We start from the raw sequence: 72,089 nt of genomic DNA on the forward strand, positions 1-72,089 counted from the left end.
ATCAAAGACAATATGGACAGCTCTCAAAGTTCTCTCATCAACTCTCCAAGATGGCACTCAGCTTACAGTCAGATCCCCCAATGATTTTAGTGAAGCTATTTACGTGTAAAATACTACATTAAAAACAGCCATCAAAGATGACAGAGGAGGCTAATGTAATACCAGCAGATTTTGGATTGGGAAATGTATGGTGAGACAGAGTTGGGCAATTTAGGAGGTGTTGTGCTTTTTTCATTGGTGTTCTATGTGCTCGGTTTTCAGTGCCACCCTGAATGCTTCTTCTCCATCTGATGTGGGCATGCACCAGGAATTCCCAGGAGCAAGTGTGAGTGTTGTGCTTTCTTTCATAAAATTTTGAGAACATTCTTTAATCTTCCTCTGTCTTCTCATGACAGACGTCAGCACAAAGTGTCTGTTTTGAGATCCTGGTGTTAGAGGTGAAAATGCTCTGCCCAATGGAGTCAACTGAGTATAATTGAGACCTCCGTCCTGGAGATGTTGGCCTGGAAGAAGAGGCTGACATGGTTTCCTTAGACTGCCAGTGGATTTGGAAGATTTTGTAAGAGTGATGCTGGTGAGGTCATGCTGTAAGTAGTCCATGTCTCAGAAGCACACAGGATCAGGAGAACATGAACTAGTCCTCATCAAGGGCTCAGCAGTGGAGAGGGTCAATAACTTCAAATTCCTGGATGTCAACATCTCCAAGGACCTCTCCTGGAGCCTCCGAGTCAAAGTGATCACGAAGAAGGCTCACCAGTGGCTGTACTATGTGAGGAGTTTGAGGAGATTTTGTATGTCACCAAAGACTCTCGAAAACCTCTACAGGTGTACCGTGGAGAGCATTCTGGCTGGTTGCATCACTATTTGGTAGGGAGGTCCCAACGCTCAGGACAGGAAAAACTCCAGAGGGTTGTTAATTTGGCCTGCAACGTCACAGACACCAGTATTCATTCCATCTGTCTGAAAAAAAACAGCCTCTATCCTCAAGGACTCCACCACCCAACCCAAGCCCTCTTCACTCTACTACCATCGAGATAAAGGTACAGGAGCCTGAAGACGAGCACAGCGGTACAAGGACGGCTACCATTAGATTCCTGAATAATCGATGAACCAGAGACTCTGCCTTACTTTGACTTTCTCTTTTCCTTGCACTATTTTTTATTTATCTTTTTTGTCAGGTGGTTTATATAAACGTTTGCACTGTGACGCTGCCGCAAAACAACACATTTGGTGACATGTTCATGACAATAAATTCTGATTCTGATATCAAGGAGCACTGCTGCCCAATAAACTTTGAGTCATGTGCCAGGTTTGAGTTTTTGATATTCAAACACCCCATTCCACAGATGAAAGTGCTTGACAACTTCATGGTCATACAGGAAGAGAAGTTAAAAACCATGTTGGAGAAACTAAAAATCTATAGCAGGAATGAAGGGCCCAAGCCCAAAATGTCAGCTATGTATTTTCACCTTTGCTCTACAAAAGACACTGTGTTTCTCCAGCATTGTGTTTTTATTCAACCACAGTGTCCACAGATTTTCATGTTATTACTTCAAGAAGAGGAGTTGCTCTATGTGATCAGTTGACCAGGATTGCAAAAGTATAAATAGAATTGACTGGATAAAGCTGTTAAGAATGTTCATTTTCAGTACTGTATGCCTAAAGCACGCAGAACAGGGGCATTTCATATCTATATGAAGCAGAGATGTGGATAGCAGAGGTTAGAAAGAGTTTTGCTGAAGATCCCAAACAAGAGATAACACTTCTGTGATGCATATGGTAGCCTCCCAATTAAATGCAAGTAACATTCAAACAATGTCAGAACCCTAAACAATGCAGCAAAAGCATTCACATGTCAACTGTAAACATCATGGGGTTTCACTGCATTAAGTGGATGATTAATTACAAATATCAATTCCATTCCATGTATTTCTCTCTCTGCTCCTCCATCAATTCAACTGTGATTTTATTTCATCATTATATGTTATCTATATAATTATTATAACCAAAGTGTAAGTGCAGCAGGCTCAGAGCTTTCTGCTTTTATTTGGTCAGGGGATGTGTCATAGGTGTTACATTATTCACTCAAGCTGTTATTTTCAGATTGGTTTGACTGCCTTACACCTGCAGAAAGACTCCAGCACTGGGACATGAAAATGAGCGTCCTGCGGAGTTAGCTAAATTGGAGATGCATTGCTATGGTTGTTTCTTCTTGCAAGTGTTGGTATAATCTCAAAACTTTGATGTCACAAGAGATTGTAGATGCTAGAATCCAGTTGATGAGGAACTCCGCGGGTCAGGAGCATCTGTGAGGACAAAAGTGATGGTTGACATTGCAGGTCCTGATGCTGGGTCTCACCCTAAAATGTCGACCACCTCTTTGCCTCCATAAATGCTGCGTGACCCATTGAATCCTTGCAGCAGCTCAATGTTTCCTCAAGAACCCTTTGGTTATGTCAACAAGTGACATTTCCACGTGACATCAGTTCAAAATACTGCACGACAAAAGCACCCAATTCTTAAAGAGTAACCACACTGTTGTGATTGTATAGTCAATAATTAAACCCTGCAGGAATATCCAAAGAAACAGACAGCATAATTCAGATGTTTCATTCCTTTACAAGAATTAAAGACAAAAACAGGTTTTAAAATGCTTGCATTATCCCAACATTCACAACTGGAACTGTGGCCATACAGAACCAACTGCATTTTATGCTTCACACATTCTTATTAGTAATGTAGAGAGACTTCAGTAGTTAAGGGAGTGTTGCATCAAAATCCAATTCACTCACTTCTTTCTACGCTGCCATCCTAAACATTGTTCTATTTTTATTTCACATTATGATGTGATGGAATTTGAATTATTTGCCAATCACAATAGCATTGAATTGCAGTTGTATGAAATGTTCCCAGATCAACAATCATGAGCCATTTGCACACCATCAAAAACGTAAATATTACCACATAATAAAATGATAGTTGTACGAAGTAAGGCAAATATTCTGGTGTAATAATGAATTCATTCCAGGGTACTGAAAGGATACGGAGGCCAATTTTATTGGAGGAAGCATTGGAAAATATTTAAAAACATGCGACAGATAATATTATCCCAGTGGAAGACATCCCAACCTTGGTTGAAACACGAGAGGCTGAAGATGCTGAAATGCTGGAGGAACTCAACAGGTCTTCTCAGAATCTAAAGGAATCAAAGATATATTGTCGATGTTTCAGGCCTGAGCTCTTCAAGGAAAAATCAGAAAAGGTAGAAGCAGGACATTTCAGAAAGTCTCAGAATTCAAACAATGGGGGAGGAATCCAGACCAACAAAAGGCATTGATTGGATGTGATAAGGGACGAGGTAGAATTTATCATGTGTGTGCGAAAGGAGACAGGGAATGGAGAGACTACAGGGTAATCAGGGGGTGAGGTTTAATGAAAGCCAGAGAAGTTGATATTAATGCCATCTGGTTGGAGGGTGCTCCGTCAGAAGATGAGGTGTTGTTCCTCCAATTGACCGGTGGTCTCAGTCTGGCAGTAAATGAGACCATGGACGGACTTGTCAGCAAAGGAATGGGATGGAGCTTTGAAATGGGAGATCCATGCTATTGCAGTAGACATAGCCGAGGTGCTCATCAAAGCGATCTCCCAGTCTACGCTCCAGTCTCTCCAATGTAGAGGAGACCACAGTGGGAGCACTGGATGCAGTAGATGACCCCTGCAGATTCACTTGAAATGTTGCTTCACTTGGAAGGACTGTTTGTGACCCCAAATGGTGCTGAAGGAGAAGGTGTGGGCGCAAGTGGAGCAGCCCCTGCAGTCACAGGGGTTGGTCCCAATGGGGCGATTTGTGGGGAGGGACAAGGGAGTCATGGAGGGAGTGGTGAGGACAAGGGGAATCCTGTCCTTCTTGTGGGCAGATGTGTGAGTAATGGAGGATAGGCAGGTGAGTGCCAAATCGATGGTGGTGGAGGGAAAATCACATTGTTTGAAGAAGGAGGACATCTCTGATGATTTGGCATGGAAGTCCTCATCCTAGCTGCAGATGTGATGGAGACGGAGGAAGTGAGAGAATAGAATGGAATCCTTCCAGGGAACAGGGTGGGAAGATGTGTAGTCGAGGTAGCTGTGGGAGTTGATGGGTTTAAAGATGATGTCTGTCATGAATTTGTCTCCTGAGATGAAGACAGAGCGATCAAGGAAAGGGAGAGATGGACCAAGTGAATTTAGGTCGGGTGAAGAGGATGTTTAAAAGCCCACATGTCTTTGGATAAGGGTTCTGTGTGGCAGCATGTCGATGAGAAATAGCAGGACAAAAATGTGGCTGGTATGAGGCTTGTGGAGGAACAATGTGGTGCTACTGAACTGGATGATAGAATTAAATCTTTGGAGGAGATCAGTGTGGTTATCTACATAAAAGACTCAGAAAGATACAGCAGAGAGACAGGAATCACAGCTGTATCTTATGTTTAGGGACTGAATTTGATGGAAGAAATTCAAAATCTGGACATGATTTTACCAGGAAACATGGGTTTGCACCATATCCAATTAACACCTTGTGTCAGCTGGTCTGTATCCTTCCCCCTCTCATACTTCCCTTTCCCACTATTTTTTTTAAATACGGGCTTGTCTTGAGTTTTTTACTCATGCCTCGAGGAAGGGCTCAGGCCCGAAACGCCAGTTATATGTCTTCACTTCCTCTGGGCGCTGAGTTCCTCAGCATTTCTGTGCTTTACCAATCCTTTCCGAAGCTGTTTTGTGGAGTTGTTTTGTGCAATCAGATTTCAATAAACGTAACAACTCTCTCTCCCAAGAACTTAGATAGTCGTCAGTGTCAGAAATAAAACTTCTCACACATGAGTCTCTTTAAAACTGATGACACGACAAGCTTTATTTACAAGTCTGCAGAGTTGGACTCAACTGGCTTCTCACCAGTTAAGCCCCGATACATACAGTGCATTGATTTTTATACCCTTATTGTTTGCCCTTCCCCTTCTTATTAATACTGTTTTAATTGGTTAGTATTGCAAAAGCATTCTAAGTATAACTGCATTTTTAATTATCACGTTCGTTACGTACGCTGCAAACTCTACATACACTAAATTCTGTTTCTCACCCTTCTTATCAATCTTTTGTCTCCTGCATGTCTCTCACTATGACCATGAAAAGATAGGTTTAAAAAAAAACATATCTAGCAGTCCTTGGCTGCTAGTAAGCTCCCTGTCCGTTCTGGCTTCCCTTTTTATGATTAATCATCACATTTTAACTTAAGTCATTTTAACCTAAATTCTCTATATTACAGTCAGTTTGGTGGGAATGAGATGGGAGCGGTAGGAGACCCGCACTCTAGTTGACTTCAGCGGGAGAGTTAGTATTTTCACCGCGAAAATTAATTTCACTCTACCAACTCCCCCCTCAACTCGGTGAGGGCATGGGGTGAAATGGAAGGGAGGAAGGCACGGGGGGGGGGGGGGGGGGGGGGGTAGCGGGCAGTGTGGCGGTACACTACTGGCCTACTGCAGGGGGAAACCTCTGTACCTGCAGGAATGTAAGGGGACAGGACAATAGCTGGCTGGCTGTCAATCAGTCGGCCTGAATGGATCAAGCCCCACCCAGTCGGGTGTCAATCACCCTCTGGGTTAGAAGCCTGCACCTGCCGCCTGCAGAGTTGCTGCAGCCACAGCCAGCCTGTCTCTGTGGAAGTCTTTGTGGATTAAAGCCTGTTGTACAGTCTTTACCTTGTGTGTGTCTGATTCTGTCTAACAACGCAGCACAGGCAGGGAACAGAGCCGTTTAAAGATCAGGAGCTCTGTCAGGCTTTGAACACTCAGGTCTTCTGCAAGGAAAAGGCAGTCAGACGTGAAGGGCATGGGGTCCGAGGTGTCCTGTTGTGTGGTTAATGCAGGCCACGTGCCTGCGAGTGATTAAGTGGAGGAAATTAAATTCCGTTTTAATTCCCAGCAGCCTGGGGAAATTCAAGCCGGTACATTATAAGTGGGCAATTCTTTTTCAACAAAACGTGACCCACGCACCTCTCCAGGTGGAAGCGCGGACTCCTGGCGTCTCGCCAGCATGAAATGCCAGTCTATTCTTCTCCGCCGAATATTTGGGCTCGTCCTGAAACTCGGTAGCAGCCAAGCAGGAATGAGGGAGGACGAGGATCCGTCGTGTTCGTTAGCAGCGCCTCGGGCTCTTGGCTGAACACGTTGAACTTCATTCCCAGAAAGAAACTGTAACCATTTAATCGAGTGTATCTTTTCATAATCCCGCCCTTTTCCAATAGTATATAAATAGCGTCTCGGAATCAGTCGACTCGGACCAGCTGTGTTCGTTCCTGGAACCCATGGAAGGTTATCCCACTTTCTCCTTGGCTGATCTGTGTGTGGTCAGCGTGGTCAGCGCTGCTGCCTTCCTCAGACTGCTCACGGCTGAAGTCCAGTGGACTCATCGCCTGGTCATTGCTGGGATACTGTTTATCGTCCTCGAGAGGGTCTGCTGCACTTACCTGGCAGGCTTGGCAGGAGTTCTGGTCTTCACTGCCGCAGGTCTCCTGGCCTTTCCGTCGCTTTCCTCGCCTCAGTTACCTGCGCAGGGAAAAGCAGTGTTCATTACAGGTAAGACCATTCCTGAACTGTTACTGTCAACTGAGTGGGTCTGGGTTGTCGTTCTCTTTAATGGCACTTTTTGAAACGAATGCAATTCAAAATAGAATTTCTAAAAAAATGTCATAATTCGAAAAAAAACTAAAAGTGCAGCTGGCACATGAACTCAAATTGTGAATGGGTTCTTTGAAGCTTTGAGTTTCATTGTCAACTCTCTGGTGCTGTGAAGTAATAAAACAGTGTGAGTTATGTCTTGCTACCCTGGTATTGAGATTGCCATATGCTTAATTCCAGGGAGCAGGAATATTTTGCAGGCACTCACAGTTTGCTGCGAATCTGACAGACTCCCCTTATCCACTCAGTTTAAAACTGTCCCAAACTTTCTTTAAAAGGGGATCTATTTAAATGCTTGCTTCTGGGGTTGTTTTTTTTAAAAAAAGACCTTTGCAGACAGTCACTCACCAGTTTTGATCTCACTGCATTAAAGGCAGCGAGTGCACAGTGGAGATTATGGTTGAAATAATAACAAAATAGGTTTGTTATGCCATGTGCCTTTAAGATTTAAGTACTTTGCAATGAAATTAATTAATGAGTTTCCCCTGATTGGTGGGGAAACTAATCTCAAGACCCACTCATCTTTGCAGCACTAGAAATGATTTTTTCGCTTTCACCTCCACTGCGTCCCATTCCGTTAATTCCCTTAATTTTTGAGTTTATATTTTGTTTTTTTTTACATTTTCTACCTCTAGTAAAATCAGAATTTATTGTCGTGCAATTCAGTGTTTTGCAGCATCTTACAACTACTATATTTAAATAAAAAAGTAGTGCATGAAAAGTAAAGCAGTGTCTGGTTCATTGGTCATTCAGGAATCTGATGGCAGCAGGGAAGAAGCCTTGTGCCATTGAATGCTCATCTTGAGCCTACTGTACCTTTTTCTTGATGGCAACAAAGTGAAGGAGGCATGGCCTGGGGGGGGTGGGGGTCTTTGAGAATAGAGGCTGTTTTTTTTTTTAAAGACATCTCCTCATGTAGATGTCCTTAATGGAGTGAAGTCTGGTGCTTGTGATGTCACAGGCTGAGTTAACAACCCTCTGCTTGTCCTGAGAGTAGGTATCTCCATGACCAGACAGTGATGCAACCACCCAGAATGCTCTCCACGGTACACCTGTAGAAGTTTACAAGTCTTCAGTGTCATACTGAATCTCTTCAGATACCACACAAAGTTTAGCCAAAGTGCACTGGGTGTTCCACAAATAATCACCATCTACTTGAAATTAATGAGTGGTAGTTTCCATAGAGAAAATGTGTACTTCATCCACTTCTCACCAGCCAAAATGGATTTGCCACTGTAAGCTTAATGACCAAATGATCATGAGAGCTTGACAAACTTTCTGCATTCAAAACCAATATGAGTAATAAATTCTATTACACAAAACAGAGCCTTCATATGAGGCTTCAAATCTTTGAGACTCTTTCAATTTCAAAGCTGATCTTCACAAAAAAAATGATTGAATGAGAAGAGTTGATTTAACTCAGTCTTTGTGGTTGGGTATCTGGCGGGGAGCGTACCAGATTTCTAATACCCATTAAGTGGGAGTAAGAACTTTTTCCTGATCTTTGTTTGGCCTGCTCTAATTTCATTCTGGATTTCTGCACCCTATGAAATAGTTTCTCACTGTCAAAAATGTTACTTGTCATAAACATCTATACTGGATTACACCTTAATGTTACCCTGTTTAATCTGCCTATATTATTTATTTTTTTTGGCTGCAGCAGAATTATTCTTCCCTTGTGCTGCATCTCCAGGTAGAAGTACATATTTTAGAGTGTCTGGAAAACCTCCCTGGATATTTCACCAGAAATTAATACAAGCATTATGTTAAACCCAATGTATTTGCAAGGAAACCACTCATAGGATGAGTAAATGGGAATATACTTTCTTCTGATCACCTTCCTATTTTGTAATCTTTAACACTTTATAACTCCTCTCCAAATTTGATGGCTGCAGTTATTGTTCCCCCCTGGATCCACATTTAGCTGCACCCACACATTAGTCCATTCTGAAAAGCCATTCATTTTCTGTCCCCAGGCTGAGGATGGAGTGATAGACCATTCTTAATAATAAAAGTGCTTCCTCATTGGTAAGATTCAAAGATAGTAGAATTTGAAGAGGGATTGTAGGGATTAGTGGATAAATAGTTCCAGCAGAACTTTGATTGCCTGGATTAGACATTATTTCTAATGAACCTATTTTGTTGGTGTCCCCTGTACTTTATGTGCTTGGATCAATATTTTGTATTGAATGTCTTTCCTTTAATCAATTGCTAATACCTTCAGTGCAGCAACTTTTGGTTCTTGTGCTTCTGCCTTGTGAAAGCTGTAGATGGGATAGGGATACAGTGGGAGTCATTATAGACCTGATGATAGAGTTGTTGTAACGGTCACAAATCACCCAGTACTTTGCCTTTCCACCTAAAATATTCTGCAAGACTTGTGGATGCACAATAAAATATAGGGAGCATAAAATCTCCAAATGAGATATTTGGCAATTGTATGTGAAGAAGCAATATTAAATACCATACAAGTAGGGCCTTTTAATGAACTGAGATATTCCAAATTTCCTCACAAGGGAGGAGTCCAGTAAAAATTGAGACCAAGTTGAATGAGGAGATATTAAACTGGTAGTTATAAAACTTTGGTTAAAGAGGTGGTGAATGGATTTTATTAAAAAGAGATGAGAAGCTTATGGTTGGTGGAGATTATAGAAGGTAAACCAGAAACCTGCAGATGCCTCCTATTTACCAGGGATTCCAATCTCTATCCACTTCCATTCTCCATACTGAAGGCCTCAATGCCCTTCATTTCCTTCTGGACAATAGAACCAACCAGTCCCCCTCCACACCACCCTCCTCTGGCTGGCAGAACTTGTCTTCCCCCTAAATAATTTCTCCTTTGACTCATCACACTTTCTCCAAGTTAATGGAGGGAGAATTGGGTACCTGCATGGGCCCCAGCTATGGCTGCCTTTTTGTTGGCTATATGGAGCAATCGAGGCTACAGTCTTGTATAGGCAAGGCCCCTCAATTCTTCCTCCGCTACGTCGATGACTACTTTGGTACTGCCTCATGTACCCATGATGAGCTTGTTGACATCATTCATTTTGCTGCCAACTTCCACCCCTGACCTCAAATTCATTTGGTCCATCTCTACCAACACTCTCCCTTTCCTCACTTTCTCTGTCTCCAATTCCAGATACAAACTCTCGACAAACATCTTCTATAAACCTATCAACTCCCACAGCTACCTAGGTTGCACCTCTTCCCTGTAAAGATTCCATTCCATTCTCTCAATGCTTCTGTCTCCATCGCATCTGTACCCAGGATGAGGACTGCCATGCCAGATCATCAGAGAGGTCCTCCTTTTACAAACAACATGGCTTTCCCTCCACCACCATCAACTCAGCACTCACCTGCATATCCTCCATTACCCACCATTTCCCTGGCCCCCTCCACTCCCACGTGCATCAAAGACCGGATTCCTCTTGTCCTCACCTACTCACCCAGTCTTTGCATCCAATTCATGATCCTCCACCATTTTGACTACCTACTACATGATCCCAAAACTCGACACTTATTCTCCTCTCTCTGCAGGGACTGCTCCCTCTATGACTCCTTTGTCCCTCCCCACTAATCATACCTTGGGGCCTACTCCTGTGACCGCAAGAGATGCTCCACTTGTGCCCACACCTCCTCCCTCAGCACCATTTGGGGGGCCCAAAACAGTCCTTCCAAGTGAAGCAACATTTCACTTGTGAATCTGCAGAGGTCATCTACTGCATCCAGTCTCCTCTACATCGGAGAGACTGGACACAGACTGGAAGATCGCTTTGTCGAGCACCTCGGCTCTGTCCATCGCAATAGTGGGATCCTCCCGTGGCTACCCATTTCAATTCTCCATCCCATTCCCTTGTCGACATGTCTGTTCATAGTCTCATGTATTGTGAACCTGAGACCACCTGTAAATTAGACTGGGCACCCTCCAACTGGATGGCATTAATATCAACTTCTCTGGCTTTTGGTAAACCCCACCCCCTGCTTCTCCTGTCTTCTCTCCATTTCCTGTCTCCTTTTGCACAGACATGATAAATTCTGCCTAGTCCCTTATCATATCTAATGAACACCTTTTGTTGGTCTGGATTCCTCCCCCATTGTTTTAATTCTGAAATTTTCTGATCTATCCTTCTTCTGACTTTTCCTGATATTTCCTTGAAGAAGGGATCAAGCCTAAAAATGCTGAAAAGACCAGCTGAGTTCCTCAGCATTTTGGAGTTTTTACTACAATCATAGAGTCTGCAGCCTATCATGTTTCACTAGTACCGTACAGACTGTGGAAAGTCATTTTGCAGATTGATCTGAGCGGCACCAAATGAAATCAGTCTGGGTTCCAGTCTGTAATGGAAACATTGTGGTTGCTATTTCAAATAAAGTGTAATAGAATGAATTTTGTTCAGTTTGTGTTGCGCGGCTTTGAAATTTGAATTCTCTGGGTTGAAATGAATGAAAGGGCTGATGTGTTTCTCTTGCTCAGTGGGTAAATAAACCTCAGCGCCCACTCATCTTTTCAGCAGACACAACTGTCCTCTTTCATCATTCCCTTAAATCCAGGATGGGAAATTAGCACTGATCTTCCAATTCAGCAAGGCCAGTACTTCTGAATTGTGAACTTCCCTACTGTAACTTTTGTGTTTACATTGTTAGTGTTTTCTAATATTGAAGCTCTGGTTCATTGGACCTTCCATGAATCAAGAAGGTCTACTCAGTGAGGGCTGAACTTAATAGTTAATAGAGGAATTGCAACTCTAAAGGTGGATATTCTCTGCCCTCACACTGCTGAACCTACCTCCACAAATCCTCCACGTGCAGCTCCAAGACGCCAAATCGGATCCTCCTTCAGGCTTTTCACACAGGTGGAGCGAAGCGCTCCGTCTCCCTCTGTAAATGTACTGCCACTGCAAACGGCTGGCATGGGGGCGGGCTGATGACGTTGCAATGACGCTGTCAGCCCACCACTCTGGACCCAGCTATTGAAACAGTAACACTGCATAAGTATTGGAGGTCGGAGTCCCTCGATATGCTGGAGGGGCAGCGCCAGGCAGAAGAAGGATCAATAGCCATCTTCATTACCCATAATACACACGCAGTTGGAACTGCTCTGTGTTTTCCAGGGCAGTTCCAACTGCTTGAGGATTATGGGTAATGAAGACGACCATTGTTCATCGTGTATGTATGCTGTCATGTTGATGGGTGGTGCTACAGCACCAGTTGCTCCACCTCCATTGGCTCTGGAGGACTCAACGAGGTGCCGCTCCTCATAAAAGGTAAGTGCACATTTTTCTTGACTGATGGATCCGCCTCTCCTTAGAAACACCCAATGAGTGGCAGGTTCTGTAGAGAAAGGATGACTCCCCCCCCCCCCCCCCACCCCCTCATTCCTTCCTCAACTGTGCTTTTAAACAAACAAATAACGATCAAAGTTTAACAATTGTCTGTAGTCAGTCATAGCTGTAAACTGTCGTGTGTGAGTGTGAAGATTTTTCCAGCCTTTAAGTCTGTGCCAATCATTACTAATACTGTATCTTCAAAATAATCTTTATTCAACCCAGACTCTATTATATTGTTGGGTCTTGGGTGGAGAGATTTCAAATGCACATTGTGTGGAAATGAGAAGCGCTTTGACAGCTCCTCTCATTGAACAGTCTCGAAGTTCATTCTCGATATCTCCACCCAGAGGAAGAGTTTCCCTCAGTCAAAATTTTTAATCCTTGTGCACATCTCACAAGGAAGGCTTGAGGGTGTGAAGGCATGCAACAGCAGGCTGAAAGATCATCCTTCCCCCCGCCCCCCACCCCACAGCCATCAGGTTCCTGAATGCCCCATAACAGTACACTCTCGATTCCCTTGCTTGCTGCTAATTGATCTTCCTCTTTAGTGTAATCCAATACTTTGTAAAATGTGCTCTGTACATGCTTGTGTAAATGTTAGAGATAGCCTACTAGTCCATTCATAGAAGTTGCCTTCTCACTGCACTTGGTTATCTGTGACAAGTAAACTGAAAGGTGAAGAAAATTAAGGAGTGGTACTTAACACAAAACATCTTTCTAATTGACCCTTTTAGTCTCCGTATAATCCTGCTGAGGAACTGTAAGAAGTAAAACATGAAAGTCTACGGACACTGTGGTTGAAGTAAAAGCCCAATGCTGAGAAACTCAGCTGGTCAAACAGTATCCTTTGATGAAGAGCACAAGCCTGAAAAGTTGGTTTGAATCTTTATCTTTGCCACATAAAGGACACTGTTTGACCTGCTGAGTTTCTCCAGCTTTGTGTTTTTATGTCTGCTGAGGGATTACTGATTTTTTTTTTAAGGTATGTGCAGACAGCTTGGATGACTACAGATCTCTAGCCAAAATTTTATCTAGCTGTAATACAGCTTCTATCTCCATGCATTCACAAAGGAGACCACACCGAAAATGCAGGAAATACTCTGTGGTTCAGGCTGCGTCTGTGAATTAATAATTTTATTAGATATCAAGCCCTTTGCCTCGCCACAACTCCCTGTGACGCTCCACTAATAGAGCTTTGCCAACCTGCTTTCTGTCAGTTCTTCATCCATACCAATACATTACTCTTGATACTAATACCATTATCTCAATGCCACAGAACTCACACCAGCAGGATCAGGACACCTGCTACCCCTCCTCCATCAGACAATGACAAACTCAAACAGGGACTTATTTAAAGACTTTCTTTTGCACTTTATTGATTTTTTTTCCCCTCTCTGCATCACAGTCGATTTATTTACATTTCTTTAATTGTTCATGTGTATGTTGAGTACAGTTTTATTTTGCACTACCAATAAGTGGTAATTCTGCCTCACCTGCAGGAAAAATAATCTCAGGGTTGTATGTGATGTCATGCATGTTACTCTGTTAATAAATATACTAAATCTATTACATAGGGCAGCCAAGGTTGTCCATCAGTTGGTACTACTCACTCACAGTTCCAATGACCCCGGTTCGATCCTGAATCCATGATGTCTGCATAGGCGTGCACATTCTTCCTCTGACTGTGGATTGTGAAAGTACAGATTCTATCACCAATGTGTAGATGTACAGATTGTAGTGTAAGATGACTGTGATTGGCTGAGAGCGTAGCCACGCCTACTGGCAGGTCTTAAAGGGTGGCTCCTAGCCAGACCAGGACATTCTGGACTAGTCGACCTACATGAGATATGCTCCAGTCTTTTAGTTAATAAAAGCCTTGGTTTGGATCAGCAAGCCTTTGATTTTTTTTTTTGACGCGCTCTACAAGAGTTTTTCTGAGTTTTCTTCACGTCCATAGGTCATGGATGATTAATTAACCACTCTAAATTCCCCCCGATGTAGTTGTATGGTGGGAGGATCTGGATGGAGAGCTGATGGGCATGTGCAAGAGAACAGCATTCTGGCAAATATGTGGAAGAATGGATGCTCTGAGAACCAACATGGATTTGATAGGCTAAATTGCCTTCTGGGTGAAACCCAAAGTCTGCAGATGCTGTGATTGTAGTAAAAATGCCAAAATGCTGGAAAAACTCAGCCAGTCTTTTGAGCATCCATAAAAACAAATATATGTTGCCACATTTTGCGCCTGAGCCCTTCATCAAGGAATAAGGTTTTGCTTATTTCTTGAGGAAGAGTTCAGCCCCAAAACGTTGGCAATATATCTTTGTTTTTTTTTTATGGACTCTGAAAAGACCGGCTGAGTTCCTCCAGCATTTTGGTGTGTAAATTGCCTTCTCTGTCACCAGGATTATAAATAGGCACTACGATATTAACTTTCAATCCTGCATTGCATTGAAATATTCTTGGAAATTCATGTTCACTTGTTCTTTGGCAGCTTGTTGGTTACTCCTTCAAAGAGTCCTTTCAAATTCTATAGAGCATTTTTATATTTTTTTGGAATCAAAAAGGTCAAGGTTTGAGAACCATCTAATTCTGCCTGAAACTCTGATATGGGAAGAGTTGATGTAATCTATTTTTAGCAGGCATTTTAAAGGTCAATTCTGCCTAGTTCTCCACATTAGCAAATGACATCTGTTAAATGGGCAGGAGAAGAACTTTTATTGGAGATATTTGACGTGAAGTTGCAAAGGTAGAAATACTGTCGACATAAAGCTTTACTCCAGGTATATAATATGAAGGGAAGGAAAGTAAAAACACAAAAGTCTGTAGACATCATGGATGAAGTGAAAACACGACGCTGGAGAACTCAGCAGGACCATCAGTACATTATATAGCAAAGATAAAGATACATAATTGATGTTTTGGGCTTCAGCCCTTCATCAAGTATGGCTGAAGTTCGGGCACCTGCCAACATTTTGATCATTCCTTGATGAAAGGCTCAAGCCTGAAATTTTGGTTATGCATTTTTATCTTTGCTATATATTAAATACTGTTTGACCTGCTGAGTTTCTCCAGCATTGTTTTCACATATAATGTGAAGGGTTAAGTTTCCTCGATTCTGTCTGACCCTGTAATATTATTGGAACTGTTCGTTTCCATGTGAAGTCAAGATTTTGGACTACCATGAAAAATGATGGTGTATCGAACACTTAAGGCCATCTATCAAAGGAAGATGATTGCTTGGAGATTTGCTGCCTCACTGATTTGCTCTACTCTGCCAAAACTTGTAACACATTTACTCCTTTGTGTGTGGGTATATGTGTTTCCTTTGAGTTGTGATATAGAAAATAGGATGGTACAGCACAGGAACAGACCCTTCGGAAAATTTGCACCTGATAGATATCCCTCCATCCTGTTCATATGTCTATCCAGAACCCTCTTGAATGCTACTAAATGTAACTGCATGTTCCAGGCACCTACTACTCCCTGTGTGTTTTTTTTAAACTGCCCTGCACATCACCTTTAAGCTTCCTCTTATTTTAAATGCATGTCCTCCAGTGAGTGACATCTTTTCCTAGGGAGAAGATTCTCACTGCCCGATCAGGCATCCCCTTGGCCTCCAGAGAAAACAATCAAAGTTTTTCCAATCTCTTTCTTTTGGCTTGAACCCTCTAAACCAGGCCACATCCTGATGAACCTCCTTTGAATCCTTGCCAAAGCCTCCACATCTTCCCTCTAATGGGGGTGATCAGAATTGCACATGGTATTCCAAGTACAGCCTGACTCAGTACCCTATCCAATGAAGTCAAGCATACCATACATCTTCTTTACCACCTTGTCTAATTATGTGGTATGAGTTTGGAGCTGGGCCTCCATCTCCTCTACTTTAAGAGCCCTACCTATCTACATTCTCCTTGCATTTGACCTCCTGAAATGCAATACCTCACACTTGTCTTGGTTAAACTCCATCTGCCATTTCACTGCCCATATCTGAAACTCTTGTGTATATACTCCAATAATTCTTCAATAGCCCTTTACAACTCCACCAATTTATGTACCATCTGCTCACCCACCTACATTTTCATCCAAGTCCATTTTTATGTAATATTCTCCTCTCTCTCTCTCTTCCCCCCCCCCATTCCCTGCAAAACGCCACTGATCACAGACCTCCAACCCAAATAACACCCTTCCATCACTACCCTCTGTCTTCTATGGGCCAGCAATTTTGTATCCAAATAATCAATTCACTATTGATGCCATAGAATTTGAGGTTGGTCCTTAAACAACTCCCTCATGCCAGTTGTGGTTTGCCTGATAACAGCGGTTCTCAGTTTACTCCTTGAGATCCTGTCAAATTAGGTCACAAACTGCCTTCTCCCAATTTAGTGCAATGCTATTAGAGCACCACTGTTCAAATCTAGCTCTGTGTGTAAGGGATTTGTATATTCTCCCTGTGACCTACCTGAGTTTCCTGAGGGTGTTCTGGTTTCCTCCCACCCTCTAAAACCTAAGGGGTTGTAGTTAATTGGTGGATTTCAGGCTCATAGGCTGGAAGGGCCTGTAACCATAATACTGCAACTCTAATTTTTTTTTAATGTAACACTTTTCCACAAGTTACAAACTTACTCTTGCCATTAACTATCTTGAAACTTGATTGCTATTGCCAAAATGTCCCCCCCCCCATTGAAACACCAATCACTTGGCTGTGCCCATTTGCCAATACAAGGTCTAGTATTGGCCTCTTCCTGGTTAAGCTATCTATATGCTGCTTCAAGAAACTCTCCTGGATGTACTTAACAGATTCTGGTCCATTTAAGCATCTGGCACTAACAACATCCCAGTCAATATTGGGAAATTTTGCAACTTGCCATAATCTGTCAACACCTTTGTTCCTCCGCCTCCCACTGGCCTACAGTATAGCCCTACCAGAGTGATTGTACCTTTCTTCTTTCTGATCTCTACCTGCATTGCTTCAGCAGCTGAGTCCACCATTAAGACCTCTCTGAGTGCAGCTGTGACACTCCTCCTGATTAGCAATGCTACAACTTCACCTCTTTCCCTATCCACCCAAAACAACAAAACCCAGGTTTCAATCATGTCCCTTTTCCACCCATGTCTCCATAACAACCACAACATCATACTTGCAAGTTCTGATCCAGCCTCTATCTTTGTCTGCCTTACCCATAATGCACCTTCCTTTAAAATAGGCCTTTCTCACCTGTCCTTATTTCAGGCTTGCTTGTCCTAACATCTGCTCTACCCACAACTGCTCCACTCGGTGCCCTGCTGATCAAGTTCCCACCCTCTGTCACTCTAGTTTAATCCCTCCTGTGTCACACAAGCATACCTCCCACAAGGATATTGGTCCCCCTCCAGTTTGGGTATAACCATTCCTCATACAAATCTCACCTTCTCTGGAAGAGAGCTCAATGATCTAAACCCTCAAAACCCTCTCTGCTACCTTCCTTTGGAGAGCTCCCCATTGGATTTATTCTTTCTGAAATTGGTGAGATTAATGTTAAAACATAATGTACAAAGAATTTCTTTTTTTTAAACTTTATTTAAAATTTTATGACATGAATAAAATAAAAATTACATTTAAAGAAATAATAAAAAATAAGATAATAAAAATTAGAATACTACATCATTAAACTACACAAATTAACCCCCCAATAATATAACGCAACATTAATCATCTAATTTAAAATTAGTCCAACCCTCCCCAAAATAAAGAGTGAAGAATTAATTAACAATATTGTAAATAAAATAGAAAAAACCCCACTTACAAAAAAAGATAAAACTTAACAACAAAAAAAATTACTAACAAAAAAAATCAATACTAAAATAATACCCTTAAACATATATTTAAATCAAACATAATACATGTATTTAACAAATGAAATCCACTTTAAAACTAAGTTCAAATATTAAAATCATATATCAACCACATCTGTTATACAAAAAAATCATAATTAATAATACATAAATACAGAATTTCCATTAATACCGTTTCCTTTATAATTCATCGAGAGAACAAAAACATCCCTTAGAAAAACAATCAGATAAACTTTTTATTCCCTTCCCCTATGTACAAAGAATTTCTGACTCCAGGTGAAACCTAGTGGAAATACTTACTAGTTGAAAGTAAGCCAAGGGGAAGATCAGTTCCATGGATGGGACCTGTCAGTCAGATACAAGATTGGGATTTTGATCTGGGACCTTTTGGAGTGACTCTGTTTACACTGTTGCAATTGTGTTCTTGTAGCCTAAAGCAAACTTCTCCTGTGGATCTCAATTATGAACAAATTTAAGTTGTGGTTGGGTTTCTACTTCAAAAAGAATAATTGACTTCAATCGTTTTGGTTTTCTGTAAATGATGGGCTGCATTACACTTCTGTTATTCTGCAACACAATAAAAGCTAACAATTTCACTAAATGCTATCTCCTGATTGCATCATTAGGATTGGCAGTCACCAAATGATTAAAGAAAATTTTATTGGCAAGTATACTGAGATATTTCAAAAACTATCTCCACCACAATCTTTTTTTTCTGTGAAGTTCAAAGTTGTGCCATCAAAAAAAGCAATTTATCCCACCAATCCAAACAGATGTCTTCCATTTTTATTTCTCTTGCCCACCCAGAGATGCTGGTGTGGTGGTGGGCAAAAACGTCTCATCTACGTGCCATTCCTTGTGTTGATTGAGCTGGCTTGAGCCCACAATAGATCCTGGCACACATTAGCAAGAGTAAAAATGATTTCTGGTTGAGGCATTTGTCAATAGAAAGTACTTGTAGTCCCTTCAAACTCGATGTCTGGAATTTTCACTTTACCATTTTAAAAATTGGTTGCCTGTTCATTTATGAAGTGTTTGGGTTAAGTGCTGATGCATTATGCAAGAGTACTCCACATTTATCACGTTAAATAAACAAATGCATCACCACTTCAGGCATTTTGAAAGGGAATTTCATTGTCTTGGTTAGTAACTTTTTTAATATGATAAAGTAATATACTCATTTTGGAATTTTGGGAGGACTGTGGGGGGGGGGGCGGGGTAGGCAATACAGCAGCAAGGAAACAACATTCAAATATTTGGAAGGTTTCCAATCACTTCCATCTTTCTAATAATACAGGCGACTTTTTTCTCTCCCTGGAGTACAGGAGTAAGGGGAGACCTAGTTGTATGTAAAATCATGAGTGGCATTGGTAAGGTAACTGTACATTTCTTCCCAGGGGAGGGAGATGTAAAACTAGATGGCACTGATTTAAGGGGAGAGGAGAAAGATTTAAGAGACCTGGGGAGGGAGCTTCTTCGTACAGAAGGTGAAGAAATTGCCAGAGAAAGCAGTTGAAGTAGGGAAAACTGTGGCATTCAAAAGATGGACAGGTTCATAGAGAGTAAAGGTTTATAGGGATATGGGCTGAACACAGGCAAATGGGACTAGCTTGGTCGACATGGATACATTGGGCTGAAGTGACTCTTTCCATGCTCTAGCTCTTCATGGTGGGAATGTGTCCCCAGAGTCATGGAAAACTTTCCAAATTTTTACACAATTAAAATGCTCAGCAGGATGGAGAGCATCTGCGGAGAGATAAAAGAAAGTTAACTCTGCCTCCTGGACACCATACCAAAATTAGTGGCGCTTTTGTTTAAGTCAGTGGTTTTCAAACTGCCCCCGCTAAACTCGCATACCATTTTAAGTAATCCCTAGGCCATAAATGCTCTGTGATTTGTAAGGGGTTGCTTAAGGTGGTATGTGAGTGGGAAGGGAAGATTGAGAATCATTGCTCTAGACCTGATTGTTACTGAAATATTTTGCTTGAGAAAAATTGTCATTGGCCCATTTCCTTTGGAGTTATGAAACCGTGCACATAATCAGGTACGATTAAAACAGTGGTTTTCAAACTTTTTCTCTCCACTCACATACCAGCTTAAGAAACCACTTTTTCTAATCACAGAGCAGTTATGGCCTAGGGAATGCTTAAGGTGGAATGGGAGTTTAGGGGGACAGTTTGAAAACCAGTGGTTTAAATGTTATCAAAGATTCTGGCTTTGAAAGCTTTTTTTTCAGCACTTGTTCCTTCCAGTGTAGAAAATTATGTTTTTTTTTGTAATAAAAAAACTTGGGTTCTTTTAAAACAATTATACTTTATTAGCTATAAAGAACTCATTCAAGACCATATGGAGGCATCCATCTTGAATCCAACCAAGAGCTGCAGCAAAACAGTCTGACTTCTCTCTCTTCATCCCCTTTCCTTTAGATGTTTAATCTAACATGACACATAAATTCAGTATTTATTTCAATACTTGCAACAGCACCATTTAATTATGTATAAAAATTAATGCTAAATTTTATGAAGGTAACTGACACAAGGAAATAACCATATTTTTCTTTTTAATGCAATGTAAATTGAACTTGATTCCAGGAATTAACATTGCAATTGATTTCCTTTCAAATAGGAAGCACTTTAAAATGCTTTTTTTTTTAAAGAAATTAATTTTGTTTCAATTTTGGGATGCTGGCAATGAATCTTGAGAGAAGTAAACTTAGCAATCTCTAGAGCTTAACTGAGACACAAACTAATATTGGCTCAATTGTCTTTGTGAAACTGAACAACACGTTAGTTTTTAATAATAATAAAACACTTGCCTCAACTCTGCAGTTGCAAATGTGACAAGCATTTGGAAACGTAGTTTCCACTAAAACATAAGTTGGCAGATTTTCTACACAACAGCAATACCTGAGACTATGGGTAAAGCAAATCTTCCTTCATTCCTGAGGAATGGGAACCTTGTCCAGTCTTCTGCAGTAAGGTCTTGGTCTCTCAACAGCTGCCTGGGTCTCCAGTGAAATGAAGTTGAGTAATCTCAATCCAGTTCCAAATGGCAGGAGTCCACAAGTCAAAACTGTCTGTAATTGTGCACTAATTGAGAGCAAATTGGCAATTTCACTCGAAAGCCACGGCGATGGCCAGAGCAAAAAAATGTGAGTACTGTTCTTGTGTAGCATATTGTTCTTTGGATGTTGGAAGTGGAGATTACTTGTTGTTCCTTCCAGTGTAGAAAATTGTTTATTTTTTTGTAATAAACTTGGGTTCTTTTAAAACAATTATACTTTATTAGCTATAAAGAACCCATTCAAGACCATGTAGAGGCATCCATCTTGAATCCAACCAAGAGCTGCAGATAAATAGTCTGACTTTTCTCTCTCTCTCTCTCTCCATCCCCTTTCTTTCAGATGTTTAATCTAACAACATGACACACAAATTAAGTATTTATTTCAATAAAAACGTAAACATAAACATCAGCAGCACAAACTTTTTAAGTGTGCAGTTCCTTTTCTGGTTATTGATTGTGGATCACAGTTTGATCTATGTCAGCTGGTCCACGACTGTCTAGCACTGGTGGTGTTTCCTCTGTTGCTGTGCAGGCTGGATCTTCTGTATTTGTCTGTTCCTGCAGTATCTCATGTTTTCAGCAGGCTCTTTTGATTCCTCCTCTGTATTTGCCCATTCTCTGTTCTGACAGTGTAGGAACTTGGATTTACTTCCTCCAGAACAGTGGCCTTTCTGTCCCAAGTGGGGAATCTCTGAGTCTCACTGTGTCATGTTGTGCCAGTGGCCCTAAGCTTCTTGCTGACTTGTCATAGTTTGCTTTTTGTCTCCATTGCAAATGTTTTTATTTCCATTCACCATCTCTGTTCTTGTTTGGGTCTGCAGAGTAGGGATGTATGGTGCAGTGTCTGCGTCCCATCGGAAGCTCAGTGGGTGACATGCCATGTTGAATTGGTGAAACTCTGTAACTTAATAGAGTTTGATTATGGATCTGAGCCACTGAGTCTTGCTTTCTTGAGCAACTGTTTAAGTATGTGAACTCCTTTCTCTGCTTTACACCTTGATTGTAGATGCAGAGGACTTGAAATCACATGTCTAAAATCATACTTTTCTCAAATTGTCTTCATTTGTAGCCTGGTCCATTGTCACTATAGACAATTTGAGGAATTCCATGTCTTGCAAAGATCAATTTAATGTATTTTCATATACAATCAGCTGATGTATTAGGAAGCAGCACAATCTCCGTATCTTTGGCTTGGCTTCGCGGACGAAGATTTATGGAGGGGGTAAAAAGTCCACGTCAGCTGCAGGCTCGTTTGTGGCTGACAAGTCCGATGCGGGACAGGCAGACACGATTGCAGCGGTTGCAGGGGAAAATTGGTTGGTTGGGGATGGGTGTTGGGTTTTTCCTCCTTTGCCTTTTGTCAGTGAGGTAGGCTCTGCGGTCTTCTTCAAAGGAGGTTGCTGCCCGCCAAACTGTGAGGCGCCAAGATGCACGGTTTGAGGCGATATCAGCCCACTGGCGGTGGTCAATGTGGCAGGCACCAAGAGATTTCTTTAGGCAGTCCTTGTACCTTTTCTTTGGTGCACCTCTGTCACGGTGGCCAGTGGAGAGCTCGCCATATAACACGATCTTGGGAAGGCGATGGTCCTCCATTCTGGAGACGTGACCCATCCAGCGCAGCTGGATCTTCAGCAGCGTGGACTCGATGCTGTCGACCTCTGCCATCTCGAGTACTTCGACGTTAGGGATGTAAGCGCTCCAATGGATGTTGAGGATGGAGCGGAGACAACGCTGGTGGAAGCGTTCTAGGAGCCGTAGGTGGTGCCGGTAGAGGACCCATGATTCGGAGCCGAATAGGAGTGTGGGTATGACAACGGCTCTGTATACGCTTATCTTTGTGAGGTTTTTCAGTTGGTTGTTTTTCCAGACTCTTTTGTGTAGTCTTCCAAAGGCGCTATTTGCCTTGGCGAGTCTGTTGTCTATCTCATTGTCGATCCTTGCATCTGATGAAATGGTGCAGCCGAGATAGGTAAACTGGTTGACCGTTTTGAGTTTTGTGTGCCCGATGGAGATGTGGGGGGGCTGGTAATCATGGTGGGGAGCTGGCTGATGGAGGACCTCAGTTTTCTTCAGGCTGACTTCCAGGCCAAACATTTTGGCAGTTTCCGCAAAGCAGGACATTTCCTCCAGGAAAAACAAGGACTGGTTTGACGAAAACAGCCAGGAAATCCAGGAGCTGCTGGCAAAGAAGCGAGCTGCCCACCAGGCTCACCTTACAAAGCCGTCCTGTCCAGAGAAGAAACAAGCCTTCCGTCGCGCATGCAGCCATCTTCAGCGCAAACTCCGGGAGATCCAAAATGAGTGGTGGACTAGCTTCGCCAAACGAACCCAGCTCAGCGCGGACATTGGCGACTTCAGGGGTTTCTACGAGGCTCTAAAGGCTGTGTACGGCCCCTCACCCCAAGTCCAAAGCCCGCTGCGCAGCTCAGACGGCAAAGTCCTCCTCAGCGACAAGATCTCCATCCTCAACCGATGGTCAGAACACTTCCAATCTCTTTTCAGTGCCAACCGCTCAGTCCAAGATTCCGCCCTGCTCCAGCTCCCTCAACAGCCCCTAAGGCTAGAGCTGGATGAGGTTCCCACCCTGGATGAGACATATAAGGCAATCGAACAACTGAAAAGTGGCAAAGCAGCAGGTATGGATGGAATCCCCCCAGAAGTCTGGAAGGCTGGCGGCAAAACTCTGCATGCCAAACTGCATGAGTTTTTCAAGCTTTGTTGGGACCAAGGTAAACTGCCTCAGGATCTTCGTGATGCCACCATCATCACCCTGTACAAAAACAAAGGCGAGAAATCAGACTGCTCAAACTACAGGGGAATCACGTTGCTCTCCATTGCAGGCAAAATCTTCGCTAGGATTCTACTAAATAGAATAATACCTAGTGTCGCCGAGAATATTCTCCCAGAATCACAGTGCGGCTTTCGCGCAAACAGAGGAACTACTGACATGGTCTTTGCCCTCAGACAGCTCCAAGAAAAATGCAGAGAACAAAACAAAGGACTCTACATCACCTTTGTTGACCTCACCAAAGCCTTCGACACCGTGAGCAGGAAAGGGCTTTGGCAAATACTAGAGTGCATCGGATGTCCCCCAAAGTTCCTCAACATGATTATCCAACTGCACGAAAACCAACAAGGTCGGGTCAGATACAGCAATGAGCTCTCTGAACCCTTCTCCATTAACAATGGCGTGAAGCAAGGCTGTGTTCTGGCACCAACCCTCTTTTCAATCTTCTTCAGCATGATGCTGAACCAAGCCATGAAAGACCCCAACAATGAAGACGCTGTTTACATCCGGTACCGCACGGATGGCAGTCTCTTCAATCTGAGGCGCCTGCAAGCTCACACCAAGACACAAGAGAAACTTGTCCGTGAATCTCCGTATAGTTTGATAGATAATCAATAACCAGGAAGTAATTATTTCCATCTATGTAGAACAGATCAGTCCCAACTTTCTTTCATGGGTTTCTTTGCTTTGTGTGATGTTTCAAACAGGTCTCACAGTTTGAAACCATTCTGTCAATGTCAACATTTATCCCTGGCCAATAAACAGCAGTTCTGTCCCTCCTCTTGCATTTTTCCATTCCAACATGCCCCTCATGCACCCTTTTCACCATCTCGTGTCAGTGATTGAGGAATGATCATTCTGCTCTGTGTGAGTAGAAGCCCATTGACAATACTCGGCACAGCTCTGTTGTAGTGTGACAGACATTCACCTCTAGGCCATCGTTCATTCAGATTCTTGATGATCTTCCATCGAATAGTGTCCTTTTCTGTTTCAGCTGCAATCTGCTTGGATTTCCTGTCAGATACAGGAAGAGATTCAGTGATCAGATTCATGTGGAGATTCAAATCTGTCTCTGAGGAACTCGCATTGTGTGCTTCACTCTGCATGGTTGCCCTGGATAATGTGTCAACTAACAAAATAAGTTTCCCTGTTGTGTACATCAATTCAAAGTCATTTCATTGTAGCTTCATCATCAGTCTTTGGATTCTCAGTGACATTTCAGTGAGATTTTTCTTGATTATCACTTTTAATGGCTTGTGGTCTGTCTCTGCCACGAACATTGGTGGACAACACACATTACTGTGGAATTTCTCAAGTACATAGACCAGACCTAGAGACTGAAGTAGTACGACACTTATTCCATCTTTTGAAGTATCTGTAGATATTTTTGTCATTCTGGATGTATCAAAGAGTGTCAAAAGTACTGATTCTGTAGTTAGAATGGTCTTCAGTCATCCCCATTCTTCCTCATGGTTGTCTGTCCACTTGAGTTCACATTTGTCCTGTTTCAAAATTTCCTTAGGTACATTGTTTTGGAAGACAGGTTTGGTATAAATTTACCAATGAAATTGATTATTCCCAGCACTCTCAATGCACCTTTTTTGTCAGTGGGTCTGGACATCTCTAAAATTGCTTTTACCTTGCTCGTGTCTGGCTCCACACCTGCTTCTGACAGTTTATCTCCCAGAAAGGTGATTTCCTTCACACCAAACTGATACCTTTTTCTTTTTAACTTTAATCCATACTTTTGGATGCATCGTAGCACTTTGAGCCTCTCGCTGTGTTGCTCTCATGTGGAGCCTCATAGGATCATGTCATCCATGCGCATACGTACCCCACTTATGCTTTATATGATGCACTCCATTGTCCTGTGGAACACTTCTGGAGCTGAGGAAATTCTCAAAGGCATCCTCAGACAGGAGTATTGGCCAGTGTATTAAATGTACAGCATTTTATGCTATCTTCATGCAGTTTGCCAGAAGCCCTGGAATGCATCCAATTTAGTGAAAAACTTTGCACTGACCATCTTGCTTGTAATTTCATCCCTGGTTGGAATCTGATAATGTTCCCTCTTTATATTGTTGTTCATGTCTTTTGGGTCTATGCACACATGTAGGTCACCATTTTTCTTTTTGACATGCACCATTGAATTCACCCATTCTGTCGGCTCCTCCACTTTCTTCATAACTCCTAGTGCTGTCATGCAGTCCCATTTCTGCTTATGCTTTTCCTTTATTGGTGCCTCGAGACACTCACTTCTGGCTGTTCATCCTCCTTTAACTGTATAATATATCTGTATCACCAACATCGAAGTACTCGAGCTGGCAGAGTCTGCAAGCATCGAATTCATGCTGCTGAAGACTCAACTGCGCTGGGTGGGTCATGTCTCCAGAATGGAGGACCATCACCTTCCCAAGATTGTGTTATATGGGCTCTCCACTGGCCACCGAGACAGATGCACCAAAGAAGAGGTACAAGGACTGCCTAAAGAAATCTCTTGGTGCCTGCCACATTGACCACCGCCAGTGGGCTGATATCGCCTCCAACCATGCATCTTGGCGCCTCACAGTTCGGCGGGCAGCAACCTCCTTTGAAGAAGTCCGCAGAGCCCACCTCACTGACAAAAGACAAAGGAGAAAAAACACCACACACAACCCCAACCAACCAGTTTTCCCTTGCAACCACTGCAACGGTGCCTGCCTGTCCCACATCAGACTTGTCAGTCACCAACGAGCTTGCAGCAGATGTGAATATACCCCTCTATAAATCTTTGTCCATGAAGCCAAGCCAAAGAAGAAGAAAGAAAAAATAGGTGAATGGTAGAACTCCAAACCCCTTGAAGATGTCTGGAATATGATCCAGTATTTCCTCCATGCTGTTCTATGCATTGTTGTTCATAATGGGATACACGCTCTTGTCTAGGCTTGAGTTTTCACGTGCTTTGTTACCAAGTAGTAATTCATCTGGAACTACTGAGAAGCTGGAGTGGTTAGCTTTATCTTTAACTTTCACCTTGAGTTTACATGTACCTTTTGTGTCAATGCTCTCTCCATTATAGGCTTTGAACTGTAAAGGACTTGCATGGATGTATGGCTTTATCTTCATTCCCCTGAGTCGCGCTCACAGATCAAATTGACCTTTGCCCTTGTGTCTTGCTTGAAAGGAATGTTTGTCCCATTTGTATGTAATGGCAGTCCACTTATCCTGCTCGATTCTGTTCATGCTTGGCTGTTCAGTATCTGTTGGTTTAGAATAATTCTGCGCAAAGATGCCCACAGAAAGTGTATCACTGAGCGCAGTTTCTTCTCTAGTGTGCATGTTTTCACTTCTATTTTGTTTCCCTTTGGATTCTGCCCTTTGCACTTATTACAGACTTTTCCATAGGTGGGGCATCATCTCGGTGCATGTTGAGTGCTACATCGTTTCCAATTGAATGTCTCTCCATCTTTTTGTTGTTTCCTATATCTTTTTGTTTGTGTGTGGACACACACTGGCTATAGCTGTGGCTTAGTTTTCACTGGCTTTTGCACTCTCTCTGAACTTTTTCGCATGCTGCAGAGCTTATTCACTGGCGTGGCATGTCTTCACAGCTCCAGCTAAGGTAAGCTCTGTCTCTCACAGCAACCTCACTCTCACATTTTTATCAATAATCTTGAACACAATTTGATCATGGATCATTGAATCTTGCAATGATCCAAAATTGTCTCTTCTTGCTTTTAATTTCAAAAGTCCAATTTTTTTTTTCAAAAATCAAAGCTCTCTCCCTGCATCTGCATGCCGAAGCAAACGTAACTCTCGAACGTTTCATTTTCCTTTGGTGAACAGTGTTTATCAAACATTTCAATAACCTTGTCAAACTTGCCCTGGTCAGCTGCCTTGGAAAACCTCTCGTGCTTGAGATCACACCACGGTAAAAAGCAGTGCAATCTTCCATGTACCTGGTTTGCTATAGAGTCCAATACCTTGTAGGTACAGCATAACCTCCATTTGTGGCTGAAGGACCTGGTCCATGGTTATGACCATCTGACACCATGGCACTGGACAGTGTCTTTTCCAATGATCAAAGAAAGCTCTTAGGAAGTTGGCACAACACTATTACAGTACCAGCAACGTGGGTTGGAATCTGTCTGTAAGGAGTTTTTTTTACATTCTCCCCATGACCTATATGGGTTTCCTCTGAGTGCTCTGTTTTCCTCCCACCCTTCAAAAGCATATGGGGTTTGTAGATTAATTGGTTTATTTGAATGGGCTGGGCTTGTAGGTCAGAAGGGCCTTTATCGTGTTGCAACTCTTTTTAAATAAATAAATAAATAGATAGATAGATCGATAAATGTTAAGGTAATGCGCTCGAGTCATTCTCCAGTGATCTAAAGTTAAACCTTTATTGTAGTGTACAAGATGCTATTCTTTGAAATCAATATTTAGTTGAGGGATTTTCTGCCCTCTTGAATGAATAAGGAATATTTTGTTTAATTTTTTTTTGGTTGCAGTGTCCAAATAATATTAATTCTTTTCCTCTCCAAGGCTGGCAAATTTCTCATTCTGATATTCAGATCTGTCCATGCTGTCTTGTCTCAGTTATTGTTTCCAGCTGTGCATCTTCTCCTTCTCCATCATCTGCTGCACGACTCTGGCCCTTTCTCTAGCTCTCTCCCTCTTGATTGCACTAATTTCCTTTTTTTTTCTACTTGTCTTTCTTACTTTGCGGTCACCAACTTTGTTCCCTCTGTTCTGTGAAGCATTTAGAGAGTTTTGGTGAAAGGTTCTGGCTTTTTTCTCCCACTGTTGCTACTTGACCCACTGAGTTCCCCAGCAGACTCCTTTTTGCTCCAGGTTCTGACATCCACATTGCTCGTGTGTCCCCTGATCTTAGAAATGTTGCTCTGCCTGGAGAGCAGTGAAAAGCAGAAAATGCAAGAGTACAATTGAAAAGCCAGGCAGCATCTGTGGAGAGATTTTAAAAACATTTTAATGTAATTTTTAAATGTAGTCATACAATATGAACAGGCCATTTTGGCCCACAAGCCAATTGCATCCAATTAACGTGTGATTTCCCTGGTACGTTTTGAAGGGTTGGAGGAAACAATAACCCCCAGGGAAAATCCATGCAGACACGAGGAAGACAGCACTGGATTTGAACCCTGGTGCTGACTTCTGCCACCATAACAATGTTCTGCTAACTTCTACGCTAATTGTGCCTAACCCTTTCTAACCACGCACCTGACCAAATGTCTTTTAAATGTCATATTTGTACCTGCCTCCACCACTTCTTCCGACATTTTGTTCCATAAACCTACTTCTCTGTATGTGGAAAAAGTTGACTGTCAGGCCCCTTTTAAAAAAGAATCTTTACCCCTCTTCACCTTAAACTGATTGCCTTATGAAATATTCAAGTAACTGATGCCAAGCAATTGAATTTCTTGGATGGTAATTAGTGCAGTTTGGAGATCCCAGATGGATTTTTGTTCCTTGCTACCCGAGTTGGCCTTGATCACAATAAATGACCACTGCACTTGGTCACACCAGCGGGGAGAGGGAGATCTTGCAGTGTTCTCGTGGATCTGCGTACATGCTGAGCCAAGAATAGACTTGGATTTACTGATGTCATTGCTAGAATTCATTTTTCATGCTCGTCCACAAACAGCTGCTTCAACAAGGTCAGCAAGCAGCATGTACAAAGAATTAATCTTGTCACCTTCTGGGCTGTGTGGCCCAGCTGTTTGCTATGTAGACCTACTGGGAATTCAGTGGAAAATGATTCAGCTGTTGCCACTCTGTCATCAAGCTTTGTGCTCTCTGGAGTCATACCCATCTTGCTTGGCCATGTACTTCAACAACACACTGAAGAATACTTGGGTCTCGTTCTCCACTACAAAATTCAATCTATGCCTCTGAGTATGGGCAGGAAGGAGGAACTGGAGCTATCACAACTTTACTGGAGAGGGCACGTCTCCACACCTTGGGTAATGATCGGGTTGGGCTCAGACACCAGCACAATAAAAGTGTACCTGTCGTTAATCTACCCACCAAGAGAAGGCAGTTTTATATGCCTGTGCTTGGCCTTGTTGCCAGCATTCATTGTCTCATGGGTAAGGCTAATTTCTGTGCCAGGAAGCTGGCAAAGTTTCTGAAAATGAGTTGTTTCAAGAGAGCTCCTTTTACCAGTGTAACAGGATAAATTTTCAACATGTCCTCTGGTGTGGGAGGAAGAAAAGAAGTTGAGGGTAGGGTACTATATAAGAAAATTGGCAAGATGTGAAATTTTCCTTGCACTTTTGCTACCAAATAAAGTGAAAACCTATCACGAAATGTCATGGTTGTAATTTAACGTGAGATGTAGAGCATTTATACTTGGATGTCTCCTTAGTCATTTGCCTGTTGCCTCCTGAGATGCTGAACTGAGAAAGTGGGTGCATGTTGCTTATTACCAGAATCCAGTTGGCCCTTTGGGACACTTGCAGCTTCCAGGAGATCACTCTCACATTGGTCTTGTTCTCCCTCTTCTTATTTTTCCCTCTTGATCCTGCAATTTGCCCTCCCCTGTGTCCATTTGCCCACAATAAGGTAATGTACTGTGGTTTATTATCTCACCAGCACATCTTTAAGACAAAGGGAAATCTACACAGGTATGGGGGGAAAAAAAAGCACACTCCACACAGGCAATAGTCAAAGTCAGAATCAATTCTAAGGGCTTGGAACAGAGAGACTGCAGTGATGCCTCCCATAATTATCAGAAAGACAGAAAACACTGAAAATATCTTTTAAAGGGTCTTTCCACCAACCAACCAGCAAAGACAATCGATACAGCACTTTGCATTTACCAACTTAATTGAGGACTTGTCCAGATTGCTTGAGTAGTGTTTGCGGTTTTACGCCAAGTGCTGTAGAAAAGTTCATCCAGCAACTGTTCAGTGGCGGAAATATCCTCCTCAATTATTCTTGTTTCTTTTTCCCCACGGTCTGGTTCTTCAATAGTTAACCCACTGCATTCCTTTCAGCTTGTTACTTTTCTGAGCAGAGCTGAAAGATTTCATGTGCTGAATAATTTTGACCTGGGAGCAATGTATGTCTAAATATCCTAATTTGAAACATACTGGAGTTGCAAGTTAATTTGAGGGGGGGGGGGTGGAAACATGGGCCCGTGGGTCGAAAGGGCCTGTAACCATGCTGTATATCGAAATTTAACAAATTTAAATCGTACTTCGCTGCCGATTCATTTCTGGTCTCCGGCATAATTTTCTCGTATAATTCTTCAACGTGAAAGCCACATTAGGTTATTTGGAGGAAGGAGTATTATGCACTGGACAGCATGGAATGATTATCTGCAATTTCCCTTTGAATAAATCAATGCAAGTATATCACTTTTCCCAAGTCTGGGTTGCTTTGCACTTCCTGCAATATTTTTGAAGTGTGGTCACTGTTGGGACTTGGAAATGATGCCAATCTTGTCAAAAACCATTAGGAACCTGTATATTTCTTCTGGTGCAGCTGTTTCTCAGCATTGCTCCCAATGAGGCCCCTGAGCTTTTTTTTTCAGTCCCACATAAACTAAAAATAATCTTCAAATAAAGATTATTATGTTCTATTTAACTGAAAGCTTTTGTTTAAAAAAAAAACTGATTTAATTATCTAATATTTTTCAGTACTAGATCAAACAGTAATTTGAAGCATTTAAATAATTTTTTCTTAATTTGTTTTATTCACCTCAAATGCACTGTTAACTACATCATTGCAATTACAGTACTAATCCATCTCTTTCCCCCCCCCACCACCCCAGGCCTGACTCCAGCTGTCTGTATGGTAAGGAACCAGAGTCTCCTGCTGAGCAAAGATGCTGTACCTAGATCAGTTCAATACTCCACACACCCACCTACCTTTCACCACTGGAAGGAACTGGCAAATTATCTATCTGTCCACGTTCTTTGTAAGTAGGAATTTCCGAAAGGTGATTTTGTTTTTTCTTCATTCATTTGATCTGGGTTGAATTTTAAACAATAGTGAAAAGCTGAAAACAACTGATTGTGCTGGACAATGAGAAATTTTCTTCCTGATCAGTTTGAAGTTGGCTTTGAGCTGCTGATCATGAAAATCACCTTAATTTTTTTTCCTAGCATGCACTGATTTTTAGCTATAACCTATTTTTGTCATTTCCCTGACATTTTAAGACCACTTCAAGCATCCAAACCATGAAGTGCAACGTGTCATTGAAAATTCATTGTCTGCATTTGCACTTCGACTTCTTCCCTGCTGATCTTGGTGCCGTCAGTGACGGACATGGTGAAAGGTCTTTACCAGGACATTTTGACCATGGGAAAGTGGTATCTGGGCAACTGGAATCCATCAATGCTGGGCGACTGTTGTTGAACACTGACACGAGAGGCATCAGACACAGAGAACAAACTAAAATCACCAACACGACATTTTTCTGTCAGTTGAACTAACACAATGTGTTGGCATCATTATGTGACTAAACCTGCTAAATTCAATAAAAGTTAGTTTAATGTTTCTCCAACTTTCTACATGATGCAACAAATCTTAAATGATCTTTGTGTCCATCTTAAAAGTTGTCTTTCACAATTTCCATTTTTTTTCCCAGGAAGCAAACTTTTTTGGGGGGGAAAAAAATGTTGTCCAGTGTTGCAAGAGAAAATAATCCCATCATTCACCACCGGCTGACATGCACAATGGAAATATTGCAACTGATTTTGGACATCTCACTCTTTAAGAAGGATGTGGTGGCTTCACAGAGGGTGCAGTAAGGAATGGTTCCAGGGAGGAGGGGGTTCAGCTACAGGGAACATGGTCCTTTTTATTTGGAAATTTGTATCTCTCCCGACTGCTGGGCTGGACTGTCTGGCTGCCAAGTTACCAAAATAGAAGAATTGTTGGAATATTGTAAGAAAGCAATATTATATGGGTGCTGGTCATTTTTAATTATTTATGTATTTATGTGCCACTTATAAAAGCAAAGCTAATTAACAAGGAAAAAAATTGGTGGATCACAATAAACATCCAATTGGCTGTTTAGATCCCCAGTTTAATTTATCTGATCTTCTACATGTCACAATGCTCACTACCTCAAGATGCACCTGGTGTCTTCTCAAATAGAGCTGTATATTTTCAGGAAAGTTGTTTTCTTTTGACTGGCTGGTTTTCAAGGGAACATGCTAATATTTGCTTTTAACCCTTACATTACATCCTACCCCTTGTGAGCCCACAGTAGCCGATTAACCACCATCTCTAGTGGCCTAGCAGAACATGACAGGTGGCCACTCCATAGACCTGTTATTAATTCAAAAGCTCAATTATCTGTTTCACATCAACGGGACATGTGTCATAGATGACTTCTGCCTGGATAGAATCACGATTAGTGTGGAGGACTCTCAAGCTCTTGAGACCAGCTGTTGTTTTCAAGCAGTTCCTGATGACTAACACAAGTGAGGGTCATAGTGTTCAGATGCAGATTTCTTGTCTGACGACATATATATCACATACCACACAGATTTTTTCTGGGATGAGGCAAAATTATCACTTTTTTCTAGTGCAAGAAAAAAAACTGCACACTGCGTACACATGTAAAGAAATAACTGTAAACAGATAAACAAATGGTGCGATACAGAGGGAATAAAAAGAAATCAATAAACTGCAGAAGTATGAGTCCCTGATTGAGTTTGTTGTTGAAGAGGCTGATAGTAGAGGGGTAGCCACTGTTCCTGAACCTGGCAGCGTGAGTCTTTTGCCACCTATACCTCTTTCCTAATGGCAGCAGTGAGAACGGAGCGTGTGCTGGGTGGTGTGGATCCTTGATTGCTGCTGCTCTCTGATGGCTTCATTCCCTATAAATGCTCTCTATTGTGGGGAGGGTTTTGCCTGTGATGTCCACTATGTTTTGGAGGGTTATTGGTGTGCCCATACCAGTCTGTGATGCAGCCGGTCAGCATATTGTCCACTACACAGCTGTAGTAATTTTCCAGGGTTTCTGATCAGTGCATTTGTTGCTTTTAATACTATATTAGGGTATTTGTACTTTTATTAAGTGTGCTTGTATTTTACTAATTTTTATTTGTAATCAAAGTTAGTTGATGTTCACCAACTTAGATCCAAATCCTTGGAACCTATCTGCACTGTAGGAAAGGGATGTTTTGAACCCACTGCCAACCCCTCGCTTCTTTTAAAAAAAAGTTACTGCATCAGCTGTCAAGGATGTTGTTACAGTTAATATTTAAGATTCCTTAATTTTAAAAAAATCACAACTTCACTTTAGCTCTTGGACAAAATGTACTCTTGTCATGGACAAAGTGGCAGTCTTGGAGTATGGAATAAATAACTCAATGAAAAATTACAAAAGGAAGCTTGCCATTTAAATTAGCTAAGTTGCTGAAATGTCTTTGTTTTTGGTTCAAAAATTTGAACTTGGCTCCACTCATTTTCTAAAACAGATTGCAGAGCTTTGAATGATGGTGTCCTGTTAACAGATAGGTAACAGGAGACAAGGACAGCTCAGAGCATTACGAATGCACTGCAGCTGAAAGGAGTACGATATTAAACTTGAGGAACTCCTAAGAGTAATGAACAGTTCATTTGAATTTGTTTTCCACAGCAATGAATCCTTGTTCCACGTAAAATGTCATGCATTACATTCCAATGTGACATTTGCCTCTCTCCACCTGGTTATGAGGAGCATGTTACAAGAACAAACTAACAGTTCAGTGTGAGAATGTATACCATTTGCAGGTCCACTCTTTGGCTTCTCCATGTTAATTTGTGGACGCCAGTAGTAATAGCTCATTGATGTCCTGGGCTGAGTCCACTACCTTTTGCAGGATTTTGTGCTCAGGGGTATTGGTGCTCCCCTACCAGACTGTGATGCAGTCCAAGGCAAAGTGTGCTAACCGACAATTGTAGAAGTTTTCTGAGGTTTCCGATGACATATCTGCAAATTCCTGAGGAAGTAGAGATTTTGTCATGATGGATCCAGGAAACATCCTCCAAAATAGTGACTCCCAGGAATTTAAATTTGCTCACCCACTCCACCTCTGATCACTGGATCGTTCACTGCTGGTTTTCTGTTCAATCAGCTCCTTTGACTTGGTGACATTGAGTGACAGGTTGATGTTAGCGCACACACACGTCCAATTAACCTACCAAGCTGGTATGTCTTTGGAATGTGGGAGGAAACTGGAGCACATGGGAGGAAACCCACACAGACACAGGGAAAAGGTACAAACTCCTCACAGATCATGGCAGATTTGAACCCCAGGTCACTGGAGTTCTATGCTCTAATAGTGTTGCGCTAATTTCTACGTTAACCTTGCCACTTCGGTGATGACTATGAACTTTGCGTTGTTTCTTTTTGTGCTTGGATCAAATGAAATGTGCAGTTATGACATGCTGGTGTCAACTCTACCTCGACAATTTGAACTGAGTGGCTGACATACGTGAGTAAGCAAGTTACCTTTATAGGTTGTGTGCCCTGCATGCTTTCAATTATTAAAGTTCAAACCAACTTGCTGTGTTATAATAAGGCAGCAAACCTAATCAAAACTCAATACAGGCATCTGTCTACATTCAGCTCCTATCTTGAAGGGCTCAAGCCCGAAACATCAGTTATGTACCTTTATCTCTGCTATATAAAGGTTTGACCTGCTGAGATTCTCCAGTCTTGTGTTTTTACTTCAGCAGCAATGTCTGCAGACTTTCATGTTTTACTACTTCAAACATAGTCTAGAGGATTTTGTTTTGAATTGGTAGGAATTCCCTGAATAGTTGTTGGCCAGCTATCCGCTCTGTGTGAGTAGCTGAGTTCAAAGTTCTGTCCCATTCACAACTCAAACATGATGTGAGCAGCCAGATGAACAAGAATTTAAAACCTGGATTGACATTGCATTGAGCTACAACAAATAACTCCCTGGTAATGAAAGGCCAAAAACCAAAGGGAGCCTGCTGAAAGAGTAGGGCTGAGTTATTTACCATTCTTCACTGTTGTGTAAGTTTGACCAAATACTGGCATTCAAATATGAAACCAACATGCCTGAATGAAAATATTATTTAAGAATAACTGTCTGCTGGCTTCTGTCAAGTTTAAACTGTAATTAATCAACTTTAATGTTCAAAAGTAGTACACCTTTTTAAAATAATGGTTTTTATTTTTAACATGAACACAAAAAGGAAATGCACTTTCCTATCACAATCTTAAAAATAACTTGGTAAAAGAATCTCCATTGTCTTGTTTTTCTTGAACATTTAATTATTTTTTTTTTAAATCTTTTGCTTAGAGATATCTTCTGAATAACAATCCCTGCAGAAAACCATCTGTTCAGATCTTTCTCAGGCATAGTTTGCAAATTAGTGTTGTTTGACAGCAGTATCCACAGCATATGCAATAAATAATAACAAAAGCTACATCAATACCATTTTATCCCTGCAGCACTGACCCCTGTAATGAGTATTTGAGGGTGATGCTGAATTTCTGTGGTTGGGGAATGGCTGTTTTCAGACTTTCTTAATTTTGTATTAAATGCCTATTTAAATAAGGAAGGGGGCAGGGAGCAGAGAAGTTTACTGGCAAAATCCACTGGCCAAGAAAACCTGCAACACAACAGTGATGCAGGAGGTCCCATGGGTTCGGAGTTCTCCTGCAATGTGCACAGGCAGGCAATATCCTTAAAATATTTTTTATTGATTTGGTCGTGAGAAATATTACATGTTATACAGTGTCTACATATTGTTACATAACTTGTATATAATGCAATACAGAATATGGATTGTAAGTGATTTATACATCATCTTGTACACAATGCTCGAATGAACATGGAAATTGTCTTCTAAAAACTTTACCTCGTATTCTAATATTATGGCATATTCATTGTTGGTTATCTCATTGAACTAATCTGTTCTACTTGTAATGGAAAATACCCCCCCTTCCCCATTTGAATCCTCCCCCTCACACTAATCACAGTCACCAGTAAATAGCATGTAAAGAATTGAATCTCAGCTCCCAGACATTGGACAGGAAACCCCCCAGAGCACCCCTGCCTATGTATTCAAATTGTGATAAATAGTTCATGAATGGGCCCCATATCTTGTCAAATTCAATCTTGATTTCTTTGATGTTGTATCTAATTTTCTCCAAAATAAGGCAAGACATAAAATCTGGTATCCATTGCATAATAGTCGGTGCTGAGCTGTCTTTTCATTTCATCAAAATTGCTCATCTGGCTATCAATGAAATAAAAGCTAATGTTCTTTTTTTTTTAAATTAAGTTCAAGGAAATATTTTCTTCTAGAGAATAGCCAAACAAAGCAATAAATGGGCAGGGTTCCAATTTAATCCTAAGAATCTCTGATAAAGTTTGGAAAAATTGTTCACAAAACTTTTTAGTTTTGGACATTGCCAAAACTCATGAATCCGAGAGGCCTCAAAGATTTTGCATTTATCACATAATGGATCAAGCAAAAACACACAATACTGGAGAGACTCAGCAGGTCTCTCAACATCAGAATAAAAACGAGATAGTTTAACTTTAGACAGATGTATTCCTTGTACCACTTTCAATTGTATAAAACAACATTGTGCACAGATTGAAGTATTATTAATCTGATCAAGAGTGGCATTCCCGTCTTCATCTGGAATTGATGTATTCAAATCTCATTCCCATTCATTCTTAATTCCCCTCCCTGAACATATTCTTAGATCCATCAAAGTATCATAAATAATTGCTGTCAATCCACCATGAGAAAATCTTAAATCAAAAAGTAAAACCAGGATATTGGTTTTGGGAATCTGAGGAAAATTAGAAAGTTTAGACTGAGCAAAATGCCTAATTTGTAGCTATCTTTAGATTTAAAAAAAAGCCTGCTAGGAAGGTTGAATTAAATTGTTATTCAAATGAAGCAAAATTACCTCAAATGTACAAATCCCTAAAACTTTTTAACCCAGTCTATCCCACTCCTTGAAACCTGTATTTAAGATAGAGGGTTGAAAAAGATGATTCTTTATTATAGGGCTAGCAAGAGAAACGTTGAGATAGCCAAAGAATTTCCAAAATTGTGTCCAAATTCTCATTATCAGGTTATCTGTCAGTAAAGAAGAACCTAAAACTACCAACATGGCTACATTTTTAGAAAAACTTTGTTCCATTTCTTGCCAAGAAGGATGATCATCTGACGTATTAAAATAGTAGTAATGTTGGGGGGAGGGGAGGGGGGGGGGTCTTGTATGCCATAAAATACAGTGACCCTCTTCCTCTTCATTCAGTTCTCCCAGCAAGAAACAAAAATAATTGATTAGCTTTACTGATGGGCAAGAGAACCTATATGCCAGCCTTTTGCCAGGATGCCCACATGATTAGCACCTCAGATCTCCAGATCCTGCTCCCATCAGATGGCTTGTTTTGCAAAATGGACATTTCCTTATTTTCCTACATTGCACTTGCTTTGCCCACTCACCATCCACTGAGCCCCTTCATGTCCTCATCACAACTGACTTCCCTGCCTGTGTCAGCAAAAATAGCAACTGCCATAAGGCGCTGAAGACTCGGCCCTGATACCTGTGGCTCACGGCACATTACATCGTGCCAACTAAAAATGGACTAATTTCTGGGAGAAAATTAGGCCTTTTTGTTCTACGGGTTTGGCAATGTCACAAAGTCTCTTCATAATCGACTGACGTGGGAAGAGTAGAAGGTGCATGTCATTGGAGGTTGTACCTTCTTAATGGAGATGCAAACTGATGTTAACAATAAACATAATCTGTTCACCCATGAATAATATGGTCTTTATTTTACTTTCCTTTGCTAAGTTCCTCATTTAACAATTTTCAGATTATTCCTTATTGCAGCTCAAACCAACCTCCCCTCAATTGACTCTTCTTGCTGCCTCTACAAGTGGTCAGGATAATAAAGGACCCATCCCACTACAGTAACCCTCCCTTCTCTTCCCCCCCCCCCCCCCCCCAATCCTGTTGGGCAGAAACCTGGACCACCAGATTCAATGACAGGTGTTACTGCTGAGTAGATCTCCAATGCAAAAGATGATCTCTTGTTCTTGCAAAACCACCTCAATCCAGACCTTGCATTATTTAAATTTCACTGTAATACTTCTGTGTTATTTTAACTGGCACTACTTGTACCGACGCATGAGTTGACTTGTCTGGAAAACGTGCAAAATAATTTTGCACTCTTGCTTGCTGCATATGACGGTAATAAACAACTCTTATTCCATATTATCATTGCATGTGTAAAAATGACACTTATTCAGGTTTTTTGCATAATTGCATCAATTACCAGTGAATACATATTTTTAAAATGTTGTGGCATTAAACTATTTTTGAATTTTGTGGAGTCCACAAATGCATAACTTCCCATTGCCAACACTGAGAATTCTCACCAGCCCTTTATTGGCAGCTTTACTACCCGTCAGGTGATTATTTGGATGAGTGTGGACGCGTGGATCTGCTGGTGTGCCCCTCTGTTGTAAGCTCAGTGGGAAGGTTAGGGGGGGTGGGGTGGGGAACACTGTTACTTTGGGCAAGATCCTTTTGAAGAAGACCAATCTGGGAGGTGTGTTTTGAGGAGAAAATGAAATTGAGTATTTTTTTTAAGGACAGATAGGAAGAACAAGTCCAAGTTCAGACAGCAAAAGCTAACGGGTTTGTATGAGTGCTGGATGCCAGCTGATTTTGATTCCTTGATCCGCTTCAAACAGGAAGGTGAAGAGAAGACATTTCAATGACATCTATTATTTTCTTCTATTGCTTACACTAAAGGTTTAAATGAACATCATTTTAACTTAAATTCAATTTACAATATTTTTCCTTTGCAAATCACAGCAGTTGGGAAATTATGCAATTATATATTCTCTGTGCAAAATTCCCTAGGCCCAGTTAGTCCTGGAGGCACTCTTCTGCTTTTGTCCTGGGAATGGTTACCCAACCCCACCCTCTCATTTCACAGTCAACTCCACCCTCTCTGACATTTCTTTTCTTGCCACACAATTGTTGTTGGTTTTCTCTGACCCCCTGATCAATTAATTCCCTACTTACCACCTGAGTTTTTGTTCCAATGCCACGTCCCACGCTTTTCCAAATACAGCTTTTCAAAAGTTCACTTTACACTGCATTAGTACCGGTTTTCGCTAACCGAAAGAAATCTGAAGATTTTCTCTTTTACGAAAAAGGGCACCCCAAGCAGTGAGAGTAGCACTGCCCAGCTCCTTCCCCAGGAATTGCACTCCGCATCAAGCCACCATAGCTTTGAACAGTAAATGACCCTCTTCCTCTCTCTCTCTCTGTCTCCTGTACCCCCCACTACCCCAACCTCTGATGACTGACCTAACATACCATCATCACCACCTCCTCCTCTCAGTCTTCCAGTGTGCTCGCAGTCTTCCTGATCCTGGTAAGTGAAACTAGATTGTATATACATTATTTCTACTTTGTATAGACAGTGTATGCATTATCTAATTCCTGTTTTTCTTATATGTTAGTGTTATTTTAGGTTTTGTGTGTTATTTGGTAGGTTAATTTTTTTGGGTCTGGGAACGCTCCAAAAAAAAATCCCATATAAATTGATGGTAATCGCTTCTTCACTTTACGCCATTTCGGCTTACGAAAGGTTTCCTAGGAACACTCTACTTTCGGGTAGCAGGGGATACTCTATCCCTAACCAAACCATAGATAACAGCCGGTAAAACTTGTCAATTTGATTCACTCTACCAGCAACCTGAACTTTTACTCTTGCTGTTTTATCTCTGGAGTTTTGCAGTGCCATGTCAATGTTTTAAACATCTTGTTTGGGTAGCTACAACTCACAATAATGGAGCTGAATGTTTGGTCAGGTTAAATACGCTGTCGGATTCCACAGACGTTGGGGCATCTGCTGTTAGTTCCACTGGGATTCTTTGAAGAATAATGACAACTGTCTCATTTTGTTTTGCAGGAAAAATATTTTAAAGTGCTCACCATTTAAAATCTCTACAGTTTGTAACATCACTGTCCTTGTACATTCTCAGATAAAATGGAAGAAATGTTTAATGAAGTTATTTAAAATATCAGCCTGGAAATGCGTCCTCCTGAAATAAAGAGCCCAGGAAGCGACATCACTAGGTTTGGTGTCACCCAGTGCGATAAGTTCCCCCCCCCTCCCCAACCCACAATGAACCTCCTCCTGTACCATACAGAATGCTTAGTGATAATTTTTTGTACTAATGTAACTTGTAAATTGTAATTCCTGTATATCACTGAATGTAATGGCAATAGTAGTGAGATAAACAACAAGCAAAATTAAAATTACACCATTAAATTACAATATCATATGCACAGCCTAAATGTATTTATATTTACATAGTTTCATATGGTTAAAGCAAAAATTTGGTAAGAAAACAATACAATTCAATTTTGATGTAGTTCTTAAACATTTTTATTTTATGCTGATTTTAACATTAAACTTTGTGACATGAAGTACAATAATGGATTAGGTTTGCATAATCAATAATGGCCCAAAAATGTAGAACGTAGACAAACGCGTATGGAAATATGCTCATAAATGAAATATTCCCATTTAAAAAATGAATAGGAACAAATGCACAAGCCTTTCCACACTTGGTGAACATCTTGACAAATTCAGAACTTTCCTTTCCTTGCCTTCAAAGCTGCAAACTTGTGACTCACTTCATCGAAATCGATGCCTTTCGCCAGCTCACTTTCAGTCAATAATATTGCAAGATCGGAAAGCTTTGACAGTCATTTCCATGTCACCCCCTCTGATAGTATCACCTGGTGCAGTCTGAAACCTCCCACATCTCCCAGTGAGCCCGAGTACAATCGGGCAAAGAAGGGGCCTGTTACTGTGCTGTATGTTTAAATTAGATTTTAAAAAGGCTACTGTTAAAAGCCTCAGATAGTTGTTTGTTGTTGCAATGCAAGCAACTTGCTGATTACTTTTTCAAATAATAACTCTTTCAGGATGTGATTCGGGCTTTGGAAAGATCATGGCTCAACACTTTGACTCGTTGGGACTTCAGGTTTTTGCAACAGTGCTGAATAAAGATGGGCCAGGAGCAAAGGAGCTGTTACAGGGCTGTTCAGAGCAACTCACCCTAATTCAGATGGATCTCACCAAACCTGACGATATTGACAAAGCCTTGCAAATGACAAAGGACAAACTTGGTGAAAGAGGTGAGAGGAGAGGATGTGAATTCGTCCAGTTATTCTGCTGTTTGTTTTGACTTTAACAACAATTGTGCTCAATCAGGAACAAAAGTATTTCAACAGCACTTTTTTAGTCATGCAGGTCAATTTCTGCATTGGAAAAATGGAAATAACAGCCAGTAATAGTTAATGCATTCATCAGAAACACCTTTCCATCAGCTACAACATGGCTCCACCAACAGCCACATCTTCCACCTCCTGCTTTTCATTCTCTCTGTGACTCCTTTCTTCGCTCTTTCCTTCACCTCCTCCCACCCTCCGGCACTTCTCACTGCAAACAGACGACGTGCAATACTTGCTCCTACAGCTCATCCTCACTTCCATCTAGTGATCTAAAACGGCCCTTCTAGATAATTTGACCTGCACCTCCCCCAACGTTGTCCACTGCACTTGATGCTCCTGACGTAGCCTCCTCTACAAGGTTGAGACCATGTGCAGACCAGGAAACCACAGTCCTTGCCACAGGAGCTCCTGGTTTCCAACGTTTTTTGAATCTCCTCCGCATGCCCACCCTGACTGCTTGTCCTCAGTAACTTCCGCTGCCAAGGTGAGGCTAAATGCAAATGTGAAAGACGGCACTTCATATTCTGCAGCCCAATCTTTCCCCTCTGTCCCTTTCACTTTCTTTTTCATGCAACTCTGTCCTCTCACATATCCCCTTCTTTTGCCCCCCCTCCCCCATTTCACCTTGCCCCATTACCCGCATGCTTTTCATTTTCACATCTCCTCAACTTGCCCACGTGTATTCACACATGCATTCATTCTGGCCTCTTGTACATTCCTAATTCTCATCAACCTATCTTTGGCCCCATCCTGTTAGCTTGCAAAGCCCTAAGGACTGTGATTCCATGTCTAAGAATGTCTGAACTAATACTTCCTCCTCTAAAGCTCTTGATTGCCTGTTCTAATAAGGTCCACTTAAATTTCATAACTTTCTGAGAAACATCTTGAAACATTTTCTCTCTCTCTCTCTCTCTCTCTCTCTCTCTCTCTCTCTCTCTCTCTCTGTGTGCGTGTCTCTGCTTGTGCATGTCTCTCTGTGTCTCTGCCTCACACTGTGTGTGTGTGTGTCTCTCACTCTGTCTCGCACTCTCTCTGTCTCACTCACTGTCTCACGCTGTGTGTGTCTGTTACGCTTTGCCTCGCACTCTCTCTCTCTCGATCTCTTCCCATTTGATCACACAGTGGTTGCACCTATCTCTTAAAAATCTGTCTCTACCTTCACCCTCTTCCCTCCTGTACCTGGCTCCTTCTGTCCTTTCCTTTTTTTTCCGTTTATCTGCCTCCACCTGCCCCTGTCCCTCGCCCTTCACCCCTCCTCGGTCCATTCCACAGATGCGCTCTGACCCCTTGAGTTCCTCCAGCAGTTTTTCACCCATGATTTGCAGTCTCTTATGTTTCCAGATGCCCTGCTCCCCAGAAGAGTGCACTAACGACATCTCGCTACGTGAAGCACATTTGAAATACGGGCTTGAAAACTGAGGACGGTATTTTCAAATGTGGTTACATTAAAGATTTGGTGCTAAGTCTTCATAATGAACAATCTCTCTGGCACTGAAAATTAATAGTTATATTTGTAGAATCTCATTCAGATTTGCTGTCTGTAAGGAGTTTGTACGTTCTCCCTGTGTCTGCATGGGTTTCCTCCTACCATTCAAAATGCATGGTTTGTAAGGTAATTGGGTGGCACTGCTTTAAATGGCCAGAATCAGCTCCAACCATGCTGAAAATAAAATAAAATTTAAAAATTAATACATACAACCACTTCAGGATGCACATCTAGCTTTGGCACATCATCAGTGGTGCATTTTAACTAATTGAAAACTTGGAAAGTTGACCCAGCAGATTTCATTACCGAGGTAGTGTATTGCTGTACTAATGATAATCTTAGGAAGCTGTTTTTGCATGGTTATCTCCAAACTAGTTTTGAAGAGGATGTTCCAATCCATTTTCAGATTTATTGTCAGAGTACATACATGCCATCACATACAATCCTGAGATTCTTTTTCTGCGGGCAAGGCAGAATTACAACTTATTGGTAGAGCAAAAAAAAACTGTACATAGTGTAAACAAGTAAAGAACTGAAAACCGATAACGAATGTAAATAAACTTTGCATTGCAGAGAGAGTAAAAAAGAATCAAAGAGAACAAGTAAGAGTCTCTGATTGAGTTTGTTGTTGAGAAGTCTGCTGGTGGCGGGTAGCAGCTGTTCCTGAACCTGGTGGTGTGATTCTTGTGATACCTATACCTCTTTCCTGAAGGCAGTAGCGAGAACAGAGCATGTGCTGGGTGGTGTGAATCCTTGATGATTACTGTTGCAATGTTTTCAGTAGTGGGGAGAGTTTTGGCTGTGATGTCCTGGGCTGTGTCCACTATCTTTTGTAGGGCTTTACACCCAGGAATATTGTTGTCCCCATATCAACATGGTTATTATTACCCAAAAGGTTGTCATTATAGTTCTAACTTGGAACACAAGGTCTCATTGAGGTCTCACTAAAGGGGCATTCGTTTCTGTTTCGCAGGTCTATGGGGCTTGGTCAACAACGCAGGAAAGTGCTTCAACGTTAGTGATGCCGAACTTTCAACTGGGTCTAGCTACAGAGAATGTATGGAAATCAACTTTTTTGGTGCAGTAACCATCACAAAGGGCTTCCTTCCATTGTTACGCAAGACCAAAGGAAGAATTGTGAATGTTTCCAGCCCAGTGGGTAAATTGGATTAGTTACAAGAACACCAGCATGAGATTAGGCGCCTGCCTACATTTTGCTCATAGCTTGATGAGGGGCTCAAGCCCAAAACATTGATTATGTATCTTTATCTTTGCTACATAAAATACACTGTTTGACCAGCTGAGTTTCTTCTCTCCAGGATTATGTTTTCACATTTATTTTTGTCTAATCATTCTTCTGGGTCCCAAGTCTAACCCAGAGAAGAGAACCTCCTTGGAGACGATCATATTCTCTCTTGTCAGTGGTATCTCTCAGCAGGAACAGGGAGGTGAATCCTTCGAACTGCTTTGCTGTGCTTTTTATCAAAATCCTATTGCCATGTGCTAATTGGATTTCTGTGAAGTTACAGCAATCTGCTAACCATGTCATTGTTAGTCCTTGGGCCAATGTGTTAATCTAACATAGTTATATAGTGGATAACTTAGAATGGCTCTAACCAGTCAAGGCCACAATGCAATCACCTTTGCAGAGTTTTATAAGCATAGCTGTCTGGGATATATTGTATAAAATGTCTATGCTGGATTGTCGTAGAGGAGAAGCAGAAGACTGGTGCAGGGTTCCAGAAAAATGAGGAGATCACCCCTTAGTTTGTGAAGGAGAAGCAGAAGAAACGACCGGCAGGATGGTGACTACTGTGGCTGGAGAACACACAGGCCGACTGGCTGCTGGTGACTTGTGGCAAGGCAAGGAACACCCACGTGCTGCTGGCGACTATGGTGGAGGGGATTCACACCAGGCTGCGGACTGCTGGCGTGTGGCCTAAGGAGTACCAGGCTTCAGAACTGGGATTGTGAGAGGATGCTGAGGGCGCTGAAGTTTTCTTGATCTTGTCAGATTCGGATCAGGAGCTCAGGTTGCTGATGGTGTGGACTGGACTCTGTGGTTGCAGAGACTGCAGGTGTGCTGGAGGCACACTCTTTCCGACTGGAAGAGGTGCTTCAGGCAATTTCTGCAAATGGCAAATCTGTCTTGCGGTGTTACATTGCACTGTTTTTATTACATGGAAATAAGGGAAACTTGAATCTTGTCAGTGAAATACTAAAGTTGCCTGAAATTTCCAAAACCCGGTAACATGTATTAACCAAGGATCCTTTGTGTAGTGTGTTGCATTTCATTCTGCATAATAATTAATGAAGATTTAACCAATCATTTTGCTGTCCTTGTGCCTCCAGGTGAATTGCCGTTACCGTACTTGGCGGCATATGCAGCTTCAAAGGCCGCACTGACGTTATTCACAAATATTTTGCGTCTGGAGCTGAGCAGGTGGGGTGTGAAAGTCTGCACCATACTTCCTGGATTCTATAAAACCGGTGGGTATTAGCTGGGAGAAGTGGTGAAAGGCAGGACTGGGGCCGTCTTCTGGTCTTCGCACCCTGCAACTTGGCTGCGCACCTGTCAAATCCTGCTCCAGGGGTTTTAATGGCCTGAAAGACCAAACTGTTTTTTAAAGTAAAGGGAAAATGCCAAAAAGGACAATAAGGCCATTGTTAAATATGAATAAATGGACTCTAAGGAAATGATACAGTTACTGTAAAGGTTGTGAAGTTTGGGGTCCTGTAGTACACAAAAGTTTTGGAGAAACTCGCATGTTTCTCAGCATCCATAGGGTAACCAATGTTTCAGGCCCAAGCCCTTATCGAGGCAGCTATTTTGATGAAGAGCTCAGGCCCAATTACCATTTCTTTGGCTTGGCTTCGCGGACGAAGATTTATGGAGGGGGTAAAAAAGTCCACGTCAGCTGCAGGCTCGTTTGTGGCTGACCAGTCCGATGCGGGACAGGCAGACACGATTGCAGCGGTTGCAAGGGAAAATTGGTTGGTTGGGGTTGGGTGTTGGGTTTTTCCTCCTTTGCCTTTTGTCAGTGAGGTGGGCTCTGCGGTCTTCTTCAAAGGAGGCTGCTGCCCGCCAAACTGTGAGGCGCCAAGATGCACGGTTTGAGGCGTTATCAGCCCACTGGCGGTGGTCAATGTGGCAGGCACCAAGAGATTTCTTTAGGCAGTCCTTGTACCTTTTCTTTGGTGCACCTCTGTCACGGTGGCCAGTGGAGAGCTCGCCATATAATACGATCTTGGGAAGGCGATGGTCCTCCATTCTGGAGACGTGACCCATCCAGCGCAGCTGGATCTTCAGCAGCGTGGACTCGATGCTGTCGACCTCTGCCATCTCGAGTACCTCGACGTTAGGGGTGTGAGCGCTCCAATGGATGTTGAGGATGGAGCGGAGACAACGCTGGTGGAAGCGTTCTAGGAGCCGTAGGTGGTGCCGGTAGAGGACCCATGATTCGGAGCCGAACAGGAGTGTGGGTATGACAACGGCTCTGTATACGCTTATCTTTGTGAGGTTTTTCAGTTGGTTGTTTTTCCAGACTCTTTTGTGTAGTCTTCCAAAGGCGCTATTTGCCTTGGCGAGTCTGTTGTCTATCTCATTGTCGATCCTTGCATCTGATGAAATGGTGCAGCCGAGATAGGTAAACTGGTTGACCGTTTTGAGTTTTGTGTGCCCGATGGAGATGTGGGGGGGCTGGTAGTCATGGTGGGGAGCTGGCTGATGGAGGACCTCAGTTTTCTTCAGGCTGACTTCCAGGCCAAACATTTTGGCAGTTTCCGCAAAGCAGGACGTCAAGCGCTGAAGAGCTGGCTCTGAATGGGCAACTAAAGCGGCATCATCTGCAAAGAGTAGTTCACGGACAAGTTTCTCTTGTGTCTTGGTGTGAGCTTGCAGGCGCCTCAGATTGAAGAGACTGCCATCCGTGCGGTACCGGATGTAAACAGTGTCTTCATTGTTGGGGTCTTTCATGGCTTGGTTCAGCATCATGCTGAAGAAGATTGAAAAGAGGGTTGGTGCGAGAACACAGCCTTGCTTCACGCCATTGTTAATGGAGAAGGGTTCAGAGAGCTCATTGCTGTATCTGACCCGACCTTGTTGGTTTTCGTGCAGTTGGATAATCATGTTGAGGAACTTTGGGGGACATCCGATGCGCTCTAGTATTTGCCAAAGCCCTTTCCTGCTCACGGTGTCGAAGGCTTTGGTGAGGTCAACAAAGGTGATGTAGAGTCCTTTGTTTTGTTCTCTGCACTTTTCTTGGAGCTGTCTGAGGGCAAAGACCATGTCAGTGGTTCCTCTGTTTGCGCGAAAGCCGCACTGTGATTCTGGGAGAATATTCTCAGCGACACTAGGTATTATTCTATTTAGTAGAATCCTAGCGAAGATTTTGCCTGCAATGGAGAGCAACGTGATTCCCCTGTAGTTTGAGCAGTCTGATTTCTCGCCTTTGTTTTTGTACAGGGTGATGATGGTGGCATCACGAAGATCCTGAGGCAGTTTACCTTGGTCCCAACAAAGCTTGAAAAACTCATGCAGTTTGGCATGCAGAGTTTTGCCGCCAGCCTTCCAGACTTCTGGGGGGATTCCATCCATACCTGCTGCTTTGCCACTTTTCAGTTGTTCGATTGCCTTATATGTCTCATCCAGGGTGGGAACCTCATCCAGCTCTAGCCTTAGGGGCTGTTGAGGGAGCTGGAGCAGGGCGGAATCTTGGACTGAGCGGTTGGTACTGAAAAGAGATTGGAAGTGTTCTGACCATCGGTTGAGGATGGAGATCTTGTCGCTGAGGAGGACTTTGCCGTCTGAGCTGCGCAGCGGGCTTTGGACTTGGGGTGAGGGGCCGTACACAGCCTTTAGAGCCTCGTAGAAACCCCTGAAGTCGCCAATGTCCGCGCTGAGCTGTGTTCGTTTGGCGAGGCTAGTCCACCACTCATTTTGGATCTCCCGGAGTTTGCGCTGAAGATGGCTGCATGCGCGACGGAAGGCTTGTTTCTTCTCTGGACAGGACGGCTTTGTAAGGTGAGCCTGGTGGGCAGCTCGCTTCTTTGCCAGCAGCTCCTGGATTTCCTGGCTGTTTTCGTCAAACCAGTCCTTGTTTTTCCTGGAGGAGAAGCCCAGTACCTCTTCAGTGGATTGCAGTATGGTAGCCTTCAACTGATCCCAGAGGGTTTCAGGGGACGGGTCCGTGAGGCGGGTTGCAACGTCGAGCTTTGCTTTGAGGTTTGCCTGGAAGTTTCCTCTCGCTTCGTCTGACTGCAGTTTTCCAACATTGAACCTCTTTCTGGGGGCTTTATTGTTCCTGGGCTTTGGCTTGAAGTGAAGGTTGAGCTTGCAGCGAACCAGCCGGTGGTCAGTGTGGCATTCCGCGCTAGGCATGACCCTGGTGTGGAGCACATCTTGTTTGTCACTTTCTCGCACCAGGATGTAGTCCAGGAGGTGCCAGTGTTTGGATCGGGGATGCATCCAGGTGGTCTTAAGGCTGTCCCTCTGCTGAAAAAGGGTGTTTGTAATGACAAGCCGCTGTTCTGCGCAGAGCTCCAACAGGAGGCGCCCATTGTCGTTGCACTTGCCGACGCCATGCTTGCCCAGGATTCCTGGCCAGGTTTCTGAGTCTTTGCCGACACGAGCGTTTACTGCACTTCCAAAAGATATTGCTTCTCTCTCCAGCACTTTTGTGTATTGCACTCAACCCCAGCATCTGCAGACTTTCCTGTTTTAAAGCCTGGGGGCTGAAGTTTGGTGCGGAGATTACAGAGGAAGCACTTGAGGAACAATTGACAGCCATCAGAACCATGGAATGAATGTCCTTTGCATCAGGTTCCCAGCAGCTGTCACCCTCCCAGGAAGATCAAGATCATAGTATGATAGTAATAAAACAGGGTCATATTACATGAAATTCCTTTTTGCCTGCTGCAAGGCAGACAGATTCGCCACTGGCAGGAATTGCCTAAGCGCGTTGTGCAATCAGGCACAAAAAAGAGTTCCCTGCCCCCCGCCCCACACCAGAGTCATTGAGTACTTCTTGATTTGGATCAAGCGCTTCTTAGAGCCCCTGCAGCTAAGCAGATTCCAGTTCAAACCATTGGCAACCCAAGCTCCAGATCAGAACCTCTGACCTGGCCAGGAACCCTTCAGTGCCCTCGGCACCTCCTCGTATACCGGTTCGGATACCTGGTACCTCTCCAGCCAGTTCGAGCCAGTCTCCAGCAGCCCACAGCTTCTGTGAGTTCCTCTCCTTGAGTCGCCACCAGCCCACCACATGCACTGGTCCCTCAGCCACAGAGCCCCCTCACCATGGTCACCACGATCCCCCCGCGGGTCATCTCCTCTACTTCTCCCTCTCACACGCTACATGATCTTCCTGTCCTCTGGTGCCCTGCTCCAGTCCTCAGCTTCCCCGGAGTCTGCAGCCCCTCGTGACCTGCTGCTGATTAATAGGCCCCGCCATCTTGGGCGCAGACCCATGGTCTCGGGATTTCAATTAAAGCCACCATTGGTTCCCTCAACAGGCTGTTCAAAGCTCATGCAGAACTGACAGCAGTCGACTAGGTGTCTGGAACCCATGGGAGCTCTGCTCTCTTGCACCCCCCAAGTCTGCACCAGAGGCAGCGCCACCATCTCCGGTTAATTACTAACAAGAGGCAAAATAAAAGGATGCATAAAACTTCAGGAGGAGGGTGTGGAGACAGTTTCATCAGTGAGTTGTGTGTCCAGGATGTCGTGCTTAACTTTTAAAAGGGATTTGGATAAATCCTCAAAGCAAACTTTGCAGGGCTTTGAACATGGAGGAGAATGGTAATGCTTGTTTAAAAGGCACATTTAATGAATGGTCCTGTCAACTTGTAGAGCTCATCGAAAAAATCAAAGACTTATTGATCCAAACCAAGGCTTTTATTAGCAAAAGACAGGAGATCTTCACAGGTGGCCGACCAGTCCAGAATGATCCAACCTGGCTAGGGACACAACCCTTTAAGGCCTAAACAGTAGGCGTGGCTAAGCTCTCAGCCAATCGCTGTAAGCACAGTCTAGATACTGCAACTATATACACTATATACATTGGTGATAGATCTGTACTATCACACAACTACCTGCATTTGAGGTTTTTCTTAAAAAAAAAAAAGAGGCACTCACAGTCATTAGGTCAGAGCGTCAGCTTTGCTCTGGAGAATCTCCAATATCCCCAGCAATGCAGTGTTCCAGAACAGCAGAGTTGTCTGTGATTTCTTGCAATCAACTCTGTAACAACACCTATGACCCTCCCCCCCCCTCACCTCAACTGCCCAACACCCCACGCAGAATCTTCTGTTCCTTCAGAGAGTAGACCAGCCTCCTTCACAAGAACTATATAACACAGCTTGTTCTGGGGAAACAGCTGCTTCTGACATATAAATGTTGTTAATTCTGACTCGTTTGACTAGAGCTGGATTGTGTACTTCTAAATCTGGTCAGTGTTCGTCAAAGAGCAAAAGGGTTAATATTTTTCAAATCACTCTGCTCCATTGTTTGTATTCAGCAACCCTTCCAAACCTCTGAGACAAGTAACCACACTGTAATTAATCCTGGGGCAATGTTCAGTGATCATTCAAACCAGTAACAGGAAGAAGGTTCTATCACCTGCTCTCTGGGAGTTCTCCAGATCCAAAACAATAAGTAAATATTATGCAGGTATGATCATTCCAGTTGTCTTCTCCACAAACTAACTGAATCAATTGGACAAAGTCTGCTTACAATTTGGCTTGGATAACACAATGCACTTGTAGTAACAATGCACTTATTCTACCCTTTTTGCCAGTTATCTTAGCTATCCTTGCCTCTTCTGAGTTTTATATACAGTAAAACCCCTAGTATCCGCACCAACTGGGATTGATGCATGTTCTGGTTGCTTGAGAATGTGTGCGTTGTGTGAATAGAGAACTAACCTTGCCCCTATCTGAATTCCTCAATCAGCTCCTTGATTTTGGTAAAGTTGAGTGCAAAGTTGTTGATGTGGCCCCACTCAAATAGCTGATCTTCGTCCCTCCTGTACACTTCCTCATTGTCATCTGTGATTCTGCTGACAACCCATTGGCAAATTTGTAGACTGCATTTGAATTTATGCCTTGCCACGCTGTCATGGGTGCATAATGAGCAGTGGGCTAAGCACACATCCTTGAGGTGTGCCTGTGTTGATCATCGGTGAGGAGGAGACATTGTTTCTAATTCATACTGACTGTGGTCCTCTGAAGAGGAGGTTCTAGTTGCAGAAGGAAGTGCAGAGCCCCAGGTTTTAGAGCCTGTTGAGCAGCACTGAAGGGAATTGAAGGCTGAGTTGCTGTCGATGAAGAGTAGCCTGATGTACGTGTTGCTATAGTCTAGGTGATCCAGAGCTAAGTGGAGAGCCAGTGATATTGCACCTGCTGTGGAGTGATTGTGATGGTAGGCAAATTGCTGTGGGTCCAGACCTTTACATAGGTCTGTGAGTTAATTCTGGCCAATACCAACCTCTCAAAGCATTTCAATGTCTGATCCCATAAGATATGCTTCTTGCTACGGTATATTGAGCATAAATCATTTACTGTTAAATAGTCCCTTACACCCATAAAATAACCATGTTCAATGACTTTAAATCAATTATAAGCCATGACCAAGAATCTGACGGTGATTGCAAAACCAATAAGTTACTGAGCTGGTGAGATACAGATAGTCAGTCTTTGACCAGTGAAGAAGACTTGGTCACTGCCAGCAGTCAGAGTAAATCAGTTTCTATCTACTGCATGGAATTTAGGATTTTGATCACAAAACTTTGGAATAGTGGTTTGACAACTGACCATTTAATTTCGCATAGTCGATTTTCATAACAGACTTGCAGGCAGCCTATGACAGCTCTCTTCAGAGTAATTAAGATCTGTCCTTGGTAGGAAGGAATTGTCAAGATACATCAATAAATTATGTCTGCAAAGGTGCCATTTTATTTTAGTGTAATGCAAACCTGTGAAACATAAAATTGCTTTTAAGTCATTTATTGAGTGTACATGTATTTGCAAGAGTCTTGTGTATAAAGATTACATTGCAAATTTTAGTAAGCACATTGTGGGTTGAAGGATCCAGGTGCATCAACAGAGCAGGTGACGTGTTTCCAGGTGCATCAACAGAGCAGGTGACGTGTTTCCAGGTGCATCAACAGAGCAGGTGACGTGTTTCCAGGTGCATCAACAGAGCAGGTGACGTGTTTCCAGGTGCACCAACAGAGCAGGTGACGTGTTTCCAGGTGCACCAACAGAGCAGGTGACGTGTTTCCAGGTGCACCAACAGAGCAGGTGACGTGTTTCCAGGTGCACCAACAGAGCAGGTGACGTGTTTCCAGGTGCACCAACAGAGCAGGTGACGTGTTTCCAGGTGCACCAACAGAGCAGGTGACGTGTTTCCAGGTGCACCAACAGAGCAGGTGACGTGTTTCCAGGTGCACCAACAGAGCAGGTGACGTGTTTCCAGGTGCACCAACAGAGCAGGTGACGTGTTTCCAGGTGCACCAACAGAGCAGGTGACGTGTTTCCAGGTGCACCAACAGAGCAGGTGACGTGTTTCCAGGTGCACCAACAGAGCAGGTGACGTGTTTCCAGGTGCACCAACAGAGCAGGTGACGTGTTTCCAGGTGCACCAACAGAGCAGGTGACGTGTTTCCAGGTGCACCAACAGAGCAGGTGACGTGTTTCCAGGTGCACCAACAGAGCAGGTGACGTGTTTCCAGGTGCACCAACAGAGCAGGTGACGTGTTTCCAGGTGCACCAACAGAGCAGGTGACGTGTTTCCAGGTGCACCAACAGAGCAGGTGACGTGTTTCCAGGTGCACCAACAGAGCAGGTGACGTGTTTCCAGGTGCACCAACAGAGCAGGTGACGTGTTTCCAGGTGCACCAACAGAGCAGGTGACGTGTTTCCAGGTGCACCAACAGAGCAGGTGACGTGTTTCCAGGTGCACCAACAGAGCAGGTGACGTGTTTCCAGGTGCACCAACAGAGCAGGTGACGTGTTTCCAGGTGCACCAACAGAGCAGGTGACGTGTTTCCAGGTGCACCAACAGAGCAGGTGACGTGTTTCCAGGTGCACCAACAGAGCAGGTGACGTGTTTCCAGGTGCACCAACAGAGCAGGTGACGTGTTTCCAGGTGCACCAACAGAGCAGGTGACGTGTTTCCAGGTGCACCAACAGAGCAGGTGACGTGTTTCCAGGTGCACCAACAGAGCAGGTGACGTGTTTCCAGGTGCACCAACAGAGCAGGTGACGTGTTTCCAGGTGCACCAACAGAGCAGGTGACGTGTTTCCAGGTGCACCAACAGAGCAGGTGACGTGTATCCAGGTGCCTCAATCGAGCAGGTGACGTGTATCCAGGTGCCTCAATCGAGCAGGTGAGGTGTATCCAGGTGCCTCAATCGAGCAGGTGAGGTGTATCCAGGTGCCTCAATCGAGCAGGTGAGGTGTATCCAGGTGCCTCAATCGAGCAGGTGAGGTGTATCCAGGTGCCTCAATCGAGCAGGTGAGGTGTATCCAGGTGCCTCAATCGAGCAGGTGAGGTGTATCCAGGTGCACCAATCGAGCAGGTGAGGTGTATCCAGGTGCACCAATCGAGCAGGTGAGGTGTATCCAGGTGCACCAATAGATCAGCTGACAGGTATTGAGATGCACTGATAGAGTCAATAAAGTCCATCATTTGATTTTATGTGAATGGAATATTTATAGGCCCTTGTTTGCTGGCAGTGGGTTGTTTGGACCAATGGCAAAGATCCAGTGGTGAAGTGCACATTCTGGTGTGATTCTGAATTCCCTGTTGCTAAACCAGAATGACTTGTACAAGTGCTTCTCAACTTACGATGGGGTTGCATTCCAGCAAAACCACACCACCAATTTTTATAATTAGATTTTCAATACCTTCATTCCTCACTGGGGAAAAAACCATTAACGTACACAGTTGAAATCACACTGGGCACGAAGAATGTTTGAAGCATTGAACTAAAATTGATTGCTGGATGGTGGGGATGCTAAAGCGACAGGGTCATCAATTTCACACGTTTACATGATCACTACAGAGATTGCAAGAGTGATTCAGTCAGCATCATGAGAGAGTAGGCTTTACGATTCTTTCGCACGACACTGCCACCACCCAGCATTGCGAGAGAGTAGCATACCGCATCTCACAAGCATGGGAACAGATCAGATTTCAAAATGAAAGTATGAATTTGAACCATTGTAACTTTGAAAAAAATTGTATGTTGGAATATTGTAAGTAGGGGAGAACCTGTAATTAATGAGATGCAGTGACCAATTGGCAGCATTCTGCATTGATCAATAACTGTGTGGGACTCAATGGAACACAACCTGACTGACTTTGAATTAGAACCTTGGTGCTAAAGTCTGCAAATGACAGTCGGCAGCGTTTTACATGTCACTAGCTCACCATGCATCCAATATAATTCTGTTCTTTTATAATGATGAATGCCATTTTATTTATTTCAACCACCTGTTGATAGAAAATACCTTATCCTGCCAAATTTGTCTGATTGTTTTTACTGAGGCATAAAAAGGTACAGCCAACTATCAAATCCCTATTAGCACTAATCATTAAGGCCATTCTTTTATTCTCCCCAAGTTCTCATCAACTCGTGCCCCCCCCACCTGATTTAATAAAGCAAAAAAAATCAAGCAACAAGAGATTACAGTTGCTGGAATCTGGAGTTTAAAAAAAAAAGTCTTGATGAAGCGTTTCAACCCAAAAAGTAACAATTCTTTTACTCCCACTGATGATGCTTGACCCTTCTGTGCTCCTCCAGCAGATTGTTGCTAAAATAAATAATCTTCATTGACGGTTAACTCCAAGAAGTAGTGAAAGAGAATAACTACTATATATTGAGTGTGTAGATATATAATCGCCATCAAAGATAACATTTTTTTTAAATGATAATGAATTACAGGTACATCTTGTAGTAATAATAATTCATAACACTGCATAATTCTTCCATGGCACATGGTTATAAATAATTTGGCCTCCAGGTATTTTTCAGAGTCTGAATGTATAGTTGGTATTCAAAGCCACGTGGGAACTTTTTACTATTTCCTACTGCGTTCTTGATCCAAATAATTAGTAATATTCGAACCTCAGTCACTGGTGCTGTAACAGCCTTGAGCTAACTGCTATGCTGTCCGACTTCAAGGATTCTCTGTTTTTATTTCAGATTTGCATAAACAGCAGTATTAATATTATCAAAGTCCAGTCCAACCTGAAATGTTACCTGACCATTTCTCTCCATGGTTGCGGTTTTACTCCAGTTTCTCATAGATTTCCGCTTCTGTACTTCTTGTGTCTTTCTAGTGAAAGTGTGCTTTCGAGGGTTGGTCAAAGGGCCTGTTTCTGGGCTGTGCAATAATCATAATTACATGGTTAATGATTTAATGATCTTCTTTGGTTATTTGTGCTGGCAAAAGGCAGTGTTCTTCTTATGTACCTCTGTTATCGATCCTACTGTTCAGCTTTTATTGTGTTTATCTTTCAGCTCCATCGTATAATGCTGAATACTGGGAAAACCAAGTCCAAAGCCTGATAAAAAGCATGTCCTCAGAACTGCTGCAGGACTATGGAGAAGAGTACATGTTGGAAACAAAGGACCTGTTCCTGAAGTACATCACCACTGCCAAAGAGGACCTTAGCCCAGTAATTGAAAGTATCACAGATGCTATCCTCTCATCGAATCCAAAACCAAGATATTACGCCGGAAAGGAAATTATCATTATGTACATCTTCCTTTGTATTTTGCCAACATCATTAAGTGATTTAATTTTCAACAGATGTTTCCTATTTAAGAAAGTCTTACCAAAAGCTTTGCAAAAATAGCCTGGTGTAGGGAAAAGCCCATAAATAAACATTTTCTTCTCAAATGATCAGTTTCAACCATTCTCACTATGTTAATTGTTCATTTGATGAGAAAGTTGGGTGTAAGAACATAACGGAGTGGAAGTAATGGGATCATGTTGCTTCTCATCTCTGGACAGTGATCTGATGGAGCAGAATGCTTCATCGTAGTAGACCCTTCGCCTGTCCACTGGTGGCAAAGATAAAAATCACCAAGGATATGTTACTCTGGCATTTTCTATGTAAAATGCAAAGTGTAGAAGTATAACTGGTTTTCTGTAACTCTATCCCTAGTCAATTATGCAAAAATGTTCAATGACCTAGATTTCAGTTGTGCTGAAGATTGTTGTTTATTTTACTCTATGTATGAGTTGGATGTACTGCCTCTCATGAATCACTGAGGTTGGGTGGATAAGGTCAAGAAACATTACACTTCAATGTCAATCTACTTTTGGTTGGGAGCAACAGTAAAATAGCATTTGGAATCGTGACGTCTAATGTAAATTCAAAAACTGTTTTGTGTTCAACATTCTATTAGTTTGATTAAAAATTATTAGAAACAGCTGCAGCATTTTTGTCAGGTATTTACATCTTTGTCAGTCTCTTGAAATTCCAATATGGAGTATTGACCAGAACAAAAAAAAATTCTGACATTCACAGTCTACAAATGCTTTTCTGAGAAGTTTGTTTCAAAGTTAATAATTCTTTGCATATCACAATGTGTTTGATCTCTAAAGAGCGAATAAGATTGGGAAGTCCTTCCGGTCAGAAATTATCTGTAATATCTTTACAAGAAATGCTGACCAGTAAAATACTGAAGATGGAATATTGCTTTTCTAATCCCCAACCAATGAACAAGTGTTCACTTGCAAAAGAATAATTGCATCTCATATTGGACAAAAACTGCATCAAAAAGTACAAATATGTGTCCTTTTATTGCTTGATATTACTTATTGCTAAATATTGTTGCTGAACTTCATGGCAGTCCAAAAAATGAAGCTTAGTAGAATAAAATTAAGGCAAACGTGGACTTGACAACAAAATGATGGTATAAAATGTATTGGCTGTTCCTGTGGTCGTTTATTATGTATACTGGCTATACATTTATTTGTTGTGTATATTAAACTGTCACCCCAAGTCCAAAGCCCGCTGCGCAGCTCAGACGGAAAAGTCCTCCTCAGCGACAAGATCTCCATCCTCAACCGATGGTCAGAATACTTCCAATCTCTTTTCAGTGCCAACCGCTCAGTCCAAGATTCCACCCTGCTCCAGCTCCCTCAACAGCCCCTAAGGCTAGAGCTGGATGAGGTTCCCACCCTGGATGAGACATATAAGGCAATCGAACAACTGAAAAGTGGCAAAGCAGCAGGTATGGATGGAATCCCCCCAGAAGTCTGGAAGGCTGGCGGCAAAACTCTGCATGCCAAACTGCATGAGTTTTTCAAGCTTTGTTGGGACCAAGGTAAACTGCCTCAGGATCTTCGTGATGCCACCATCATCACCCTGTACAAAAACAAAGGCGAGAAATCAGACTGCTCAAACTACAGGGGAATCACGTTGCTCTCCATTGCAGGCAAAATCTTCGCTAGGATTCTACTAAATAGAATAATACCTAGTGTCGCCGACAATATTCTCCCAGAATCACAGTGCGGCTTTCGCGCAAACAGAGGAACTACTGACATGGTCTTTGCCCTCAGACAGCTCGAAGAAAAGTGCAGAGAACAAAACAAAGGACTCTACATCACCTTTGTTGACCTCACCAAAGCCTTCGACACCGTGAGCAGGAAAGGGCTTTGGCAAATACTAGAGCGCATCGGATGTCCCCCAAAGTTCCTCAACATGATTATCCAACTGCACGAAAACCAACAAGGTCGGGTCAGATACAGCAATGAGCTCTCTGAACCCTTCTCCATTAACAATGGCGTGAAGCAAGGCTGTGTTCTCGCACCAACCCTCTTTTCAATCTTCTTCAGCATGATGCTGAACCAAGCCATGAAAGACCCCAACAATGAAGACGTTGTTTACATCCGGTACCGCACGGATGGCAGTCTCTTCAATCTGAGGCTCCTGCAAGCTCACACCAAGACACAAGAGGAACTTGTCCGTGAACTACTCTTTGCAGACGATGCCGCTTTAGTTGCCCATTCAGAGCCAGCTCTTCAGCGCTTGACGTCCTGCTTTGCGGAAACTGCCAAAATGTTTGGCCTGGAAGTCAGCCTGAAGAAAACTGAGGTCCTCCATCAGCCAGCTCCCCACCATGACTACCAGCCCCCCCACATCTCCATCGGGCACACAAAACTCAAAACGGTCAACCAGTTTACCTATCTCGGCTGCACCATTTCATCAGATGCAAGGATCGACAATGAGATAGACAACAGACTCGCCAAGGCAAATAGCACCTTTGGAAGACTACACAAAAGAGTCTGGAAAAACAACCAACTGAAAAACCTCACAAAGATAAGCGTATACAGAGCCGTTGTCATACCCACACTCCTGTTCGGCTCCGAATCATGGGTCCTCTACCGGCACCACCTACGGCTCCTAGAACGCTTCCACCAGCGTTGTCTCCGCTCCATCCTCAACATCCATTGGAGCGCTTACATCCCTAACGTCGAAGTACTCGAGATGGCAGAGGTCGACAGCATCGAGTCCACGCTGCTGAAGATCCAGCTGCGTTGGATGGGTCACGTCTCCAGAATGGAGGACCATCGCCTTCCCAAGATAGTGTTATATGGCGAGCTCTCCACTGGCCACCGTGACAGAGGTGCACCAAAGAAAAGGTACAAGGACTGCCTAAAGAAATCTCTTGGTGCCTGCCACATTGACCACCGCCAGTGCGCTGATAACGCCTCAAACCGTGCATCTTGGCGCCTCACAGTTTGGCGGGCAGCAACCTCCTTTGAAGAAGACCGCAGAGCCCACCTCACTGACAAAAGGCAAAGGAGGAAAAACCCAACACCCAACCCCAACCAACCAATTTTCCCCTGCAACCGCTGCAATCGTGTCTGCCTGTCCCGCATCGAACTTGTCAGCCACAAACGAGCCTGCAGCTGACGTGGACTTTTTACCCCCTCCATAAATCTTCGTCCGCGAAGCCAAGCCAAAGAAAAGAGACATATTAAACTGTTAATTTCATTTTTGTTTTGTCAACTTTGACTGCTAAATAAATTCATAATTTTTTCTTGTGATGGTATCACAGTTATATAACCATATCACTATTTACAGTACAGAAACAGGCCATGTCGGCCCTTCTAGTATGCATCGATTCATGTGAAACTCCACTTAGTTCCACCTACCCACTCCCTTGCCCATAACTCTCTGACCCCCCTCACATCCATGTACTCATCTAACCTCCTCTTAAATGACAGAAATTGACCCTAGTACAACTACCTCTTTTGGAAGATCATTCCACTCAGCCACCATTCTCTGAGTGAAGAAGCATCCTCTCATATTACTCCTAAAGTTTTGTCTCCTAACCCTCAACCTATGACCCCTTGTTCCAATCTCCCCTACCTTCAGGGGAAAGAGCCTATTCACATCTACTCCCTTCATAATTTTAAATACCTCTATCAAATCCCCTCTCAACCTTCTACATTCCAATGAATGAAGTCCCAGTCTATTCGATCTTTCTCCGTATTCAAGATACTGCAATCCAGGCAACATTTTCATGAACTTTCTTTGCACCTTCTCAACCTTATTTATATTCTTCCTATAATTTGGAGACCAGAACTGCACACAATACTCCAAACTTGGCTTCACCAATGCCTTAAATGGTCTCAACATCCTCCCACCCCAGCTCCTATATTCTATGCTATGATTTATAAAGGCCAGCATACCAAAAGCCTTCTTCACCACCCTATCTACTTGGGAATCCACCTTCAAGGAATGCTGAACCGTTATTCCAAGATCCCTCCTCTTCACTGCATATGTCCTATTTTGGTTATTCCTCCCAAAATGAAGCACTTCGCACTTATCTTCATTAAACTCCATCTGCCACCTTTCAGCCCACCTTTCCAAACAGTCCAAATCCTTCTGTAGTCTATGAAAACCATCCTCACTATCCACAACTCCCTCTGTTTTTGTATCATTCGCATATTTGCACCCAATTTACCACCCTGTCATAAATATTTCTCAAAGATATTAATTCTTAAGCTTCAGAAATTATGATATCCCACGAGTTCATGTTCCTTACTGCCTGTGACAAAATCTTTCCTGAAAGATTTAAAACCTTGATACTTGATCTTTGGCAACTCGGATTAAAGAAAAATGTTCAGAAATACCTTCCACAAATAGCTGAATGATCTATTCCAGCTAATTTATTGTTAATATTACTTTTATTTCTCCATTACTTCTGAAATAAAAATGTATGAAACTTGAATGCATTTCTTTATTTAAAATATTGTATTTGACTCATTATAGAACTGAGGTAGAACCAAAACTACCAATGGCGTAAAGAACATGAAACTATGGAGAGAAAATGCACATAATATGGCTTAAATTTGGTTTAGGAGTATTTTTATAGAGTAATATGTCAAACTATGTTGTGTGTACTCCGCTTGATTTTGCTTCCCAGGATGAAATGTCCTTTCGAAAGAGTGAAGTTTTTAGCATCAATGTTCTTTGTAAGCAATTCCTGTATTACTTAAATAAACATATCAGACAATAGACACTCATGGGGCTTAACACAATCAATAAAATATATCATCAGTGGGTGGAGAGAAATATAGCATAGAATTCTTCCTAATCCTGAAGGGACTCCTTCATAATGGGGTTGACACACAAATTGTCTACTTTGGCTCCAGTTGTTCCATGAGTTCTGGATACCATTCAAGGTTTTAGCAAGCATAAATATTTTCTTTAATTATTCCCCATAAGTTTCCAGCATTGACAAAGAGATGAAAATAAATCAACAAATTTGCTTTGTTTAAGGCTTAGTTCAAATGTTTTACGATTGCCTTTGAATTTTCTTCATGAATGATCCCTCTAATTACTCTGCACGTAAGAATAGAATGAGAAATTATGGTCATGAACAAGTCACGACATTCGGCGTTTTGTGGCAGCCTCACAGTGCAAACGTTTATATTATGAATCATCGTACAACAATAATGTTAAAAATAAAAATAATAGTGCATGAAAAATATGGCAGCGTCTTTGGTTCATTGATTATTCAGGAATCTGATGGCAACGGGAAAGAAGCTGTCCTTGTGCCATTGAGAGCTCCTCTTTAAACTCCTGTACCTTTTTCCTGATGATGGCGGAGTGAAGATGGCATGGCCAGGGTGGTAGGGGTCTTTGAGGATAGAGGCTGCATTTTTAAGATACTGCCTCATGTAAATGTCCTCGATGGAGTAGAGTCTGGTACCTATGATGTCACAGGCTGAGTTAACAACCCTCTGGAGTTTTTCGTTGTCCTGAGAGTTGGTGTTTCCATACCAGATAGTGATGCAACCAGCCAATATTCTCTCCACAGTACAGCTGTAATTTATGAGAGTCTTTGGTGCCGTACAGAATCTCCTCAGGTACCTCCCAAAGTATTGCTGCTGGTAAATTTTCTTTGTGATTGCATCAACTGGAGGCTCCAGGACAGATCCTCAGGAATTTGAAGTTCTTGACCCTCTCCACTACTGTCCCCTTGATGAATCGAGTTCCTCTGACTCCCTCCTGAAGTCCACACTCATCTTCTTGGTTTTGTTGACATTGAGCACAAGGTTGTTGATGTGACACCACTCAAAGCTCACTTCCTCATTGCCGTTTGTGATTCTGCCAATAACTGTGGTGTCATCGGCAAACTTGTAGATAGCATTGGAATTGTGCCTGGTCACACAGTAGGACGATAGTTTTACAAAATGTACATAAAGTAGAAATAAAATGATATTACATTGAACTTAGGTTTGTATTTCTATTGTGGAGAATATGAAAAATATATAGTTGGTCCTGTGATGAAAATCCAGGAAGGATCCTACATTTTCCCCATGTGTGCAATCTTTCAAAGTTGAGGCGATACAAATGAGGAGCAGGAGTTAGGACACCCAGCCCTCGAATCTGCTACATTAGTTGATCACATGGTTCAACTCTGCACTCAGTAACCTTTCAACTCCACCCACTCCCAGGTATGAAGCATCTACCTCCCGCTGACCTATTAGTATTCAAAAACTCTGCTTCCACATCGCTTTGGAAAATAAAATAGTTACAACCCAATGTTGGAAAATAAATTGCCTCATTTCTGCGTTGTTAGAAATTAAAGTACCTTTAAAGAAATTGCTCGAGACAAAAATTGAGAACAAAGAACATTTATTACTACAACAATGCAAAGTTGGGTGCTTCCCCTTACCCTGGGAATACACACACATACTGGGGCTCACCCAACTTTTATACAGTCAATTTCAGTATCAGAATGCCCTCCCCCTTACATTCTTCTGCCCCCTGGATGGGTTTGGCATAGGTAATCCTTCCTGCCTACGTGCAGTTTCAGTACACTTGGAGGACCAGGGGGTATCCTGTGGATGCCCCATCATGTCATTGTCCTTATTCACACCTTCCTGATTCTCGGGGCTACAGTCTCTTGATATGCAGAGTTGACTCATTCTATCTAGGGTTGGCTAATTTCATATGTATAAATCTGTGTATGGTTAGCTAATTAGAAATGTATGACTTGGTACTTCTGTCCAGGGCTAGGAGACCCTTATCTGATCCAGACTACCTCAACTTCCTACATTCTATTGTACCTTACCATTCCTTATCTTAGTCTTATGGTCTTGTCACAAAGACTAGAAGATTCTTATGTTAATCGTGCTGACTCTGCTTTCCTGCATCCTAAGCCCCAAGCTTATCCTGTTTGAACTGGTTACAGCCATTTACTGATGAACTTTAGTTTCTTCCATGTTCATAATTTTAGATCAATTTTCCCATCTCTCACAGCGTTAAGTGTGGAACCCATATTTTTGAGCAGAGTTGCAGATGTCCCACAAGAGAAAGTATCCTCTTTATGACCACTCTCTCAGGATCCCTGAGGACGTTACAGGTGTGAAGATTGAAGCGGGAGACCCCGGGCTGCTCTGCAGTTAAGCAGTGGGGTGCCAGTATCCACCCACAAGCCAGGATTTCTGATCAAGGATACACTCTTGTATCAATATAACTTTTTTGTTGGACATTGAATTGGAGGCATTCCTTGAAAACTTTGCAAATATCATGAAATGGCCACTGGCTAATCACTGGTCTCCACTACTTTGGAGGGACTGGACACAGACTGTGTAGTGGTACACCATCGGCCTACTGCAGGGGGCAACCTCTGTACCTGCAGGAGTGTAAGGGGACAGGACAACACTGGGCCGGCTGCCAATCAGTTGGCCTGAATGGATCAAGCCCCACCCAGTCGGGTGTCAATCACCCTCCCGGATATAAGCCTGCGCCAGCCTCCCGAGGCCTCACACAGAGTTGCTGCAGCCGCAGCCACAGCCAGCTTGGCTCTGTGGAAATCTTTGTGGATTAAACCCTGTTGTACAGTCTTTACCTTGTGTGTGTCTCATTCTGTCTAACAGCACACCACAGACTGGGAGTCCGCTTTGTTGAGCACCTCAGCGCTGTCCATTATCCACTCCACAGCATTGGCATAAATATAAGATGAAAATTTCCAATCTTAAGACCAAGTAATGCTATAATTCCAGTATCCTGGCCCAGTTTCAGCTCCATTTAAACCAAGAGGAAATTATGGCATGACAACGTGATGACAGGAATCACCCAAACCTGCTTGGATCTTGTCACTATTACAGCTCTAACTTGCAGAAGTTTAGTGCAGACATGTGTTATGACTGAGCAGAGGCACGTCCCACAGGCACTGCTAACACAGCACCAGAGTGACACACCCGTCTGCATCTGAGCTTGGTCAGCACCCATTTCTTTGTTTCCTTTTTTCACATCCTTGGTTTATATTTAGATATCTGGTAATTGCTGGCTGCTAATAGCCTCTGCATCCAAGCCAAGCATGTGAAAATGTGCCACATGAAAAGTTGTGCTGTGCATCAGTCTGAGAAGAAAACAAGCAGAAGAGAATACCCGCTTTATGCAGTATCCATTTGGTCATGTTTGAATTCATTGCCCTTATCAACTTGCTTTTTCTATTAGAAATTTATTGCTCTAAATTATTAAGATTTAAATTATAGTCATAAAATCAACAAAATTTATTCTGTTTGTTCCACCTTTCCTTCCCCAACCTTCTTTGCTAAAACCTGCCATGTCTTCTAAAACCCTCCTTGTCCATGATGACCATCAACGACCCATCTATATCAATCCCATTTACCTTCACTTAGTCCATTGCCTCTGTGCCTCAGTAATTCAAGTGTTCATTCAGACCCGTCTCAAGAGTTGCAAGAGCATCTGTCTCTACCACTCACTCAGGGAATTCATTCCAAAGTCCAACGGCCACATCCTCTTCCTCAAAGAAAAGTTAACATTTCTTCATGTTGTCTGTTTTTACAAATGCTGTTTGAATCAGTAACATTCAATCTGTAACAAAACTTCATTGCGAAGCACCTCTGTTTACTGCAATCCCACCTGGACTTTTGACAGGACATCTGGGAAATGGACTTACTCTTTCAAGAGGGCAAATCCTCGCATGGTGTCTGGCATTGACAGTGTACCAGGCAGGGGTCTGAAAATCTGTGCCAACCAACTAGCCAGTGTGTTGACGGACATTTACAATCTCTCACTGCTGCAGTCGGAAGTTCCCACCTGCTTCAATCATAGTGGTGCCCAAGAAGACCAAAGTGAGCTGCCTCAGTGACTATCACCAAGTAGCACTCATATTTACCGTGATGAAGTGCTTTGAGAGGTTGCCATGGCCAGAATTAACTTGTACCTAAGTAAAGGGCTGGACCCACTGCAATTTGCCAACAGTCACAATCGTTCCACAGCAGTGGCAATCTCATTGGCTCTCCATTCTGCCCTGGATTGTCTAGGCCATAGCAGCACCTACATCAGGCTGCTTTGCATCAGTTACAGCTCAGCTTTCAACACTGTCATGCCTTCAGTACTGGTCAGATTGCAGGAGAGTGAGTTTGTAGAAAACCTAAGAGATGGATTTTTTGAACAGCTTGTTGAAAAGCCCACCAGTTCTCAATTGGGTCATATGCAATAAACCTGAGGTCGTTAGGGAGTTAAAGGTCTTAGAACCTCTAGGAAACAGTGACCATAACATGGTTGGATTCAATTTCAAATTTGAAAAGGAAAAAATATTATCGGATGCATCAATCTTTCAGTGGAATAAAGGAAATTATGGTGGTATGAGGAAAGAACTGGCTCAGGTCGACTGGAAAAGCAAACTAGACGGAGGAACAGAGCAGGATTGGAAGATATTTTTGCAAATAATAAAAGGCATGAGGATAGATATATTCCAAGGAAAAGGAAATTAGTCAAAGGAAAGATGGTAACAATGTGGGTAACAAAAGAAGTGAAGGCCAAGATAAAAGCAAAGGGGAGAGCAAACAAGGAAGCTAAAACTAGTGGGAAATCAGAGGACTAGGATTCCTTTAGAAACTTACAAAAAGAATTAAAGAAAGTCATAAGGTAAGAAAAGATGAGTTTTGAAAGGAGATTGGCAAGCAATATAGAAAAAGATACTAAGAGGTTTTTTAAATATATAAAGAATAAAAGAGAGACACGTGTGGACATAGGACCGACAGAAAACGATGCTGGGGAAATTATAATGGATTACTAAGATATGGCACAAGAATTTTACATCTGTATTCATTGTGGAAGGCATTAGTAATATCCCTGACAGACAGATGGTTCAGGGAGTAGAGTTGGATACAGTTAAGATTACTCGAGAAATTGTGCTAGGCAAATTGAATGGATTAAAGATTGATAAATATCCAAGACTGGTTGATATACCTGCGGGTTTTGAAAAAAGTGGCTTTGGAGATTGTAGATCCATTGGTGGCAATCTTCCAGAAATCAATAGTATCTGGCGTGGTTCCAGGGGATTGGAAGGTTGCAAATATGGTTCCGTTGTACGAGAAAGGTGTGAAACAGAAAAAAGGAAACTATAGACCTATAAATCTGATGTCGGTGGTAGGGAAGATATTAGAGCCAATCCTTAAGGATGAAGTTATGAAATATCTGGAAATGCACGACAGGATTGGTCCTAGCATGGTTTTTTAAAGGGTAGATCATGCCTGACTAACTTATTTGAGTTTTTTGAAGACAAAGGGGAGGCTGTGGATGTTATATGTTTGGATTTTCAAAAGGTTTTCGATATGGTGCCACATGTTAGGCTGATAAATAACTATATAACCATTTACGGAGCAGAAACAGGCCATGTTGGCCTTTTGAGTCGCATCGGTTCATTGATTTTGTGCACCCTCTTCAGGCATTGATCCCGGTAGATCTTCATTCGATAACGATGGACGAATTCAATGCAGGTGGAATCAGTCGTAGAAATGTTTGTGAAACGTGCAGTTCAATATTCCTTTTAATATTTTCTAAGTACCTGCTATCATTTTCTTAATTAATTCCATCTTTTCCTAATTACTGATCTGAAGTCATCTGGCCTAACATTCCCAGTTTTCCTTCCTAATAGTGAAATATTTTGTACCTTCTTTTCAGTGGGAACCCATCTAGAGTCTATGGTATTTGGATGGATGACAACCAGTACATCCACTATCTATTGTATGCTTTTTGGTTCACCCATTACAATTTCGCTAGGTTATCTATTGTATGCTTTTTGGTTCACCCATTACAATTTCGCTAGGTTGGGACTTTAAGCTACATTGAGTGCTGTTCCCAGCATTTCCCTTCATACTTAATTGTGAACTAGGGTTAACCCATTAGTTTGTCAGGAGGTGGGATGTTCTGGAGTTCAATATTACAGACCCCAACAGAAGTTTCTGGACATATGATCCAAGCCTCGAATGAGAGATGAAGCCCAAATTATCTTCAATTCTTTCTCTTTTACAATCAACACAACCAAGATCCTAATTAGACCTGATCAATACATAGAAACATTATCTGCCAATTCAGTGCCACACAATTTAAACACAAGTGATTTTAAATTCTTTCAGATTTTCAAATAAGATGAAGGCCCATGGAATTACAGGGACGCTATTGGACTGGATAGAAAATTGGTTGATAGGCAGAAAGCAAAGGGTTGAAATTAAGGGATCCTATTGAGGATAGCTGCCTGTAACAAGTGGTGTTCCACAGGGGTCGATCTTGGGGCTGCTGCTGTTTACAATTTATATTAATGATTTGGATTGTAGAATGAATGGTTTTGTGGCAAATTTGTGGATGACATTAAGATAGGTGGCAGTACAGGAACTGTTGAAGAAACTGTAAAATTATAGAAGGATGGAAGCAAAAATATGGCAGATGAAGTACAATGTTGAGAAGTGATCAGTTCTACATTTTGGCAGTGGAAATAAACAGGAAGAGCACTATTTGGATGGGGAGAAAATTCAATCCTCAGAAGTGCAAAGAGACCTGGGCATCCTTGTGTAGAGTAATCTAAAAGTTAATGCCCAGGTAGGATTAGTAGTGAAGAAGGTGAAGAAATATTTATGATGGGGTGGTAAATTGGGTGAGTAAATATGCGAACGATACAAAATAAAGGGAGTTGTGGATAGTGAGGATTGTTTTCATGGACTACAGAAGGATTTGGACTGTTTGGAAAGGTGGGCTGAAAGGTGGAAGATTAATGTAGATAAGCGTGAAGTGCTTCATTTTGGGAGGAATATCCAAAATGGGACATATGCCAGCATTCATTTCAAGAGGTATAGTGTATAAGAGTAGAGCGGTATTAATGAGACTCTATGGGGCACTGGTGAGACCCTATTTGGAGTACTGTGTACAATTTTGGGCCCTCTATCTTAGAAAAGATGTGATGTTGTTGGAGAGGGTGCAGAGGAGATTTACTAGGATGATTCCTGGAATGCAAGGACTGGCGTATGGGGAGAATTTGAAAGCTCTTGGGTTGTATTCATTAGAGCAGGGGTGGCCAACCTTTTAATTTTCAAAATTTAATTTAGGCGTACAGCAAAGTATCAGGCCATTTCAGCCCACGTCCATGCTGCCCAATTGACCCACACCCAGAGTATGTACTCCTGGGCAGAAATGGCCTGCTACTGTGCTGTGTGTCTAAATTAAAAATTAAAAGGTTGGGCACCCCTGCATTAGATTTTTGGAGAATGAGGGGGGATCTTGTACAGACATTTCGAATATTGAAAGGTTTTGATGGAGTGAATGTGGATAAGATGTTTCCCTTGATGGGCGAGTCGAGGACAAGGGGGGGTCATAGTCTTAAAATTAGAAGTTTATCCAATTAAAACAGAGAGGAGGAAGAAATTCTTTAGTCAGAGGGTCGTGGATCTGTGAAACTTACTGATCTACAAAGCAGTAGAGGCCAGACCACTGGGAGTATTTAAACAGGAAATGGACAAGTATCTCATTAGTAAGGGTATCAAGGGATATGGGGGAAAAGCTGGAAATTGGAACTAGGTGTGAGCATAATTCACCTTAGTGTAGAGCCACGGAACAGACTCGATGGGCCTAATGGTATGCTTCTGGTCCTTTAACTTGTGAACGTGAGTGGTGTCACAATAACAACCTTGCATTCAATATGTTAGCAAAACTAAGAAACTGATTGTGGATATACAGACGGGGAAACCAGGAGAACACAAACCTGTTATCATCGAGGGATGAGCAGTGGAGAGGGTAAGGAACTTCAAATTCTTGAGCATCAATATCTCTGAAGAGATGTCCTGGGGTCTCCACGACAATACAATCATGAAGAAGGTTCACCAGTGGCTATATTTTGTTAGGGGTTTGAGGAGATTTGGTGTGTCACCAAATTTCTACAGGTACCGAAGAGAACATTCTGACTGGTTATATCAATTCCTGGCATGGAAGTGTCAATGCACAGGACAGGAAGAAGCTACTGAGCATTGTAAACTCAGCCAGCACTATCATGGGCATTAGTATTCCCTCCATTAAGGACATCTTTAAGAGGTGATGTCTTAAGAAAGCAGCCTCCATCATCAAGAGCCCTCACCATCCAGACCATGTCCTCTTCTCACTGCGACCACCAGGAAGGAGGTATAGAAGCCTGAAGACATACACTCAACCTTACAAAAACAGCTTCTTCCCTTCCGCTATCAGATTTCTGAATGGACAATGAATCTACTGACACTAATCTCACTTTTTATTTTTAAAATCCTGTATTTATGGAATTGTAATTTATAACTGTTTTTGTATCTGTAATGCACAATATACCACTGCTGCAAAACCACAAATTTTGTGAAATATGTTCATGACAACAAACCTGATACTAATTAGTCTCACATTTAATTATCTTGGATCGAGCTTTCCAAAAAACTGTCTTGTTGAAGTCATATTGATTATGGCATTGATTTCAATCTGCCTTGTTGAAATAATTGATCGTAATGGTTAACTTGGCTATGTGCAGCCAATAGACAGGAAAGTCACCTTGATTTGTCGGTAAAGACGAGATAGCATTTCTCCAAGGCCACAGAGCATATTTACATAAATAAAGCAACAGTGGCTACTGTCACTGAAGAAGAGAATCTTATTCTTTTACATTTATCCTACAGTTAATGTAGCCTTATTCCATAAGGTCAGTTCTAGGTCACTCGAGTGGACAAATGCCATTCTTGTTTATATTCATTCAGGGGAAATAGCCCACACAGGTGAGCCAGCATTTAATTATCTATCATGAGTTGCCCCCGAGATGGTGTAGTGAGGAGTAAAACACAATAGTCTGCAGACACAGTGGTTGAAATAAAAACACAATCCTGGAGAAACTCACCAGGTCTAACAGTGTGCTTTATATAGCAAAGATAAAGATACATAACCAACGTTTCAGGCTTGAGCCCTTCATCAAGGTATGGACAAAAAGTAGGCAGGCACGAACAAAATGGTGGGGTGAGAGGCAGGAGGTAATAGGTGGATAAGGGAGTAAGGGCATTGGAAACTCCTTGAACCACAGCAACTCCTTGAGGTGTGGGTACCCTGTACTGTACACGGGAGAGCTCCAGAATCTTCACACAGTGACGGTGCAGGAACAACGAAGTTTCTGAGTCAGGGTGGTGCGTGACTTAGAGAGCAACTTTCGGTGTTTGATAGTACAGATTCTATCACCAATGTGTCTATGTATAGATTGTAGTGTAGGATGACTGTGATTGGCTGAGAGCGTAGCCACACCTACTGGACTGGTCAACTTACATGTGATACGCTCCAGTCTTCTAGTTAATAAAAGCCTTGGTTTGGATCAACAAGCCTTTGATTCTTTCGACACGCTCTACAATTTTATTAACTGGAAGCCTGGAGCGTATCACATGTAGGTCGACCAGTCCAGAGAATGTGATAGTACAGATTCTATCACAAGGTGTTCCCATGCTTTTACTTCCCTTGCTGTCTCAGGAATTTCGGTGAGTTGCTGTGGTGTATCCTGTCGATGGTACAAACTGTGCAACAGTGGTGGAGCGAATGAATGAGTGCGGATGGGTGCCCATCAATCAGGATGGTGTCGAGCTTCTTGACTGTTGTTGAAGTTGCACTCAAAAGTCAGAGTGCATACATCCCACCCTGAGGTTCTCTTTCTTGTGGGCCAGGCCATTCATCCAGTGAAATGGGGAGTGTTCCCTCACACCCATGATTTGAACCTTGTAGATAATGGACAGGCTTTAGGGAGTTGGGAGGTGAGTTAACCACTGCAGGTTTCCCAGCCTCTGACCTGCTCTTGCAATCACAGTGCATGCATGACTACTCTCGCTCAGTTTCTGGTTGGTGGTAACCCCCCCAGTATTCAGTGCTGGTACAGGTAATGCTATTGTACGTTGGATTTCAGATTTATTGTCAGAGTATGTACATGTCATCACATACAACACTGAGATTCTGTTTCCTCAGGGCGAGGCAGAATTACCACTTACTGGCACAGAGTAATAGATGGATTTTCTCCTGCTGTATGCTTTCATTGCCTGGCATCTATGTTGATTAAAACCAGAGTAGATCCCCTGGTTTGATTGCAATGTTAGAGGAGGGGAATTGACAGGCCAGTGGAAGACAATTCTACTGCAGGAGATGGCCCAGAGCACTCACGGGTGGCCAGTTTGGAGTTACTCAGCCCCCACCCATTCTGCCCCACGTTATCATAATTGCAGCCCCATAGCAGAGTTGGTAAAGTATCTGTTCTCCTTCTGTTGCTATTTTTATTAACTTTTGGTAAAGGAATTTGTTTTGCTGGAATAGCAAACAAATACAAATGTATCATTCACATCTTTCCCAACAGCTACCAATCTCGACGGGATCATTCATCATGACACATCAAAGCTCAGGAGAAGAAAGCAAAGTATGGCTTTTCTGACAAGTATCTGGCTACAAGAGTGAAAATATTTGTATTAAATCTCACAAACCAAGTTTTAAAATTATAACTCCACATTTCCCATTATGTGGAGTCCCAGCAGGAAATTGAGAAGTGTACGAACTGACTTTGCACCCATTAACCCCATGACAGTTGTGAAGTCAGCCTTTGTGTCTACTGGGATTGGTATGTCATGTGCTGCTGTACCCTTTAAGACCTGCCGCAGTTTAAAGAAGCACTTGCTGCATTTGAGAGGGACACTTCAGCAATGAAAGAAGACCAGAAACAATGAGGCTTATTTCCCTATTCCATTTAATGTATTAAACAGGTTTAGTGAACTAAGCATCCTATTCAAG

At 42.5% G+C, this 72,089-nt stretch overlaps 1 protein-coding gene across 2 annotated transcripts; it reads left to right on the forward strand.

Moving 5' to 3' along the window:
• Nucleotides 1-6,039: 6,039 nt before the first annotated feature.
• Nucleotides 6,040-56,929, forward strand: LOC138744789 (11-beta-hydroxysteroid dehydrogenase type 2-like). 2 transcript variants are annotated; one of them, XM_069901451.1, is made up of 5 exons: nt 6,040-6,611; nt 41,689-41,901; nt 44,457-44,642; nt 45,836-45,973; nt 56,011-56,929. In XM_069901451.1, the coding sequence occupies exons 1-5, from the start codon at nt 6,341-6,343 to the stop codon at nt 56,346-56,348; spliced, it is 1,146 nt and encodes a 381-aa protein (XP_069757552.1). In that variant the 5' UTR covers nt 6,040-6,340; the 3' UTR covers nt 56,349-56,929. The 2 variants fall into 2 exon arrangements, with proteins under 2 accessions (XP_069757552.1, XP_069757553.1); XM_069901452.1 differs by lacking the exon at nt 45,836-45,973 and having other exon boundaries at nt 6,042-6,611.
• The last annotated feature ends 15,160 nt before the right edge of the window (nt 56,930-72,089 follow it).

This window comes from Narcine bancroftii, chromosome 10 (genome assembly GCF_036971445.1).
Source record: "Narcine bancroftii isolate sNarBan1 chromosome 10, sNarBan1.hap1, whole genome shotgun sequence".
In the NCBI taxonomy this organism is placed as follows: domain Eukaryota; kingdom Metazoa; phylum Chordata; class Chondrichthyes; order Torpediniformes; family Narcinidae; genus Narcine; species Narcine bancroftii.

Bases quoted from the DNA above. Each gene is read 5' to 3' on its own strand.
- LOC138744789 (XM_069901451.1), top strand. From the start codon at position 6,341: ATGGAAGGTTATCCCACTTTCTCCTTGGCTGATCTGTGTGTGGTCAGC. The intron at 41,902-44,456 runs GTGAGAGGAGAG...TCTGTTTCGCAG, and splicing joins GGACAAACTTGGTGAAAGAG to GTCTATGGGGCTTGGTCAAC. The intron at 45,974-56,010 runs GTGGGTATTAGC...TTTATCTTTCAG, and splicing joins TCCTGGATTCTATAAAACCG to CTCCATCGTATAATGCTGAA.